General features: G+C 36.8%; 2 pseudogenes; both read left to right on the top strand.

Moving 5' to 3' along the window:
* The first annotated feature begins 32023 nt into the window (after positions 1-32023).
* Positions 32024-32890, top strand: LOC149258891 (uncharacterized; annotated as a pseudogene).
* Positions 32891-32934: 44 nt separating this feature from the next.
* Positions 32935-34032, top strand: LOC149258890 (serine/threonine-protein phosphatase 5 pseudogene; annotated as a pseudogene).
* Positions 34033-72089: the final 38057 nt, after the last annotated feature.

Below are 72089 nucleotides of genomic sequence, written 5' to 3'. Positions count from 1 at the left end.
AATGGTTCTTCTAGTCTACACACCTGCTCCTTTTTCTCCTAAGATTTGAGTTTCTAGATGATTTTTCTGAACATACCTGGATGGAGTCTTTTCTTCTATCGTTATCTCTTCTTCTGGTGTTTCATTGGTTTCTTCTTCAGAATCAGTGTGATTTGATGTGGGAAAATGATCGTCATCTTCTTCATCATCATAATCTTTGATTTTTATCTGTTTTGGATTTTTGCATCCTTCATCAACCACAACATCAATACTTTCAATAATTTTCCCAAGTCTTTTGTTGTAACACTTATATCCCTTACTTCGAGAAGAGTAGCCAAGAAGAATACCTTCATCTACTCTGGGTTCAAACTTACCAAGTTTTTCATCAGTCCTTTTGATGTAACATTTGCTTCCAAAAACTTTAAAGTATTTTACAGTAGGAGTCTTACCATAACAAAGTTCATGTGGAGTTTGAGTGTTGTTTACCAGAACATTTTCTTGATTGAGAATAGTGATGGCGGCGAATGTAGCTTCACCCCAGAAGGTTGCAGGAGTTCCATATTCATCTAGCATAGCATGAGCCATTTGTTGAACAGTTCTGTTCATCCTTTCTACTACTCCATTTTGTTGAGGAGTCCTTGCGGTAGAGAACTGCCTTTTTATTCCATGTTGTTCACAAAAGTCAAAGAATTCGTTTGAGGTAAATTCCCCTCCTCGATTAGATTTGAGGCATTTGATTTTGCGATCTGATTCATTTTCAAACAAAGCTTTGAAGGCTTTGAACTTTTCAAATGCTTCATCTTTATGATTTAGAAGACCTATCCAGCACATTCTGGAAAAATCATCAATAAACAATATAAAGTATTCTTCTCCTCGAGGTGACTTTTTCCTTGATGGACCACATAAATCAGTATGAACAAGTTCAAGAGGCTTATTAGCTGACCCTTCCTTTTCGATGAATTGATATCTGGTTTGCTTATCGAATTGACATGATTTTCATATAGTATTTTCAGGAATGTGTTGATATTTAGAAGATCATGAACAGCCTGGAATCTGCATGCTTTCCTTATTTGAGAAAATCTTAAATGTCCCAATCTTCTGTGCCATACCCAGTTTTGATCATTTTTACTTAGATAGCATTGTTGTTGTCCTCCCTTGAGTATGTATAGGTTGTTTGGAGTTCTTGTCCCTTTAATCACAGTTTCTCCTGTATCAAGCTCACAAACAACACATCCATTTGATCGAAACACTACTACATTTCCTTGATCGCACATTTGACTCACACTCAAAAAATTATGCTTTAAGCCATCAACATACATAACATTCCCAACTTTAACTTTTTCTTTCAAGAAAACAAAGTCTTTACCTTTTATGACAGCAGGAGTGTCATTTCCAAAAGAGACACTCTTCTCCTTTTCTAAGGCATTATATGAGTGTAGTTTTTCTCTGTCACCTGTCATGTGTTTTGAGCATCCACTATCAATGTACCACTGGTTTTCTTGTCCTTCTGCATACAATGCTATACCACATCTTTTTGTTTTTGGTTCTTTCTTTCTCCATATTTTTGGATTTAATGGAGTTTGCTCTTTTTGAGCTATTTGCCGAAATTTACTCCTGCATTTAGATTCTTCATGGCCAACGTTGTTACAGATTGAACATTCTATTTCATTTTCAAGAAGAGAAAAGTTATTATAGAAACTTTTCTTGATCCCTATCACATTCCTTTGATTTCGTGCTTCTCTAGTCATGATAGTTTTGTAAGCAACACATTGAGCAGCTTCATGTCCAAAATTATGACATGAGAAACATTGACCATTAAAGAAGTTCTTGCGATTATCGAATCTACTGACCTGTTGATTGTAGTCGAAGTTCCTGCTATTGACCTATTGATTGATATTCTTTGAAGCAAATTGAGTATGATTTACCTGAGGTTGATTGTGGCTTCTGTTCATCCTTGAAGTAAATTGAACTTGATTCACCTGGTGATCTGCTTTATGCCTTTGCTGACGATTGTCGAACTGTTCACTGCTCTTTGCTGCATCACGATAGCTTTTAATGGAGGTTGATATTTTCTAAGATGTTTCTTCAGTATATCCAAGACCTATCTTTATCAAAGGAGAGCACTGCACTTTGATAATTTTATTTAAGGTTTCTGATCCTTTAGCAAATCTAAGATTGAGAGCTTTCGTTTTCTCAAGATCCTTTTTTAGACCCACAATTTCACATTCTAACTTTTCATTGTGTTTTTCTCTTTCATTAAGTTGGAACGTCAAGGTATCTATAATCATATTCTTTTCTTCTAAATAGATTTTGAGTTTAGATATTTCTTCATAAAGGTCATCTTCATCTAAACCATCCAAAAAATCATCATCTTCATAAGCCATCAGAAGTCTATAGTCATTACTATTTTCATCTTCATCACTATTTGATAACCCATCGCTATCTTCATGAGTATAGTATCTCTTTTTACTTACACTTTGTTTTCTATTCCATTTTGCAGTTTTGTTCCCTTTATCATATTTATCTTTATGAGGACATTTGGCAGCATAATGAATGACTATACCACAAGCAAAACATTTGAAAGGTAGTTTACCTCTGAATCTACCGGAACCCCATTGAAGATTCTTAACAAAGTTCACTTCCTCTTCTTCTTCTGAAATATGTCCTGATTCATTGAGTTCTTCTTTTCCTTTTGCTGAAGCTTTAAATGCAGTTTCTATCATATCTGATGGACCTCCTTTTCTCATCTCAAAAGCAGTTAAGATTCCTTGAAGCTGTGTCATAGTAATAGTCTGTAGATCCTGCTTTTCTTCTATGGCAAAAACTTTTGATTCAAATTTAGCAGATAAGGATCTTATGACTTTTTCAACTAAGGTAACTTCCTTTATCTCTTCACCCAAATTCTTCATGAAATTAACAATCTCATCTATATGTAAGAAGTAACTAGCTACACTTTCATCATTGTGCATCTTGAGAGTTTCATATTGAAATCCGAGAGTTTGCAGTTTAGCACGTTTTACCTGAGAGTCTCCTTCATAGCTTAGAACGATTTTCTCCCATATTTCTTTGGCTGATTTGAGCTACATAACTTTGACAAACTTTGATTGTGACAGACTTCCCAATAATGTATTGACAGCCTTGGCATTGGTTTCATATTTCTTTTTACTTGCTGCATCTGTAGGAATTACTGATGGAAATGTATATCCTCCTTCCACGATTTCCCAAACATTTGTTCGAAGAGATTGAAGATAGGCTATGGTTCTTACCTTCCAATAAAAAAATTTGCCCCCATCAAATATTGGCGGTCTGATGGATCCTCCTTCTTGATTACTCGTGATGATGGATCTTCCTTCAACCGATCAAGCTTCTTCTGAAGGACTTGCTCTGATACCAATTGTTGGAAATAATACTGAGAGGGGGGGTGAATCAGTATTATCAAACTAACAATTTTTCATTTCCATAATTAGATTCATATACGCTACTTCAGTTAAGGGAACTAGTGTGTACATGCAACTGTGTTAAGTGCAACTAGCGTATAAACATCAAACTTATGATTCAGTTAATTCTTCATATATTGATCTTTAATCAGTGCATCAGAACCATACAAACAGTAAGAAGGTGCAGTAAAAACATAACAGATCATCACACATAAGAAACACACATGAACACCAAGATATAAGGTGGAAACCCAATGTGGGTGAAAACCACCTGCTGCAATCGTCTCTGTCTTCTTTTAATAATAAGAGAATTCTATTTACAATTTTTGTACTGGTGCAGTATTATACCAGTACGCAGGCTTCTAACTGCAGAAGGCTACAACCTTCTCTTGTTCTCCAGCTTCTACTGGAAGGGAGCTACAACCCCCTAGCTCTTGTACTAGATGATATGTTTACTAGTACGTAGGTGTTGGCCTACAGAAGGCTACAACCTTCTCTTTTCTTCCAGGGACCACATTTCATTAATTTTCATATTGGATCCATCAACAACATCATTCAATCATCAAATATATCTACATCAACCAAACTCCTTTTGAACCAACCACAACCGAATCAATAAATCACTCTAATCATTCCGAACGATGTCACCAGAATACAGTAACCAATAACCCAGAACACTGCAATAGCAAACAGAAGCAACTAAAACATATTTTATAAGGTATACGGTACTTCCATGTGTCGAACCTACATTCATACGTGCTTTCCTCAAGGAGAACCTGCGTACAGATCTAAAAATAAAATTTATGATGTATACACTGTTTCGATATGCAGAACCTGCATGTGTATGCACCTTTTCTAAGGTGAACCTGCGTACAGATCTGTAAATGATGATTTAAATATTACAAAAATTTCTGACTTCAGTCATACCCAGATCATCACATTTACAGACTATAACATGTACCAGTTATTCAAATAAATTATCAAACAACATAAAGATGATTCTCTTCAAGTTTTAAGATCCTGATACATCATTATATCTTATTCTTCATCAAGCGCTAAGGTTCGTCCTTAGTTCAGATCCAGCAATGCACCATAACCCAATAACCTACATACTAGATCTCACCCTTCATCAGATATTCAATCCTTGAGTGCCTTGGCCTAATGATCTTCTCCTCCTTTTATAGTTTTAGGCCTTTCTCAATACCATGGACCAAAACCATTTGGATCAATACCTTGGACCAAATACCTAGGGTCAATACCTTGGATCAAATACCTTGGACCAATACCATGGATCAAAATACCATGGATGAAATACTTCGGACCAAAAATTTAGTTTTTCAAGGTATACACGCCTTTCCTTCTGTGAAAGTGCATGTGTACGTATACGTGCCTTGAATATAGTGAACCCGCGTGTACACGCGGCTTGGCCAATGGTAAACTTGCGTATACCTTCCTTTCTTCATTTTGTGAAGTCTGATCTGTAACTATGTGTTGTTAATCTGCTGCATTGTGATCTGTCATCTGAGTGAGTTGCCATGAAGGACAACACCTGTGTCATAATGACAACATTATGATCAATTCTGAGTCTCCCATGATGGAAACTCTTTTGGCTCCAAGTTTTCTTACAATTTGCAGTCCTAAGATTAAATCTTCATACTCTACCATGTTGTTTGTGCATTTAAAGTTTAATCTAAATGCATGACCTTCAGAACTATTTTCCATGTTATGGATCCAAACTCCTGCACCTGCTCCTAATCTATTTACACAGCCATCAAAATCTAAATCCCATAGAGACTCATGGGTTATGTTTTCACTATCAAGTGATTTGTATTTTTCTTGTACAGCAGTGATTTCATTTTTGCCATTGTTTGAATTATACAAGATAAATGAGTCCATATGAGAATGCATGGAGTATATAGGGTAATTTTGTGGTTTTTCTGACCTACTTACCATGTATTTCATCAAGGTTTCTCTGTAAAGCTTTCTTTGCTGACCAAATACAGAGATGGTAGCATATGACATGTCTAATTGTAGATATCCTTGCAATTTTTCTCCCCATGAGCGAGATAATAACATTCTATACTTGGGTGGGATATTAGCAACTACTACGTCCGTAACAATACTCTTTGCTGGGCACTGGACTAGAGTCACACACAAATATTTAATTAGTCCAAGGCATTTGACTTGGCTAGAATTAAAGGAAAAGAAGTCCTTGTAGGGTGTGGTGATATATAAGTTTAATCTTCACATGGTTGCTTTAAGCATTAGGTTATGGGATGCCCTTGAATCTAGCATAACATTATGTAAGATTTTATCATGAACATTTAAGCTAATGTATAATGGAGGGATACCCCTTTGTTGATGTTTTCCATTTACTTCTGGACCAAGTAATAACTCAAGTTGATCATCATTAAGGTTTACAACATCTTCACCTTCACTTATGTTTAGTGTTTCAGTGATTTGTGCTTTGTATGTTTCATTTTTCACTAGCTCAGTCAAAGGAATTGAAATTTTCAATTTGGATATCTCAGTCTTTATGTTGAATGGCAATTGATTTTTTCCTGATTGTATGAGATCTTCCTTAGCAATTGTGGTCTGTGTACTTTTATCTTCTTTATCAGCACTTGGAAACTCATTTTGTGTACTAGTAGTTTTATTTTGAATTTTCTTATTTGGAATAGTTTGAGTAATAGTTGAAGTTTGAGTTTCAGCTAAAGTTATGTCTACAATTTTTGGGCTGGAAGTCTCCTGAGTTCCTCTAGGGAGAATTTGTAGAACTTTGGTCACAGGAGCTTTTGCTATTTTTTTAGTTTGGGTTTGGACTAATTTCTTAGTGGGAACTTTAGTATTTTTTTTGCTTCTAAGGCTATACTATTTGTGAACTTCATAGATAGTAAATTCATAGCCTTGTTTGTAGTTAAAGGACCCTCCAGATTCTAATTGTAATTGTTGTAACATGTACAATTCCTGTTCTTCCTGAGTAAGAAAAACAACATCTTCATTTCTAATCCCCTAATAGGTTTATTTGGGTGTCCTGATCTTCTTTATGTTTTTGTGAACCTTCAGCATAATTTTCCTAGAAAGGTGATCTAACCTATTGACCAGGTATAACATCTCTTGTTTTTCCAGTATTATGACTTTTCCTAAAGTTGGGGTTTCTTATCGAGGGTCCTTATTGATTTTCCCACAGAGTTTTTATTTCCATATTTTCTAATCTATCCATTATCCTTTCTATACTTTTAGCTAAACTATCTACTTTACCATCTGAAGTGGATGGTTCCTCTTTAATGGTAACTCTTTTCTCATTTCTCATCCTAGCTTTCTTTGCTAATAAATTGGCTTCTACACTAACAACATTACTTGGCATCTATTCCAATGTTTCACGGTTGCTTTCTCTCAATTGGTAAGACATATCAGTGTCAAAACCATCAGAAAATTTGATTAGTGCTAGGTCTGGTGGAGGTCTGATATTTGTAGGGATTGCATTATAGATACTATTTAACCTAGTACAATACTCCTGAACAGATTCATTAGGAGCTCTTCTAATGTTTTCATATTCAGACAATATTTGTAAAGGGTTTTTCTTTCTTTCCCATCTATCGATAAACAATCTATGAAAAGCAGCTAAATCAGCAATATGATTAGCAGGTAAATCTGTAAACCATTTTTTGACATCTCCTCCTAGTGTTTGGGAAAATAATCTGATTTCCACAACAGACTCATCAATCTCATGTAACTCAAAATAACCATTCATTTTATTCACATGTTGTTGGGCAGTATATTAACCAATAGCATCAAATAGAAATATTTTGCTTTGGTTGTCTTGGTGAATGGCATGTAATTGAGCTGGTAAGACCAAAGGTGCATATCTGTCTACCATGGCTAAGGCTTTGTTTTGACTGGGGGGTAAAGTAGTGGTGCTTGAAGAAGAACTTGAGATGGCTATAGTTGAACTATATGAACTTGAGATGTTTGTTTGGAGAGGAAGTTGAGGAATGAATGGTTTAAGGGAATGAACTGTGGTGGATATTATAGGTGAGGTGGTAGTAAATGAAGCTATATTTACAGTTTTTGAAGACTCGGTAGAAATTTCAGGGGTAGAAGCAGTTGGGGCAGCTAATTCAACTGATTTTTGAAGATAGGCTTCGTCTATATGCCTTATCAAAGTTGAGGTTAAAGCTTCTAGTTTGTCAAAAGTATCCAAGATATGTTGATGTAAATCAGGATGTATAGGAACTTTTTTTGATTCAATAAATTGAATAAAATTGGGATCTATTACGGTATCATGAATTGAATTTTCAGATTTGGTACAAAACAAAGAAAGATCAAATGATAAATCAAATTCAATATCCTCTAAACTTGATAACTCTTTAGGAAGTGAATTTTCTTTAATTAACTGACTACTACGTCCTTGAGTTTCTACCTTTTTTTGGTTTTCTTAAAATTCTGTCAAGATCATCAACTATTGTATCAGGGTTTGGATTTCAATGTGCCTGGTATAGTGTGTTCTTTTGGAAGCCAAAATTTTAAATTTTAAATTTTTAATGAAACTTTTTTAACAAGTCTAAAATGGCCTTAAGGTGCAAAAGATGAGATTTAAGATTTCCTTAAAGTTTTATTAAACTGAGGACTGTTCCCCAGTATGGTCGCCACTATGTTATCACTCTAAAATTTCCCTAGAGTTGTTATCTTATGTCAAAAGAAATATTAGAGGTAACCACAAACCTACTTTTGATATCAGGATCTAGCCTTCCTAATGCTCAAAGAGGGCTCTCTCTTTATGATTTAACTTTGTTGAATTAATTGATTTTAGGCTAGTTGTTTAAGCTTTGATTGGGTTTTGATTTTGATTTGGTGGTGAAATAATTAACTTAGATGGATAGAGGGATGTCTCTTACCATTGGGCTATGGGGTCAAGTGTCAAGAAAACAACATTGAATCAAGTTCTAAAGATAGTGTTTATAGGGCAAGGTAGCTGAGTAAATTCAGATCTCTTAGGCTGGAGGGTGAAGTGGGTTTCAATTGGGGTCAAAGAGAAGTTAAGGGTTCCTTAAACCAGATAGTCAGAGCGATGATAGAGGTCAATCAAAACGATGGAGCAATGAAGGATTCCCTACCCTAGATATCAGAAGAAAACATTAAAATGAATAACTGTTCAGGACAGAGTGTACTTAAACAAATTTTGTAATAATTTTCTAGTTATTTCATTCAATTTAGATAACATTCAAGTATGTGAAACACTTAAGAAGATAACAATTTGACAAATAGAAAATACTTCACTGAAGTGGCCCAACACATGAATCCTGTAATGCAATGTCTTTATTACTCAGTCCAACCTGTTGACTTGAAAAAATGGTACAATGAACCCTTAGGTTTCAGATCAATAAGACTATAGAAATGTCAAGCAATCCACCCTCTATACTTCAAATTATGAAGTATTTATACACAAACTTATTACAAAATATCCCAAACTGTTTTGGGAATTATTCAAGGAAACAAAATCTTCATGCAAGAAGATAGAGACAGATATGTAACTGCCGCAAGATGTCCCTGTTTATTAGGCTTTGTTGTCAGATCTTTTGCTACCTTTTCTCCTTTAATGTTTGTCTTCCACGCTAACTATTATTTTACTTTTCCTTTTGGCCGATACTCTTTCATCTGATACTCTTTGACTTAGTTGTCCTGCTTCTTTTCTTTCATTGTTCTATATCCATTGTTTACCTTGCATCTTCACAGTAAATCATTTAATTTTTCCCAAGTCTTTGTATTTGGTAATTTAATATTTACCATTCTTCTATAGACTTCATCAACTTCTGTGTATTTTGCAAAGGTGGGCTTGTTTACAAAAAGGTGTTTTACCTCATGCTAGAGGTAAAAGAGGTTCTCAAAAGTCTGGTACATAACCTTTCCTGTAGGCATCCCTTTCATAGAGGAACTATTGGCTTTCTCCTTGCTACTTCTATGATTTTCCTATTATAGTCTTCATGTGGCATTAATCTGTCATTTATTACCAATGGATTTGGCACATCTTTCTAGCTCAAAGCATCAAATTTAACCATGAACCTGCCTATAGCCAGTTCCATGGTTTGGCATTTGTCCTCAATCTGCATCATTAAGTTCCTCTTGGTGAATAGTTTCTTGAACTCTAGTATAGTGTCGGTCATGTCAGCTATGTCCAACTCCTGTAATTCATATTTATTCTTTGAGTTAAGGAATTGGATTATTCTTGAGGCTTCTTCTAGCATATTTCCAAGTTCGGCCTTAACTCTTTGAATTGCTTCAGTAGCCTCTTTGACTAAATCATTTTGTTCAAATATAACTTGTATAGATGGCCAAATATCATTGACAGAGTCAATGATATTGGCCCATAGTTGTTTTTTTGCTTGGGAAAGTGGCTCCTTCAATGTTAATTCTTTTTCCAAGTTCTTTATCCTCTCAATCAACCTGTTTGACTTCTGTACTTCATTTTTATGCATAATCTGAGCCAGTTTCTTCTCATCCTCTAGACTCCTTATCTATTCTTTAAGTCTATTTATTTCAGTGGTCTGAATGGACATGTCCTCCATGGCTTTGACCAGTTTACTTGCCTCATCACTTGGATGAGTTGTTGTTGTTGTTGAACCTATTGCTGATGTAGTTGTTGTTGCAACTGGAAGTGCTGTAGATAGTGGAGCTATTGGGGCCAATGAAGCTGCCAAAGTTGAAGGAACTGTTTTAGTAACTGTAGGAATAATAGTGGCAGTGGCTGTCTCAAGGCTGGCCTGTTTCAGCTGTATTAAACTGTCCAATTCATTCTCCATTTCTTTCATTTGAGCATTTAGTTGAAGAATGAGATCCATCATTTCCTCCTACTAGGTTTGGCTCTCTAGGACCTTCTTGGTCTGTGGATGTTCAAAAGGAGGCAACTTCAGTTGTTTCTTCAAAGCAACAATATCCTTATTTTTCTTCTTTATCAGTTTTTCTGCTGCCTTGATGTCACTTGGATTATATCCAATCTCAATCACCAAGTCTTCCAGTGACTTGATTCTGTTATCCTTGGCTTGTGAGGATGCCTTTTCTAGCTTAAACTATGCTATGATGTTGTCAAGAGAGCTTTGAAGTTTCTACACAGTCATTGCTTTGTTAGTCATTGTGGAGTAAATCATTTCACCTTCCTGCTTATTGAATTCGATTTGATCAATAGGGTGAATATCCCTAGCCAAAACTTTAAACTCTGTCTTCCTATAGTCTGCTGACGATCTAGGATGATGGATTGTAGGTTGCATAAAGGTCATTTGCATTTTACCAATTTTAATGTCAAAGGCTGACATTGATCTATTATGATTGGCAGGTGTCTGTTTGAAGTACTGGGCATATGTTTAAGCCTTTAATTCCTCATTCCTCAACTTGATTTCTTTGTACTTCTATTTTATATCTTTCTCTTTATCCATTGGTTTTCTAGATGAAGAGACTTCAATGCTAAGTTTATTTTCAATAATTTGAGTGTTTGAGGTAGAAGGTTGATGAGTTTCCTCTGAAACTGGTGGACCTTTAATCTTTCTAACCATTGTGTCAGTATCAGTGATTTCAACTGTCTCAATGGTGTCTTCTTGCTCAGTTACAAGATTAAGCTTGGGCTTCTTCCTGTAACTAATTTCAAACCTATCATCTGTAGTGTCCATCCTAGAGCTAGAACCTTCTTCCCTAGTTCTTTTTACATTTCTATCCTACATGGCCAGAGTTTGTAGAATGGGACTAATACCCATATGTTCCTATAGGGCTGGAACCTGTAGAAAGGAACTAGTATCAATCTGATTTTCCACATCTATTAAGGTATTTTCCACATTTATTAAAGTATTCTCCAACCACTCTAACTGGTTGGAATATCTTTCAATGATTGGTCTGGGCTCATGTATGAAAGGACTTAACTTGAATTTGAGCCTTAGTTTGTTTATGACTCCATTAGTGTCATACTGCCGCATGAAACTTCTTTTGAAGTTCATTTGCTATAAGATTTTCTCTACCTCTTTTCCAACTTCCCTATTATTACAAATAAAAGGGCCCGATTGGTTTTTGATCTTAAACTGAGTTTTCTTGCTAGCTGACAGAAAATTAACCTCATCAGAGTTTATGATCTGCCTGAAATACTCTAATGCAAATATCCTCATGGGGAGGTATTTGGGCAGTTTGTAGTGGGTGAGATGACATCCATATATCGTGATTTCTGTGTGGTCCTGGTACACATACCAGTCTCCCACTCTATTGTTTTTAGACAACTGTAAAACTCTCTTAATCTCATCATTGATCCTGGGTTGATAGCTACTAGTTAGCATGTTTATAACTGGATGAACAAATGAATCAATGAACTCTTTATAACTAAAAATAGTGGAATATATTTGGATCAATGGGGTCCAAAAGATGACAGATCTTGATGGCCCTTAGTGCATAAATTTTGGATGCTGACTGGAAACTTGTGTGACTGAAAATATAGGAACATGTGAAACAATACTGATGAGTATTTGAATACTCTCTCATTCCGAAATCTGATAAAATGTTCATGGATTATGTCTACCAAGAACTGAGAAAAAGTTGTAAACTGTAGCTGGAGGCTTGCCTGAGCAAAAAATAGAAAGGAAAGAAAGTACAACCTCATCCACATGCTCATCAGTGGTGTATCCTAGAATACAAGAGAGCATGGTTATAATTTGTCTGGCTCTCTCAGAGAAAATGGTGGCAGCATATGGAGGACTATCTGTAGGAGTATGAGACTCTTCTATGATGAAAGTTTGAAAGATTTGAGCTTTCTTGGGAAGGTCTAGCTTTGTGTAGAGTTCAAGTAAGGCTTCAATGGAAAGTGGGGTCTCATTTGGGCTTGGCTGGATCTGCAACATTTGATTTATTGACTCTGTAGTAATGGTGAATAAAACCTATTGGTCAAGGGAGACTATGGCTCTTTGACTTGGAACATAGCAAGCTTGGCAGAAGTGGATGATTTCTGGGAATAAGTGTACCTGTGGGAACAAGTATTTGGGAAAATTTGATTCCCATAGGTGAATGTCATCATTTTGGTTCATGAATTTATCTTTACTCTAGTAGTGGAGTTTCAATAGGTGGCTAGGGGAAACAGTGTCTTTGATTTGAAAATCTCGGTTGGCTAATGGGAGGTGGTCAATATCCAGGTGCGGGGTTTGCAGGGGTCTTAAATCCAGAGTGCTTTGGGAAGACATAATGTGGTTTATTCAACTGAATTACTTTTTCTCTAGCTTTAGGAGTAAGGTCAAAAGCTCTGGAACAATGGGGAGGGTAATTACAATCTGTAGAAAAGGGGTTTGGATGCACAGTAAGTTTTTCTTCAGTTTAGCAAGGTTTTTTAATTAATTTAATTAATTAACCTTTTAATAATTACTGTGCATAGCTCAAATTTACAGGGCCATTCTGATTCTTTCAAGAATACCTGGAAAATGATGATTTGGTATGCAGATAGGGTTTTATGGTGGCAACAGAGGTTTCGAGGCTTCAATTATGTATTTGTTGCTTCAATTTGGTGTCTGCAGCGTCTTCTGGTTGCAAAAGGTGGTTAAAATGGTTGCGTAGAGGTTCAAGGTTTCAAAATTGGTTAACAAAGGTTCTTGCAATGAAAATGAGTGAAAAGAGCAAAAGAGGGCTTTTTCGGCCTTTTAAACAACAACGGTCACATTTTGGCGCGAGATTTGGTAAATGAACAGTGTGCAGTTTTATTTTACGAGGGGATGCAATTTTATACCATATCGCACCGATTTTGGGTGGAGGGCGGTATTTTTTTGCGAGAACGTGATATAACTTGGTGCCGCCACGTAGAAAAATAGTGCTCGGCCAAAACCATGAACCTTGGATGCTTTTGGACCTGATAAAACTGTGCAATATTCATATGTGCCATTGGATCTGGAGATGGGAGATCAACGGACTATCATGCGATGAAGTTGCACGGACAGAGTTGGATGTGGTTGGCAGGGCCCAGGGTTTAATTACAATGAAATGTGATTAATTGAAAATTAATCACGGGATTTTAATATAAGCAATGGGTGAAGAAAAGGTGGGGACCATGGGTTATATGCAGAGCTTTTAACTATACACCAAGGTTTGGTGAGTTAAAGGGTGTCGGGAAATTATAATGTGGGGGACTTTAAATACATAAAGCAAGGGTATAGTTTTCGGAAATAACTTAGGATAAAGTGGTTTAGTGGGTTTTTAAGGGGGAAAAGGGAAATTAATAAGGGGGGAATGTATAACTTGTAATGGGAATGGGTTTCACACTAGGGAAAGGGGTTTTCGGAAGGGGGAATGATTTTTAAAGGGTAATGTCTAGGGAAATGTGTGAAATGAAGGGAAAAAAGATCAAAATGAAGGGAAAGGGTTTTACAAGGGGAAATGAAGAGGGAAGGGGTGCTTTGGAACCAAGAAGGGGACAAGATTAGGGGATGAAAAGTAATGAAGGGATAATGAGGGGAAATTAATAAACTAAGTATGTGGGGGTCTAGTAAAATGAGGGGAAATTAGTAAATAAGCTTTAGTGAATGTCCATTCTCTTTGACAATTCCTCCTACACATGAAACATAGGATTAAGCATGATGAAAGTGTTTTTGACTCAACATCCTTGTGCACTTGCAATTTAACTTCTTCTACCTAGCCTTTATTTACCCTAGCATTTTCTCTTCATTCATTGGGTGCATTTGAGCTTGCTAACCCTTCATTTCTTTTTCTTTGATAAAAAAACTATCTAATTCTAACCTTATAACTTCCAATGGCTCAGATTAAACTAATGAGCTCATTATTATTCTCTACCTAACTACTGATCTGCCAAGATTAAACAATTTGGCTAGATCTTTATTCTCTATCTATCAACATGAAATTTAAAGCATGAATGAATCAAGTTTAAACTACTTTGACCATCATGGATTGTGGCATTTTTTACAAGCTGCACACAATATTATTTTGCAAAGTAAAGTAAAAAGTAGTGGCATTTGAATTTGCATAGTTTCATGATCTATTCTTATATCTTTTTGTGGGGTTCATATTTTATACTTTTTTGATATTTTTTTTTCTTTTAGTCCTTTGATTATTCTTTTAAGACTTACCCTCTTTACATTTTTTATTTTTAATATGGGAAAACATTTTGCAAAAAGCAAAAGTATGTATAATATTACAAGACTAACCATAGCCAATTCAAAATTATGAATCCTATTATTATAGGACCCTAACAAGATGCTTACCATGGAAGCTATTAAACCACCTAAAGTGCTTTCTATTGGGTTGTCAAATCACTTTTAGAGTGCTTGTCACAACTCACAAACCACAAGTAATTAAAATTATTGCGTAAAGTTACCATGATTACAAGAATAATTGGAAAGTAATAATAAGTTGGTATATAGACTTTGTCTTTTTTATGAAATTGAATAATGGCTAAGTGATTGAAAGTTTAAAAAAACTAAATGTTTTTATAGTTGTAAATGCTTATGATCATAGATAAAAAAACAAAAAAAAACAAAAAACAAAACAAAACAAAAAAAAAACACATCATTTTTTTTCTTATTGTTTTTTCCTGGAAATAAAAGCCTTCATTTTGAAGGGGAAGGACCCCCTTTTTTTTTTGACATAGATGTCATGATAAAAAAATGACCTAAAAACAATACTGCAAGAGATAAAAATAATCTAAAAGAAAATACAAATTTCTTGTGGGAAATAAAGGTTGGAAAAAAACAAAATAACAACGAAATAAAGTTGAGATTAACACTAAGGATGGTGTTATCTTTAATGGGGGGAGATATGTAACATCCTTGATTAATTACCTATGAATTTTACTATTTATCTTTAAACTGAAAAGTTTAAGTATGGAAAAGATTGGTTGATGTGAATAATATATTTTGATTTTTGTTTTATAAAAAAAATATGGTTTGTTTTAAATAAATGTTCTTGAAAATGTGTTAAATATGATCAAGTGGAACTAACTCCTGACTGTCAGGGGAATAGCTGGAATTGGTTATGCCTAGATGGGTAAAGTGACAAAAGGAGGATTTTTTTTCCTTTTTTCATTCTTATGGAGAAAAGTGAAGAAGAAATGAAGAAGGAAAAAGATTGATTTAGACCTAAAAAGGAAATTGCTCGAGATAGATGCCATGTGGATAGTTTTTTGTGGGAAAATGATGTGGGAGAGAAAGACGAAAATTACCACTTATAATGAGTGGGAGAGAAATATTGGTTAGAAGCTAAGTGGGCAAGCGTGATGTTGCTTGACGATTCAAAAATAAAAGGAATTCCTCTGTATATTCCTGGAACTATTCCATTGACAGAAGGTAGTGGCCTAGAGGTAGCTAGTTAGAGAACTAGCTTACGGTTGGGAGGACTATGAAAATCCTTGACATATTTTCCATATCAGCCAGATAAGTAATCTCTGTAGTTAGATTCTACTATAAGTTAAAGACTATGGGAAATCGTTTTATTTGTAATATTGTGTGCTGAAAAAGGAAGAAAAGGAAAATTATTATAGAAATGTCAAAGACTAGATATATATATATATATATATATATATATAGATAGATATATATATATGCATTAATATGAATAGGTATGAAGGAAGTTCCAAGCTAAACACTGGTATTCTTGTTAATATATGATGGACCTGGTAAAGGTATGTAATGTTTAATATCTTGCAGGTGGAAGAAGGTAAGTGCGTTTGCGGATAATATAGTGTAACTAAGCATGTAGAGATAGTTGGGACTTAGTCTTAGTTAGGGAAAATGTTATAAGGAAAGAAATTATTTCTAAATGTATATATATATAGAGTCTGAATTTGGGTTAGTTACCTTGGAAATTAACAGACAAGAGGAATGCTCATCTTTCATTTGGGAATCAGTCCCAGATTCTAAATTGAATAGGTCTCAGAAAAACCCTGATAGACCCCATGGAAGGTCCCACAAGGGTTCTGGACTAAATATAGTAATATCATGAAGCTTATAAGAAATCAGTATAAATGCATCAACAAATATTGTGAATTGCTAAGTGTGGAAGATAGTTACCGAACATAAAAGAATTGAATTACAAAAATAATTTATTTTATATTTAATATTTCTTCATTTCACAAGTATACATAGTAACCTATATAGCATAATCATTAAAAGAAGACTATATAGAACCTATGGGGTTCGAATAATATCTTCCATGAGTTAGAATAAAGGTTTATAGCTATAATATTGGGTTAATATCCTCATTTATGGTGGTAAATTAAAAAGGAAAGAAAAACACCCGTCCAAACAGAACCTTAAAGTAGAGACAAAACCCTTATGATATAACAACATACTTTATATAGTTTATTGTGGAAGTAGAATAACAAACTAATTATATTTGCTAGAAAATGTACCCATAAATTCCATTTGGAATTAGATTCTATAATAAAACAATACAATTGAACAAAAGGAAATATATTATTGTACATAATTCAACATTTCTCTTTATAATACAAAAAAATTTAATGTCACAAAGGCCGACATCACTGTCAGTGCAAGGACTTTATTCCAAACATTTATATTTATAGCGATTATAAATAGAAAAACCCTTCAAGGGTTTTTAGGAAAATAGTTTTTCCGTTCATAGGGTTTGAACTCTAGAAACATATAAATTGTAGATAATATCAAGGGATTCCGACCTAATGGTCGTGGAACCTGGAATATTAAAAAAAGAATAGTGTGAGAACCTAGATAACAATGGTCGAATATAAAACTCTGAGGGTAACTTAGATAGGGCCTTAATATATTTGTTTTCCATAATAGTCGTTACCTACATGCGAGGAGGGAAATATTATATTTGTGATGGAACGTACGTAAAAGAAAAAAGTGTTGCATGCAGTGGGTAGTCCCTGCAGGTAATGTTTATTTGTAATGTTTATCTGTAGGTAATGTTTATTTGTAAGTAATGTTTGCACCTTATCATTTCCCACCCCGATCATTGTAAATCTGTAGTTGAATTTCTTGATTTGAATAAGATCTTGCCCATGTGCATCAGTCCACTTCACTTTTCTCCTTTCGTTAGTGTGTTCTCCTTTTGGACTCCTAAGCTTTTCTAGCAAGCATGGCTTTTTCAGATTGCATTTCAGGGGCAAATTACATTTTGGGGAAGGAAACGGTCATCCACACAGACCACCGACCCCTACAGTTCATACAAACCCAAGGGAAATTGCAGAATTATCACCATCAAGAGTGGTCCACATACTTACAACAGTTCCATTTGAATATCAAATATCAGAAGGGAAGCACCAATAATGTTGTAGATTGCCTCAGTCGACCACCAATCATGGCGTTAACCACCGTGCTCAACTCTTGAGGGCACGAGACCTCTGATTGGCCACTTCTCTACAAAAGAGACCCAGAATTCAGCCACACATACCAGACACTCTTGGAGGGTCAACATGTTCCAGATTTTCATCTCCAGGATTCCCTGTTATGCCACCTGGGTCACCTTTGTGTTCCTTCAAGCGAGCGTGCCAAGAAGATTTGGGAAGCACACTACAATCTGGTTGCTGGATATTTCGAGGTCGAGAAAACAGTGGCAGTACTGTAGAAGTATTTCTATTGGCCGAATCTTCGACAGGATGTCAGGAAGTACATCAGATCATGCACTGCCTGCGCCATTTCCAAACTGACCATCAAGAAGCAAGGCCTATATACCCCGTTGCCTACCCCTATTCGACCTTGGGAATCCATCTTCATGGATTACATGTCGAGCCTTCCTTATACTAAGCATGGGAATGACTGTGTTTTTGTGGTCATCGACAGGTTCTCAAAGATGGCCATTATGGTGGCCTGCAAGAAGAATATCACAGCATAAGCCACTGTTAAACTCTTCTTTGAACGTGTGTGGGTACACTTTGGGATCCCTCAGTATATCATCTCAGATCGAGATAGCAGGTTCCTCAGTACATTTTGGTCCAGTCTCTGGTCGATGCTCGACACCAAACTCACTAAGTCCACAGCCTTCCATCCCCAAACTGTTGGCCAGACAGAGGTTGTCAACAGGATGATCGTACACATTCTGTGCATGTACAACTCAAATCATCCATGCACATGCGATGAGAGCCTCCCCTATGTTCAACACAGCTATAACCAGGCTCTCCATAGCTCAACTAGCCACAACCCTTTCCAGGTGGGCTTGGGATTCCAGCCACTATGTCCCATTGATGTGGCCATGCCACTTGCAGCTACTCAGGTAGATTCGGCTCATGTCCAGTGTGAAATAGATAAGGCAAACAGCTTCATTGAGCACATCCAACATATTTTCCAGCAGGTCCACGAAATTCTGGAGAAATCAAATGCCAAGTACAAGCAGTGACATGATCAACATCGGGTGCCACACAAGTTTCAGGTGCGTGATAAAGTCTAGTTGCATTTGCAAAAGGAATGCCTTACTGGAGCCTATCGGAAACTGAGATCACTTCGGTATGGTCCTTACACCATTACCAAGGCTTTGGGAGATAATGCATTTGAGCACAACATTCCCCCATTCCTTGGCCTGCACCCAGTGTTCAATGTGGACCGCCTTCGGCCACAATTTCCACCACGACTAGACACATCCGACAATGCAGAACATCTCACACCCACAGAGTTAAATCTAGATTGCATGGAACAAGCTGCAACTGATCGGATCATGGACACACATATCAAGCACACTCGCCAGCAGAACATCCTCATTATAAGACAGTTCAAAGACATGGAGCCGCCACATCTCTTCTCAGAGATAAGCTACCATTGCCCTAGCTAGTTTATTTCCATTTCTGTTTGTAAGCATATTTCAGTATTTCACATTAATGAAATCAAGTATTATTTCTACTACATCTCTGTATTTATGGTTATATATGTAATTTGTTGCATTCCTGTTTAAATCTGGATCAGTGGAATCAGACCACTTTGACTGATCCAGATTTAAACAGGAACACAAAAAATTACAGATATAACCATACATATAGAGATGCAGTAGAAATAATACTTCATTTCATTACTGTAAAATATTGAAATATGCTTACAAACAGAAATGGAAATAAACTAGCTAGGGCGATAGTCGCTTATCTCTGAGAAGATATGTGGCGGCTACATGCCTTTGAACTATCTTACAATGAGGCTTGAAGGCCTATTTATTGTTGAGAAACAATAGAAAACCCTAAACATCAAAAAGACTCACCCTAGGAGATGAAGCACCAAACTATGGGCCCCATTTTGGGTAAATTGGTACATCAACTTCCTAGGGTCGTAACTTTGGTATATGATCTCCATTTGACGCGCACAATACCTCATTAGAAATATCTATCCAGGGACTACAACTTTGGGAAGAGTAACATCAGTCCATGGACCCATGTTGCTCCTAGTTTTCCAAAAAAACGTCATTTAGGGCCTCAAAACAGCTTCAGAAGTTCAGGACCCGAAAAACTGCTAAAAATAGTAAATTGTGCTACAATTAAGGAAACTGAAAAACTAAAAGAAACAATGGTGGGGGTCCAAGTGGAATTGGCGGGTGGTCACCAATATCCACCTAGATCATTCCTCCCCCTTTAGGAAGAAATGGTCCCCATTGCATTGAGTTCCTCCATGAGATGAGGAAACTTCTGCTGAACTTGGTTCTTGGTGAGCCACTTGCCCTAGTGAAGGAGTTCGCCTGCTTTGACAACTCGATACAGTTCGATCTTCTACTGGTGAGTGTACTTGATCTATGTGTCCAAGATCCGATCAGTTGCAGCTTGTTCCATGTAATATGGATTTAACTTTGTGGGTGTGAGTTGTTTTGCAATGTCGGATGTGTTTAGTAATGGTGGAAAGTATGACTGAAGGCGGTCCACATTGAACATTGGGTGCAGGCCAAGGAATGGGGGAATGCTAAGCTCAAATGCATTGTCTCCCACAGCCTTGGTAATGGTGTAAGGACCATATCAGAGTGGTCTGAGTTTCCGATGGGCTCTAGTAAGGCGTTCCTTTTGCAAATGCAACCAAACTTTATAACCCACCTAAAACTTGTGTGGCACCTGATGTTGATCATGTCGCTGCTCGTACTTGGCATTTGATTTTTCCAGAATGTCATGGACTTTCTGGAGAATATGTTGGATGTTTGCCTTATCTGTTTCGGACTAGACATGAGCTGAATCTGCCTGAGTAGCTGCAAATGGCATGGCCACATCAATGGGACATAGTGGCTGGAATCCCAAGCCCACCTAAAAAGGGTTGTGGCCAGTCGAGCTGTGGAGAGCCTGGTTATAGATGTGATGAACATAGGGGAGGCTCTCATCCCATGTGCGTGGATTCTTTAAGTTGTACATGCGCAAAATGTGTACAATCATCCTATTGAAAACCTCTGTCTGGCCATCAATCTGGGGATGGAAGGTGGTGGACTTAGTGGGTTTGGTGTCCAGCATCGACCAGAGACTGGACCAAAATGTACTAAGGAACCTGTTGTCCTGATCTGATATGATAGACTGTGGGATCACAAAGTGTACCCACACTCATTCAAAGAAGAGTTTAGCAGTGACTTCTGCTGTGATATTCTTCTTGCAGGCCGCCATAATGGTCATCTTCGAGAACTTGTCGACGACCACGAAAACACAATCATTTCCATGCTCAGTAGAAGGAAGGGCCGACATGTAATCCATGGAGATGGATTCCCAAGATCGACTACAAGTAGGCAGCGGGGTATATAGGCCTTGCTTCTTGATGGTCCGGTTTGGAAATGGTGCAGGTAGTGCATGATCTGATGTACTTTACGACATCCTGTAGAAAATTCAGCCAATAGAAATACTTTTGCAATACTGCCACCATTTCTCGACCCTGAAATGCCCAGCAGCCCGACTATAGTGTGCTTCCCAAATCATCTTGGCATGCTCTCCTGAAAGAACACAAAGGTGACCTAGGTGGCATAACAGGGCATCCTGGAGGTGAAAATATGGAACATGCTAACCCTCCAAAAGTGTCTGGTATGTGTGGCCGAATTCTGGGTCGCTTTTGTAGAGAAGTGACCAATCAGAAGTCTCATGCCCACAAGAGCTGAGCATGGTGGTTAACGTAATGATCGGTGGTCAACTAAGGAAATCTGCAGCATTATTGGTGTTGCCCTTCTTATACTGGATATTCAAATGGAACTGTTGCAGGTATGTGGACCACTTCTGATGGCGATCATTCTGCAATTTCCCTTGGGTCTGTATGAACTGCAGGGGTCGATGGTCTGTGTGGATGACCGTTTCCTTCCCAAAAATGTAATGCTTCCATTGTCAGCAGGCCTGGATAATGGAATACATCTCTTTTTCATAAGTGGGATACTTCCGGACTGTGTCTGAAAATGTCTCACTGTGATATGCCACTAGATTCCAGTGTTGAGTAAGTACTGCCCCAATAGCATAGTCAAAGGCATTTGTCTCAACCTCAAATGGTTGTTGCAAGTCTGGTAATGCGAGCACTGGTGCTGAGCAAAGGTGATGTTTTAACTCTGTGAATGCCTTCTGTTGAGATTCAAACCAAAAGAATTTTTCTTTTGCTCCTCCCTTAGTGACTTGACCCAAGGGCCAAGTGATATGAGAAAATCCCAACATGAACCTGCGGTATATGTTGGCAAGACCCATAAAGTTGTGGAGCTCTATCAGAGTGGTTGGAGATGGCCAATCCTGAATGACTTGGATCTTGGCTGGATCCACATGCACCCCCCGTTCATCAATAATGTATCCCAGACACTGAACCTGGGTCATGCCAAAAGTGCATTTCTCCAAATTGGCACATAACTTGTGTTGTCGCAGTGCTTGGAGAACCTGTCAGATGTGGTGGAGGTGCTCTTCCCAACTCTGGCTAAATATCAGGATGTCATCCAAGTATACCACTACAAATGAGTTGGTGAATGGCCGCAAGATGTCATCCATTAGCCTCATGAAGGTTGCAGGAGCATTCGTCAACCCAAAAAGCAAAACCAACCATTCGAAAAGGCCCTCCTTGGCTTTGAAGGTAGTCTTCCACATATCGGAGGGTTCGATTGGTACCTGGTGATATCCTAACATCAAATCGATCTTGCTAAAATATTTTTCCCCCTTCAGTTGGTCTAGGAGGTTATCAATCCGTGGAATCTAGTAACTATTATGGACAATGATCTTGTTTAGTGCCCGATAGTCAATATAAAGTCTCTAAGTCCCATCATTCCTCTGTACCAACACGATTGGGCTCCCATAGGGCGATGAACTTGAACGGATGTGACCTTTCTACAGCAGCTCCTAAATTTGCCTCTTGATTTCATCATTCTCCATAACGGAGCGCCGATCAATTGGTCCATTGGCTAGTGGCACACTTGGGATCAGATCAATGGAGTGCTTGACCTGACAGTGTAGAGGAACCCTTGCAGGGGAGGTGAAGATGTCCTCGTACTCCTCCACAACCTTGTCCATCTGTAGTTTTCATGCGGAGGGGCCCTCTCTAGAGGTCGTGGCCACTGTCTTCTTCTTTCCTTGAGGGTGTATCATCAGGAAAACAAATTTCCTAGTTTTGGAAATGAGCTTACTACATTGTTTTGTAGTAACCAAAGAGATGGTGGTAGGCGGTGCTACCTTCGGTATCCTTTACAACTTATTTCCCAAAGTAATAATAATAGCACAAGGCCTTGATTCATACACAGCATGTCACTTCCACAAGTATGGTTGGCCTAATAATACATCACAAACATCAAGGGGAGCAACGTGACACAATACCTCATCCGTGAAGGGCTTGATGTTGTATGGAAGGTGACACTGTTGGCTCACGTGAAGATCTCGTCCTTGGTGAAGCTACCCAATGGTGTACGGTTGTGGATGTGTTGTGGTTGGTAAGCCTATCTGCTTTGCAACCTCTGTCGAAATGAGGTTCTTTTGGCTCCCGCTGTCAACAATGACACCTGTAGTGGGGAGCCCTTTACCCACATCTGGGAGTGGAAGAGGCGCTCCTCCTCCTTTGGATCTTCGTGTTCCTCCTTCTGGATCTTCGCGATGGCAATGGTGGGGTTGGGCTCCGCATCGATAATCTGCTTCCCTTTGTCATTCCCCTTGTCAGGTTTTGACTCAGAGTCAGAACATGCATCTGATTCTGAAACCTTTCACTCGGCCACCAATGACTGCTTGGCCAAACACTCACTTGTGTTGTGAGTGGAGCTCTTATGGAACTCACATCACTTTCCCGTGTCCATTTTTGGCTTCACAGCGTTGTTCTTTGCTTGCAACTTTGGCGGGTTGTCTTGGGCCGCCCTGCCTTGGCTTTGTCCTTTGTTCTATGATTTGGGGGCACCCTTCTCTTGCTTTGGATTTGTAGATCCAAAGTCTCGCTTCTTCTGTTTAAACATTTTCTCAATCTTGACAACATATCGGTATGTTGTGCTGAGCAAGGAGATGTTCACGAATTCTATTTCGTCTTGGATGTACCTGTGTAGGCAGCCATGGTATTTGAGTACCAAATTTTGCTCCAAATCCTTGATATCCAACTTTGTGCGAAGGGTATGGAAAATATTGGTAAACTTTGGCACTTCTTGGTGCCTTCCCTACTGCAGTGTGGTCCACTTCATGTATTGATCCTCATAGCTTTCGACAAGGTAGTACTGCTCCTTGATGGCAGCTCGAAATGAATTCCAAGTGGCTGCGGCTAAAAACAGTGAGGTTGTACTTTCATCCTTCTGCTTGCAGTAGGTTTCCCACCAGTCCTTGATGTGGGGGGTAGCTTTGAGAAGAGCGAAAGTAATCTTTTCTCGGCCGAAAAAATCATGAACAAAAAAATACCCTTCTAGCAGATTTAACCATTTATCTATGGCGTCTACATCTATCTGACCCTCAAATATCGGAATTTCAAAGTTAACTTGTACCTTAAAGGGTGTGGCGCTTCCAGAGTAGCTACTGGAAGTAGATGTGCCGCCCCTGGGTAGCTATTGAAGGATCTGGGCGAAGTTGTCCATCATTGCGTTCCTTTGTCCCTCGAGGATCTCTTCGAGCAAGATTTTGATAGGATCTCCTACCCCCTCATCTTTCTTTCCATCCGCCATGGGAAGCCGTCAGGATTTGCGAGGTTGGTCTTGCAAAGGTTTGACCAGTTCAAGCCCTAACTCCTTATATCTTGACCTCATTGGGGACATGCAAAGGAAGATAGAGAAAGAGCAGACCGCTCTAATACCACTGATATGGATTTAAACAAGAACGCAAAAAATTACATATATAACCATACATATAAAGTTGTAGTAGAAATAATACTTCATTTCATTACTGTAACATACTAAAATATGCTTACAAACAGAAATGGAAATAAACTAGCTAGGGCGATGGTAGCTTATCTCTGAGAAGAGATGTGGCGGCTACATGCCTCTGAACTGTCTTACAATGAGGCTCAAAGGCCTATTTATTGTTGAGAAACAATGGAAAACCCTAAACATCCAAAAACCTAACCCTAGGTGATGAAGCACCAAACTATGGGCCCCGTTTTGGGTGAATTGGTACATCAACTTCCTGGGGTCGTAACTTTGGCATATGATCTCTGTTTGACATTCACAATACCTCATTAGAAATATCTATTCGAGGACTACAACTTTGAGAAGAGGAACATCGGTCCATGGACCCATGTTGCTCCCAATTTTCCTAAAAAACGCCGTTTAGGGCCTCAAAATGGCTCGGAAGTTCAGGAACCGAAAAACTACTAAAAATAGTAAATTGTGCTACAATTAAGGAAACTAAAAAACTGAAAGAAACAATGGTGGGGGTCCAAGTGGAATTGGCGGGTGGCCACCAATATCCACCTGGATCATGCATGCAGTGGGTAGTGCCTGTGGGTAATGTTTATTTGTAATGTTTATCCGTAGGTAATGTGTATCTGTAAGTAATGTTTGCACCTTATCATTTCCCACCCGGGTCATTGTAAGTCTGCCACTGAATTCCTTGATTTGAATAAGATCTTGCCCATGTGCATCAGTCCACTACACTTTTCGCCTTTTGTTAGTGTGTTCTCCTTTTGGACTCCTAAGCTTTTCTGGCAAACATGGTTTTTTCAGATTGCCTTTCATGAGCAAATTCAATCCATCATCCACTTTAATCACCAAACCTATTATCGGTAGCATGTTCGTCTGAAGTCTGAGGAGGAGACATGGGAGTAGTAGGTGCCATTGGAGGGGTATTGAAGTAACACTTGGAGGGTTGAACAAATTCCACCGTGATTGAAGAACCATGTGGGCCTGTAGATGCATAGAAAGGGCATAGGATAGAAGCAAACTTAGCTTTGAGAGAAGTCAGCGAGAGCCCAATTTTATCTACAACTCGTCCCAGTTCTAGTCTTTCTTTATGCCCAATGACACACACCCTCTTCCAGGACCCAACAAACTACAAGTTTCATGCATGTGATTCTCATTCAAGGGGAATTATTTGGCAATTACAAGGTAGCTTTACATGGTATAAAAAGACCCACGCGCACACTTTACACCTATAACCTGCACAAAGTTCTGAGATCCAAGAGTCTAGAATAAAAATCCAGACGAAGAAATTTATGTTGCAAGAAACTTATGCTTAGGGAGATGGTTGTTTAGAAATTATGGCAGATGGAGCACATGCCCAAAGCCACACTAACAACTATACACGATTCACAATATAAAATCAACCAAAATTATCTAAAGTTGTTTTTCATGAAAATAAAATAACATTTTATGCTATAAAATGATGCTAACCTAAAATGGACCAATGCTAACTTAAAATAGAAATACTCATATGAACCTTGGTTAAAATAGCCATCATTATTTTGTTAATGAGGCAAACCCGCAACTTCCCAATAAAACTTTTACTTAATATTTATCGAAACTTTGTATATGAAAAATATTTATCGAAACTTTGGCTTAAGAAAAATAGGTTCGATGGTCAACCATCAACTAGTAGTAAGTCAAACATCGAGCCAATGCCATATACCATGCCTATGGGCAGGTATAATAATAGGATAAACTTTATGCAAGACGTTTATTTTCATATATATTAATAGATCTATATGTTAAAAGATTTATTAATTATAAACAAGATCTACTTTGCAGATGGCATATCTGCCTAGTTTTTTTTAAATGATTTTTTTGTTTAAATTAATTTTAAATGATTTGTATTACTTATAGTACAATGTTGAAATCGTAAGAGTAATTTTTTACTTTTCAATAAAGAAATGTCGATCGAAATTGTATTTAAATGATTTTTACATAATTTTTTTTGAAATGATTTGTATTTATCAGAGTACAATGCTGAAATTGTAAAAGAAATATATATATATATATATATATATATATATATATTTTTAATAAAGAGACGAATGTTTATTGTTGTTGAAATTGTAAAAGAAATATATTTTTTATTTTTAAATAAAGAGATGTCTATCTATTGTTGGGAAAGTAGTAACGCCTATGTTTCTAATGTAGAGAATTTGAAATTTTGCATTACTTTCTTTTGAAATTTAGAAATCCAAGTTAGGTAAATGTTGAAATCAAAGGAAAAATTAAAAATCCAAGTTAAGTGAATGCTGAAATCAAAAGTAAATAAATGCAAACTCTTCTATTCCACATTAGTAACTCAATTTGTTGTTCGTTTTGAAATACACAATATCTTTCACATTCCACATCAATAATTGAATTTGTTGTTCATTTTGAAATACGTCATATCAATATCCACAATAGTTTGATGCATCTTACAACAATCCGAAGACCTGATTTGAACATGAACAGGCAGATTTAGTATTTAATATTTAGTATATAATAAATTCTGCAAAATTTTGATTGAAAGCAATTATTTCAAACACAAAAACAGAGACCCACTAATTAAAATACCTGTGTAAATGCTAGTACATGCCAAAGTACTTGATTGCACTATGGGTGTTGGACCTTCATGGCAGATTGAGAGGAAAACAAACAAAGTCCCACTTTACATTTAAGATATAAAAAACAATAGCAGATTATAACCCTCATCTAGAAATTATAAAGACGTGAGAAAAGTAGTATTTACGAGAATATTGAAGAAAGCAGTACTGATCTAAACATGGTGATTATTAAAAAAAAATTGAGGTAGGGATTGAAGACTTTGTAACTTAGAAGGTCAAAGTTGTAAAAAATTGAAACTACCACAGAGAAATTTTGAGGTGCATAGAGAAATTTCAAAATATACAAATGTTTTACCATTTATGACACTTTTATTGGCAATTGACCAAAAACAAGGTGCAGAGCAAGGGCATTGATTCACCTCTGCCTACATGGCGTCTTACTCCAGTTGCATCGTACATGACTATAAGGCTAAATCCCAAGCAAACAAGAAACAGAGAATCAATGACTCCTTGACAGAGGGTGACAGAAGTTGTAAGTGCAATGCAGAGTGCAGCATGAGATGACGACATGCCCACTGAACCCACAAGCATTCTAAAGTCCCATCTCCTTTCCACCACAAAAGTAGTGATGACTTTCAGCATTTGAGTGAGTACCCATGCCAAGCGACTAGACATGAAAGTTGGATTTGTGCCTAACCTCCCCAAAATAGGGCCAATCCTCTCCTTTTCCATTGAAGTGGTGGTGCTCAATAGAGCCGTTCCTATGCGGATAACTTATGCTCCCCCTCCCCACAGTTGTAGCACACTAATTAAATCATTCGTTAGCTCTTCTTTCTTCAGCATCATAATACACAAAAACAAAATGACTATGATTTTGATTAGCTCACTGATTATGCACACGTCAACCATGCACATCGTCTCTTACGTCTGTTATATGTAGCATTGGAATAAAACAATTAAAAAGTTAATAAAAATTAAAAAAAAAAAAAAATATATATATATATATATATATATATATATATATATAAAATAAAATGAAATACAAACAAATAACATCTTCTATATGTCGCATTGGAATAAAACAATTAAAAATTTAATAAAAAATAAATATGTATATAAAAAATAAAATGAAATACAAACAAATATAAGAGATGGACACATGAAGCTGGCATGTAGCCAGCGTGCCCTGCTAGAGTCCCATGCTAAACCTGGGTACCCGTTCTTAGATTCTACCTTCATGGCCTGAGGCTAGAGCTTCTCTCAGAGTCGTTCATTTCTGTTGCGTTCAGCCCAACTATTGTAGCAACAATAGTAGCAGGATAAATGATTGATTTTGTAAATTAAAGATTGCAATCAGAGCATGGTGTCGATAGAGTCAGCTAGAGAGAAGAGCATTGATTGATGTGTTCCAATGTGTGGGACTCGTGGTACATGCGATAGCTTTGATGAAAGTTTCAAGAATAGTCTGAGCAACACCATCACCGGTTCTAGTAGTGTCAAGAGAAGTTTTAGTGGGAAGGTAAGCGATGGCATGGGTGCAGATGCAAAGATTCCTTAATGCAAAACTATTGACAATGTCAGGAACGAAAGGCCTGAGTCAGTGTTGACAGTGGGAAGATGATGCAGGAGCATCTAGACTTGGCCAGCAATGTTACAGGGTGGTCACATGTTGTGGCTAATACAAGATTGGAGGAAGCCTTAGTTGTAAAATTTGTATTAATTTCAATAAGTGTAAGTAGTTAAGAGTGGTCTAATTCTGAATAGAATTAGGAATAACTGGCAAGTGATCCTCCCTGCATGGAGATCAAGCCAAGTGGTCTAGTTTGTTTAGATGAGGATAGGATTGACTTCTAACTGTATAACTAATTCCTCCATGTGTGGAAAGAAGTAGTTAGATATGACATATGTATAACTTCTTTTTGAGGGGCGGAGAGGAGGGGGCAGCAAGGGGGAGATAGAGAAAAAAAAGAGAGGACCTGGGGCACTTGTAAGCCTAAGGGTAGCGTAGAATTCCAAGACTGTGTTTTTTTCTTGCAGTATTGATTGGGGTTCTCTGGTCTTGATATTTTTTATTAGGTTTTCTTCATTTAGTCTCCATTGTTGAAGAGAATGGATTTGCGACTGAAACGCCTGCCTAGATAGTTAGGGAAACACTTGGTAATATTATCAAGACAATTACTTTCCTCAATGTGAGTTTGAAATAGTTGTTTTCTTCCAACCTTTCATCAATTAATTGTTTTCCATTTTTAAGTTTCAATTCCTAGGTTTCGAGAACCGTATGGACTAATATGTTCTTAAAGATTGTCTCTTATGAGTTAAGGGAATGGAGGATGGATGATGTTAACCACTTCGATGCGAGGAATGCGTTTTAAAATTCAAACCATTCTTGCCCTATAGACTGACAGAATAGTTCAAGAAGGATCGTGTTCATTTAGAAATCACATCTCAAAGGGAGAAAATGCTCACCGAAACCTTATAAAAAATGATAGACCCACAATCCTGAGAATAGGGCCCAGAACCATAAAAGGACAAGAGAAGAAATCTGGAGGAGGAACGCACAGTTGGCAGGATATTTTCTCGAAATCCTTCCAGACAAACAGGGACATGGTTTCAGAATTTGATTGAAAAACTAGAGACATAATGTTAACGAGAGGCCGAACAAGCAATTCCAGAAACAGCGTAAATCCGAGAAGCACGAAGACATAATATTAATGAGACACCGAACAAGCAGTTCCAGCAACAACGTTTTTGGCTTTTGTACATGCACTGGTTATGCAGGCTATCCTACCTCTCATGACGGAGTTTAAGGTGGAAATTGGTATGAATGTCGTGTAGCCTTAAGGCTGCATCATTTTTGGTATCAGAGCAGGAAACGATTTCCTGTGGAAAGAAGGAAAGGATTTTTTGTGTACAAAGAAAGAAGAGTGTGACCAGCCAAGGTGACAAAGATAGAAATCAAAAAGACTGGTAGGACAAAAAGACAAAACAAGCGTGTCTTGTGCGCAAGGGTTCAAAGGTTGCACAGGGAGAAGTAGGTCTTGGAAAAAGACAGAAGTTGACAGTAGCAAGGAGGTAAGATAGCAAAGATGGATTGTGATAAATACTCCCAAGGAAAAGTTGCAGAGGGAAAATGGCCAAGGACAATAGAGATAAAATATAACAAAGATGAAAGATAGCAAAGAGAGCTGAGAATTTCATTCTCAAGGGAGATTTTAAATTCGAACACATAGCAGAACATAAAGGAGAAGAGTTTTACTCTCAAAGAAAGAATTTGCAGAAAGCAAATAATTTGAGGCAGTCCATGCAAAATGCAGATGGACATGATCTTATAGGGACCATTAAGAAATATATATTATGATATTTGTTTTAACTGAGTTGATAAAATGTGATTGAAGGTTTTCAGTAGTAGGCAAAGGGAAAATCCGAGCAAATAAAGCACTCTAAAGTGGCAGTGAACCTGAAGAATCCAACAAGAGATTGGATAGAGAGGACAACTGAAGTGTTCTCAAGGGAGAGTGAGAGCTGGCAGAAGCCTAGAAGGAGCAAATATGTTGTTCAAGAGAAGGTTCCAGATAGAGGACCATGCTTACCAAAATATTGAGCGAGGAGAGCTTAGTGAGGTAAGATTGCAGTAAGGAGGACTTGCAGTTGCAGAGGCTTGTTGCAGTGGAGTGAGGAGCTCAAGAAGAGAAGATGAAGATAAAGATGATGGAAGATCATTGCAGATGTTCTGAAGAAAGCCACTATAGAGGAAAGGATGCCAAGAAAAAAGGCATGAAGAGGATGAGTCAAGAGGAGATTGACAAGCAACTTGCTGACATGAAAGCAAGATTGGAGATATTGACAGAGCTGCTACAAGAACCAGAAGACCAGAAAAGAGGATGGACCTTTCCACTAAAAGGAAATAAGGTGATTTGGCACTCATTACAGATGAGGTGGAAGCAAAAGGTTATTGCCTTATGGACAAAGGAACTCAAGTTCTTTGAGTCAAGGATAAGAATTGAAGATGCCCCAGGCAAAATTGTTCAGAGGAAAATTCTTGAAGGAGCAGGAGAAGCAGATGAAGTTATCTACAATCCAAAGGAAGGAATATATCTGGATGATGATGATGATGAAGAGGTGAGATTGTGTGAGGGTCTTGAAAGCTCAGAAGAGAACTTGGATCAGCGTACTAAAATGTTAGCAAGAAAACTTGAGGAAAGCTCAAGGAGATATCCTGAAATGGTGACAGGAAGACTAGAAGGAAATTCAGAGAAACAGGTTGAACCGGTGAGAGAAGAATTGACGGCGCACTCAACACAACATATTGAAATGTTATCTGAGACACTGAAGTCTCATATTTGTAGTACTAACCAAAGTGTTAATGTCAATTACGCGGGTGAAAAAGGACAACCAATGAAGATTGTCAAAGAAGTTCATGAAGAAGAAACTATGTTATCTGAAAACATAGTAAAAGATCATCATGCTGTCATGATGATAGGCATGATTGAGTCAACCATGGGTGATGTTGAGGTGATCAGCCTGAAAAAGATACCTCAAGGAAGAAGACATGAAGCAGAAATTCACATAGCAAAAGGCGGGAAAAAGGAAGAAGGGCTAAGAATGACAAGAAGTCAACAATAGGATCAAGGAGAAGAAGAAAGAAGCTCTCATCAAGAAGCTAATGTCTGGGAGAAGAAGCTAGAGTTACTGGAGAAATGGCTAAAAGCACCAGTACCTGATGAAAACTGCAAGATATCCTCCACATTTCTTCCTCAATCCTTGTCACAATCGACTTGGAGAGGAATTGGCAGAGACAAAGAGATGGCTGGTAGAGGTCGCATGCCACCCCCATTTGCTAGACACCTTCAAGGCCCATGCATGGGGCTTGAGATATATGGTCCAACCATGGGGCCTCCTGCAAGTCATCATCCTTTGGATATGTTACCACCACTAGAAGTGTTGGAACATAAGCTTACAACACAAGGTGCGGAGATGCAAAGGCCTGCAATGGAAAATCAAAGCTTAGCTACAACACATGGAGCATTGAGACAAGATCTTGTTATGTCTCAACATGAACTGGAGCGATTGCATTCGCATATTGCAGCTATGCGGGATGATAAGGATTAGAAAATTAGAAGTTTTTCTGACAAAATTGCAAATATGGAGGCAGATCTCTGGGCTAGTGAATCTATCATGGTAGAGTTGCAACAAGCTCATTCTGATGCACAGAGTCTTCAATCAGCTAGACAAGATTTAAATTAGCAAGTGCAACAGCTAAATCAAGAATTGCAGTGAGCCCATGCAGAAGTTCAGCAGATTCCTACTATGCATACAGAAGTAGAGAGCTTAAGGCAGGAGTTTCAACATGGAAGGGTTGCATTCGAGTATGAAAAGGTTGCAAGTAGTAAGCAACTAGTAAAGGAAGCAGACGCAGAGGAAGAAGTTCACAACTGTGAACCAGGGCAAGGAAGCATTATTAGAACAGATGACATGGAGGAAAAGCTCGAAAACTCTTTGAAGGAGTCCAATCAATACACTGAAGTGTTGATGAAAGAAGAAAGTCCAGAACAAGAAGTCAAAATACTATTGAAAGGAGAAACACAGTCTGAATATGTGAAACAGAGGAAGATGCAGCTAGACAGCAGTAACCAGCTAAAGCAGGAAGGAAGAATTAATGAAGAAGACTAGCAAGAAGATCTAATGGAACAGAGATTGAGAACATATGGAAGCTGATGTTGAAGCAGACCAGAAGGCAAAGGTTGGCAGCACCAGAAAAGGTGATCAGTCAAGTACTAAAAGATTTTCAGAGGGTTAAGAGAATTTGTCCAAATGATCTTGATGCCACCAAGAAGCTTAAAGAGACCGAGACAACAGTACAAAAAGTTAGACTTATTGAGGCCATCTCAGTGAATGATCTTGAGAATCATTCTGTTGTGGATTCCATTGATTTTCGTTCAATAAAGGTAGAGCCCCAATATGCTGGTGTTAGAATAGAAGGAGAAAATATGACATTGGAATTTGTGAAGAAAATGATGGATGACTTCAAGAATCAGAAAAATATACAGAGAAGGTATGCATTTCAAATATTATTGCAAATAAAGGATTTGATATAGGCAATTCCATCGTTGGTTGACATCAACATTCCGAATGTAAAGCAATTCATTGTTTGTGGTGACATCCATGATCAGTATTATGACCTTTTGAACATATTTGAGATTAATGGGCTTCCTTCGAAGGACAATCCTTATCTTTTTAATGATGATTTTGTTGATCAAGGATCATTTTCAGTTGAAGTCATACTTGTGCTATTCGCATTCAAGTGTATGTGTCCAACTGGACTCTATCTTGCAAGAGGAAATCATGAAAGCAGGAGTATGAACAAGATTTATGGTTTTGAGGGCGAAGTCAAGTCCAAATACAATGAAAGCATGGTTTATCTTTTCACTGAAGTGTTTTGCTGCTTTCCTTTGGTTCATGTCCTCAATGACAAGATTTTTGTTGTCCATGGTAGTCTTTTTAGTGTTGATGGTATAAAGCTGGATGATATCAAAGAAATTGATCGATTTCGAGAGCCACCTGAAGAGGGTCTGATGTGTGAAATACTTTGGAGTGATCCACAACCTCGTAAAGGGTGTGGGCCCAATGAACAAGATGTTGGTTTGTCTTTTGGAGAAGATGTGACCAAAAGGTTTTTCCAAGAAAACAATCTTGAGTTGGTGGTCAAGTCTCATGAAGTTAAAGAGGAAGGTTATGAAATTGAACATGATGGCAAACTTATTACAGTTTTCTCAGCTCCAAACTATTGTGACCAAAGAAAGAAGATGAAATAGGAAGTAGCTGACATGCAACGAAAACAGAGGAGGAGAGCATATGGACAACTCCAGAACAAAGTTTGGGACCCAGGATAATTTTTTCTTTTCTTTTTGAAAGCACATGATTAGGAGATCATGAATGTTTTCAAGTGTGGGAGTCTGATGCAGGAGCATCTAGACTTGGCCAACAATGTGACAGGGTGGTCACATGTTGTGGCTAATACAAGATTGGAGAAAGCCTTAGTTGTTAAATGTGTATTAATTTCAATAAGTGTAATTAGTTAAGAGTGGTCTAATTCTGAACAGAATTAGGAATAAATGGAAACTGATCCTCCCTGCGTGGAGATCAAGCCAAGTGGTCTAGTTTTTTTAGATGAGCATAGGATTGACGTCTAACTGTATAACTAATTCCTCCATGTGTGGAAATAAGTAGTTAGACATGACATATATATAACTTCTTTTTGATGGGCGGAGAGGAGGGGGAAGCAAGGGGGAGACAGAGAAAAAAAAGAGAGGACCCGAGGCACTTGTAAGCCTAAGGGCAGCGTAGAATTCCAAGGCCATGTCTGTTTCTTGTAGTATTGATTGGGGCTCTCTGGTCTTGATAGTTTTTATTGGGTTTTATTCATTTAGTCTCCATTGTTCAAGAGGATAGCTTTGCGACTGAAACGCCCTCCCAAAGAGTTAGGGAAACACCTGGTAATATTATCAAGACGATTTTCTTTCCTCAATGTGAGTTCAAAATAGTTTTTTTTCTTCCAGCCTTTCATCAATTAATTGTTTTCCATTTGCAAGTTTTGATTCCCGGGTTTCGAGAACCGTATGGACTGATATGTCTTAAATATTGTCTATTATGAGTTAAGGGAATGGAGGATGGATGATGTTAACCGCTTCGATGCGAGGAATGCGTTTTGAAATTCAAACCTTTCTTGCCCTATAGACTGACAGAATAGTTCAAGCACAATTGTGTTCATTTAGCAATCACATCTCAAAGGGAGAAAATGCTCACCGAAACCTTATAAAAAAAGATAGACATGCAATCCTGAGAATAGGACCCAGAACCATAGAAGGACGAGGGAAGAAATCTGGAGGAGGAACGCATAGCTGGCAGGATCTTTTCTCGAAATCCTTCCAGACAAATAGAGACATGGTTTCAGGATTTGATTGACAAACTAGAGACATAATGTTAACAAGAGGCCGAACAAGCAGTTCCAGCAACAGCGTAAATCCGAGAAACACAGAGACATAATATTAAAAAGAGGCCGAACAAGCAGTTCCAACAACAACGTTTTTTGCTTTTGTACATGCACTAGTTATGCAGGCTATCTTGCTTCTCATGACGGAGTTTAAGGTGGAAATTGGTGTGAATGTCGTGCAGCCTTAAGGCTGCATTAGAAGAATAGCCTGAGCGTGGCCAGCTACAGAAGTAGTGTTAGTGATAGCAATGAAAGTAATAGTGGTATTTTAGTTTGAGCAGTGCTCTAAACAAACCACACAAAGGTAATGATCCGAGATGGGATGCCATTCCAGATGGCTTTTTGGGTTGGCTTTTTGGGTTTGAGATATTTTAGGCTTCTAAAGCCCTTGGGAAGTGGGGATATTGGGAGTGTTTACTTAACACAGTTGAAGGGAGCCAATGGTAATGAAAGTAATGGATAAAGGGTTGCTAGAAAACAAGAATAATTCTCTCAGACTACAGACCGAGAAAGAGATTCTTTCCTGTTTAGATCATCCATTCTTACCGACATTGTATTCTCATTTCGAGACAGATAAGTTCTCATGCCTGGTCATGGAGTTTTGCATTGGAGGGGATCTACATACCTTTCAGTAGTGACAACCTGAGAAACGCTTTTCTGAAGCTGCTTCATTGTGAGATTGTCAGCCTTTATGCATATGGAGCTTTACATAGATCACATCTATATTTGTTTTTATTTATTATTCTATGGGTTGGATTTCCTAACTTTCCTGCAGTAAATCAAACTCCGTGCTCCATTTTCTGGTAAGCTCATCTAATTAAATGTAAATTTGAATTAAGTTTGAATTGAGTTTTGAATTTGTTTTTTTTCGTTTATTGCAGGTTTTATGCAGCATAAATCCTACTTGCCCTGGAGTATTTGCACATGATCAAACTAGCTTTCATCAATTATATGGAGGTATTAGCTAGATAATATGTGGGTACTAGCTTTCATCACTGCATGGGTACCCGTTACTAGCTAGGATGCATTAATATGGACTAGCATTCATCATTCATCTGAGATTCTGGGATTATTGATAATCTGTTGGTACTTAGCATAATATGTTAAATAAAAGAAAACCATTCGATCATTCATTTATGCCAACATTTTATTTCATTCATTTATGCCAAGATTTCTTTCATCATATCGCACATGAATCATATGGCCACTGCTTGAATAAGCATATCATATGGCACTCCTTGAATAAGCATATCACAAATTATATAAGAAGTTACACGGTAGAAAATACGAATTTAAAAATTGAGATTTGAAGTTAGAATTTATCACAAATTATAAGAAGTTACACTATAGAAAATAAGAATTTAAGAATTGAGAGTTGAAGTTAGAATTTAGAAAATAAGAATTTGAATGTAGAAAATAAGAATTTGAAGTCATAAAATTTCTGCCATATTTTTTTTATGACAGAGTTCATTTTATATTTATTTTTTTTACAAAATAACTGGTGAGAGAGAAAATGTATAGGAATTAAACCTTGTATAAGAACTGAAATTTATGGTGAAACAACTTGCATAGGAACTGGAACTGAAAATTGAAACTTACGATGAAAAATTTACTATTTGGTTTGAAATTTATGGTGAAACAACTTGCATAGGAACAAAACTGAAACTAAAGTGAAAATTTATGGTGAAACAACTTGCATAGGAACGGAACTAAAACTGAACTAAAAATTATGGTGAAAATTGCAATTTACCTGAAACTGAATTGAAACTTACAGAACTGAAAAACTTACAGAACTGAAACTAAACTGAAATTTACAGAATTGAAATTGAACTGAAACTTATGGTGAAAATTGCAATTTACCATTTGGTTTGCTTTTTTGGCAGGTCACTATCATTTTCTTCCTTTTGTTTTCCTTTTGTGGGTGAAGCGCTCCACAGGTTATACTGTAAGTCCTGCAATATTGGCAAAAATCAATTTCAGTGGTCGATTGTCATATATGCCGCGTGATTGGAATAAATTATATATGCTTCTTGAGCCTCTTGAGAAAGTCCATGACTAAGGTAATGGGCCAAACTTTGTGACTAAGGTAATGGGCAAGGTAATGGTAATGGGTAATGGGCCAAACTCCATGACTAAGGTAATGGGCAAGGTAATGGGCCAAAACTCCATTAAGGTAATGACCAGATGGTTGAGAGCCCAGATGGTCAACCCAGGTTCAACGCAAGTGCATGCAGCTTGGCAGCTTGCCACCACGAAGTTGTGGGTGGTTAACTAAAATGAATTAAAACACATTATATATCTAATCCATCTACTTTGGATAAAAACACATTATATGTCTAATCCATCTACTTTGGATAAAATAGAGACGAAACACTTTGCATAAAAATTAGTTTAAATCGGCAACTAAACAACCACAACAGATAAAATGAATTTGTTAACCTTTGCATAAAACTTAAGTTAGCAACCAAACTTTGCATAAAACTTTCTAGTTTAATTCGGAAACCAAAGTTTGGATAAAATGAATTTTCCAACCTTTGTTTGGAGGTTCGGGACCACACTTTGGATAAAATGAATTTTCCAACTTTCTTTTAAAATACAACTTTGGATAAAATACCTAGCCTGGTTAAAATGACATTGGGGCATGTGAGGTTTGCAATAAGAAGGCAAACTCAAAACATTGGTTAAAAATTTGAGTGAAGGAAATTGCCAATCGTAAAGTTTGGTTAAAGAGCACAATTGAGCAAATTCTTGTGGTCAAACCATGAATTAATCTCCAGTCAACACTGGAGCGATCGCTATAGTCCATGCATTGCCATAGGCAGGGACTAATAAAGAGAATAGTGGCTATCAATAGAATAAAACCCTATCTTGGTTTTGGATTAGCTTTACAACGTTCCCAACCTGTAGCTAATATTTAAAATGTATCAAGTGGTCGAAGAAGAAATGCCATGTATACAATGTGAATTTCCAAAAACGTTATTCGTTGGTGATAGTTAGGAACTTACCCAACAAATGCATCAGTATAAAAACTTCTATGGACTGGAGGGAAACTAGGTCTCATGAAGTGCTCTTTCGGATATATGCAAACCTAACAAAGAATTTTGAAAGAGTTTAGAAACCCTAGAGAAATGCCCGAAAGAAAAAAAATAAAGGGTAAGAGAAACATTGATAATTGTAAATCATATAAGCAGAAATGGAATAGGGACTACTCCAACGAAGAGAATATTTGTAGAAGAAATTAATGGCAAATTTCTTGGAAAAACGAACAATAAAAAGATGCTAACCTGGAAGTGTATTCACCGACAGAACCAAAACAGATGGAATCTTCGCAATATTAAAAGGCCCAATATACTTGCTAGGAAATGATAAGCCATTGTAGAGGGACATACCATTAGCAACAATGAAAGAAAACTAGTAATTGGTTGCAGAGAGCTTGCTCGAAAGGGAGGCAAAGCAAATGAGGGTTGCGGGGTGTGTAGTTACACGAAACTAAAACAAGAAAATTCCTCATTGTTGATCAATATCCTAGTATGCAAGGACCGTTGATGTTCAACATCTTAGCAAAGTCACAAATAATGATGAGAAATCCAACAGGTACCAAAAACAATCAAATGCAATACAACTAGCGAGGGTCTAGATTCATCAAAAAGCCTAGTAACATAAAAATATGAGAGCTAAACATGGCAGTAAATAATATATCACTGTATCATTCTCTTACCATAGCCGAAAGCCATTATAAGTTTTCATAAGTCATTATACAATAAAATTTGAAGTTGTTCAATGAGTTGGAATAATACTTATTAAGCAATTTGATAAACTGATAGACAAACACGTTTTCCCTCATGGTTGTGTGAACTGGTTAATTTTAGCCATGCGTAGGTGGAAAACAAGGAAAGTATGTATAGCATATAAAATAAATAAGGTATTGAGGAAAGTATTAACACCTATATACCGAAATAAATGATTTATGTGAACATATATTGAAAGAAAATAAGAATCAATATATGTGCAAAGTACACTAATAGAATCATGAAGAAAAAAGACAAAACTTATATTTGCAAAATTGTTGCTCAAAGTAAATAGGATTGATTGTTCCTTGTAAATGTGTTGTGTGAGACAATAATATACTCTTAACACATAGCCAATTAGTAAAAAAAGAAGGGAAAAAAATCAAATTACTATGTCCTTTCAAGAATTTTTCGGAAGCAAAAGTTATGATGGGTTTCTTTGTATATATATTAAAAAGAAAAATTAAAGGTATGTAAAGATATTCCCGTAGGGATGTTACAATTTCCACTCGAACTTTTTTTTGCCTTTAACCACATGAAAAAAATACTACATGGTTTACTAAAGGACATTGAGACCTACCCCACACACATATTTAATGTAAAGACTGTTTTAGGTAACAATTTTTTGTAGAAAGGTTCTATCATTTAAGTACTTAAAGATTGCACTTCAGAAATAAATGTATTCTATTCTGCATTAAAAATAAGATAGTATTATTAGGAAAACTTAAGCTTTACATAGTTAGACATAATTTTTTTATATATATCTGAGAACAATCTCTTCTCTATAACTCTATAATTTTTTTGGCAAGATTCCATCATTTTGGTAGTCAAAGGTTGCATTATTAGAAAATAAATGAATTATTTTTTGCATCAAAAATAAGATACTACTATTAGGGAAACTCAAACTTCACATGGTCAGAATCAAATTCTATTACTAAGAAATATTTCGGTAATAATCACATCATAAATATCTGGTTGATGCATTTAGAACGATCTAATGTGGTTCATCATCACGATAAGATGGAGAATCGGATATTGGCATCAGATTAAATAAAGAGAGTGACATAGAGACAATAATTCTAATGATAACTTTGAATACAGACATATTAGTCATTAATAAGGAATATTTTAATATATAAAAACTAAAAATGAATTGAAATATTCAAAAAAGAGTTAAAAATAAAATAAAAGGAAAGAAAAGTCAAAATATATAGAGAGAGAAAATAATTAACAATTAACTAAAAGATTCTAAAATAATAAGTCAAATTAATGAGTAAAACAAGGTCTATACAAATAAATAAATTAAAACGCCAACTAATTCATATTAAATAAAAGAACATATTTATATTTTTCTACATTTAATTTTTTAATATTATTTTCAAATTTATTGTGTAATTATTTATAGTTATCTTTCCAAGTTAACATATTATTTTGGTCCGAGGGGACTCTATCAGATAACAAGGCTCAAAATCATTATAAGGATATACTCATTATGAACTCAACTATAGCATGTAGAAATTGAACCTAAGTGAGAAATCAACCACCTACACTACACGCAAGGTATCAATAATTTTAATGAGACTTAATTATTTTAATAATAAAGTAAATGAATAATATTATGTAAAATGTATTATGTTATCCTAAAATGTGATGTGGTTGCATATTATTTAGATGGTGAATAATTGTTTGATTTCAAAGGAATTGTGTATTGACGAGTAAATATATTATTTCTAATGAAATAGGAAATGAATAAAATGTATCTTGTTAGAAACTATTTCAAATAGATTGTGAAACATGATATTTTAAATGAGATGATTAAATGCGTATTTGACACATGTTTACGTTATGTGATGTTTTATGAGTATGTGCATTTGGTAATAGTTTAGGTTTAAGAGTATTTGATGTCATATGAGTATGTGTATTTGGATAATAATTTAGTTTGATTAATAGTTATGGATGATGTGTATTTTGCGGAATGTTATATTCACTAGTTTAGATTTATTTAACATTGGATTTATCATGCGTTGAGAGGGATCAAATCTCTTGAGGTGAAAATTTTATTTTTTGTGTGTATAACTTGAGGAAAGGTTTGCACCTTGAGGGATTTGATCCCTCTCGATGCATGATAGATCCAGTGTTAGATGGATCTAAGCTAGTTCCAGTTGAGGTCAACAATGTCACATTTTTAGATTATCATTATTATGTATATGTTTGAGATCAAATTCAAAATTCACATTATGTTTTCTTTGCTTGGCATGACCATATCATTCTCTTCTTTATTTTGGTATGTGCTTCTTTCCTTGAATGGTTTGTACGTCTGTGTTTGGATACTTTGAGTGAGTTGTGTGTTTATGTATTTACATTTGGATGGTAATGTTTGTGAATGTTACAATTGTTGTGATATATATTTATATGTGTATCTAATTGTTTATTAGTAATTAGTTGATGATAAAGAAGGAAGACAATCTTGTCAATAGTTTGCAGGAGGAATGATATTGCACATCTATTTCATTTAATTTTCGGTATCACAAATTTTGACAAGTAATTAATTCTAAATATTGTTCCTCCAAATATTACAAAATATATATTGAAGAGTAGTTTTAACAATTTATTGCACCAAGATTAATCTTGAAATAATTTTTTTCTTTGTTTATGTTTGAAATAATTTATTTCCTTCAAGAATATTTTGATGACTTTTTTTTATCTATAGTCTATTTTTCAAAGTCAATAAATAATGTATTTTTTAATTTTTTTTTAATGAGTGGCCAGATTTATAAAATCTTTACATTATTTGTTTCTCCAATCAATTATCACATCTTCTTCAAGAATATTTTGATTTGTTTCGATGTTTATAAATATACATTTTCCCCTTATAAATATTTTGAATAAATTGTTGTATGCAATTACTCTATTAGTATTTTGAATATATGTAATTTTGAATATATTTTGAATATATGTAATTGTCTATTAGTAATTAGTTGGTGATGAAGAAGGGAGACAATCTTGTCAAGGATTAATTTGCACTTTGCAAGAGGATTGATTTTGCACATCTTTTTCATTTTAATTCTAGGTATCACAACTTTTGACAACTAATTATTTCTTAATAGTGTCCCACTACGTATTACTGAATATATCTTGAATTTTTTTTTTTAATAATCTACAGCCTCAATATTGACAACATCTAATGCATTTAATGGAAACAATCAAATAGGATTAGAAAACAACATCTACACTGAAATAAATGCATTTAATGCAAGAAATCAAATGAGATTAGAAATCAACATGTACATTGAAATCAATGCATCTAGTGCAAGAAATCAAATAGGATTATAAATCCACATCTGCACTGAAATCCATGCATCTAGTGCAAGAAATTAAATAAGATTAGAAATCCACATCTACACTGAAATCCATGCATCTAGTGCAAGGAATGAAATGGGATTATAAATCCACATCTACACTAAAATCAATGCAAAATATTGCAAGAAAGCAAATATAATTAAAAACCAACATCTATACTGAAATCAATGCATCTAGTGCAAGCAATTAGATATAATTATAAATCATCATCTACACTTAAGTCAATGCATCTAGTGCAAGAAATCTTCTTCCCTCTCTCCCCCATCCACCTAATCTTGAAAAATATTTTTTAATAATTCACACTCTCAATATTAACAACATCTAATCCATCTAATGCAAGAAATCAAATAGGGTTAGAAAACAACATATACATTGAAATCAATGCATATAATGCAAGAAATCAAATAATATTAGAAACCAACATCTACACTTAAATCAATAATCTAGTGCAAGATATCAAATAATATTAGAAACCAACATCTACACTGAAATCAATAATCTAGTGCAAGAAATCAAATATAATTAGAAATAAACATCTACACTAAAATCAATGCATCTCGCACAAACACTCAAATAAGATTAGAAATCACCATCTACGCTGAAATAAATGCATCTAAAGCAAGCAATCAAATAGGATTAGAAATCAACATCTAAACTGAAATCAATGCATCTAGTGCAAGCAATCAAATATAATTAGAAACCAACATCTACACTGAAATTAACGAATCTAGTGCAAACAATCAAATAGGATTAGAAATCATCATTTATAATGGAATGAATGCATATAGTACAAGAAATTTTCTTCGCTCTTTCCCCCTCCATCTATATCTATATCTCCCTCCATCTCTCCTTCTTTGTCTCTCTATCTCACCCCCCAAACACACACATACTCTATCTCCTTATCTATCAATCTCTCCCTCCCTCTCTCTATCTCTCTCTTCTTCCCTCTCTTCACCTCCCATCTATATCTCTATCTCCCTCTATCTCTCCTTTGCCTCTCTATATCACCCCCAAAACATACACGCTATTTCTCCATATCCTTTCTCCATATCTGTATATTTATCCCTTGCTCTTCATCTCCCTCTCTCTTCCCCTTCACTCTCTTTCTCCCTCATCTATCTCTCTTCCCTCCCGATCTCCTCTCGCCCTCTCTCTATATCTCCCTTATCAGTCTCTCTCTCTCTCTCTCCCTCTCCACCTTTCTCTCTCTATGTATTTCTTTTTACCTCCCTCTCTGTCTCCCTCCCTCTCTCCTTCTCTCTTCCACATTCTCTCTCTCTTCCTTCCTCTCTCTCCATTTCTCTCTCACCTCCCCATATCTCTCTCTTCACCCTCCAACCCTATCACTATCTCCCTCCCTCTCTCCTTCTCTTCCCCCTTCCTTCCATTGCTCATTCTTTGTCTCTCTATCTCACCCCAAAGCATACACTCTCTCTCTCCATATCTCCCTTGTTACTTGCTCTCTCTCTCTCTCTCTCTCTCTCTATGCATTTCTTCATTTTATCACCATATCTCCCTTGTCTCTCCCTCTACCTCTCGACCTCTATCACTTTATGTCTTTGTTCTTCCCTCCATATATATATCTAGAGTTAATATATATCATGATATATTAATATATCATATAATATCACAAATTGAATATCATATTAAATTTACTATTGTATTAATCCAAAGTTATTAAATTTAATAATATTAATATTAGATTTAATAATGTTTTTTATGCCATGATAACAAAAATTAAAATTAAACTACATCAAATTAATATTTTAAAATATTATAACTTTGATGTCTTTAAAGGCTTATTAGATCCATAGAATATGGCTTTTAACTTAAAAGATTCATTTTACAAATATTTAATCAAATAGGACCCGAAAAACTGCTAAAAATAGTAAACTACGCTATAATTAAGGAAACTGAAAAACTGAAAGGGATAGTTGTGGGGGTCCAGATGGGATAGGTGGGTGGCCACCAACATCCACCTGGATCAATTTTTTATTGAGAGCATTAATCAAGTGGGTAATAAACTTTTTTTCTTTTAGCTACTATGTGGTGGTATTTTAAATGTAATGATTGAGTGAAGAGTGGTGGAGATGTGTTGATAGGAGCATTTATATAATAATAAGCATAGAGTAGCTTTCATTATCATGGAGAAGTCACCAAGAGAGGTTTGGGAGAGGAGGAAATGAGTATTTTTGTTAAAGGATCTTCATCAAAGAGTTTCTCATAGTAATGAATGATCAAGAGGAGTAACAAAAGACGATCGATAATGTTAGATGGCTAATTGGGTTGTTATGCCCAGAGGATCATTTGTAAACGAATAAAAATTGAAAATATTTCTGTGCCATGGGGATTTAAGCAATAGTTTTATGAGGAATTTATGGTAGAATGTCTATTTGTGGCTTACATGCCATTAGTATATTTTTATGTAGTTGGAAAAATGTCACCTTAATAATGTTTTGAGGTAGTTATTTTGTTCACAAAAGAAATTTTTTAATGTTTATGTGTTATATTATCACCCAATGGGAGCCTCAGTTTATAGTAAGTTGATTTTTTATTCATTGTAGGAAACCATCTAATTTAGTTTATAAAATTTGATTGTTGTGTCATTTGTTTAATTCCAACCTACCGATGTTGTAGATGGAGGTCATCCAGATCATTGCTTGTATGAGAATTTCTAGTTCTATGTTTTTAATAGTGAATGGTCCTTATCCATGGGTTTGTACAACATTTTAATGGAAAACCCCTTGTGTTAATATCTTTCTTAGTTCTTTGAGTTCGAGTTAATTGTGGGATTTCCCCATTGTCTCATTATTTTGGTATCAAAGTGACCCTAATAATAGACAATAGGGTAATTCATTTAAAATAGGGAAAATAGTCTAGGAGAATCAATCTCCTATGGACAATAGTATTGTTTGAAGATAAGTTTTTGTTTCTATATCTCTACATGTGTATACTTGTAGCAATAGGGAGTTAGGATTCCTTGATGTGAATCGAAATCTGTAACTATATATAAGCCTAAAGTGTTTACATCATTTCGGTTTACAGATGGAAACTTCACTATTGAGTTAGTTTGAGAGGAACCAATTGTGATTAGAGGAGCACTAGATTGCACAATGGTGCATTACTTATACCAATGGGTAATGTACTAGATATGTAAGCCATATTTTAAACAAATTTAATAGAGTGAGTTGTTGAGAAACAAAGGATATATTTGTGAGATACATATAAATTGTAGAGAAAGAGTTCATTAGCTTTAGTAATCCTTGTTGTGGCATTAGAAAGTGATGCGGCACACTAGAGTTTGAGGACATCAAGTTGGCCCAAGGATCCATGTTGAGAACCATAGGATGTTAGAGTAATTGATACCTATTTTTGGGTGCATGTTAAAAATGGAAAATATGAAGAAGGAGAGTTTAAAAGAGGAGGAATGGATCAATTAAGAGATAAAAGTGGTTAGGAAACTAGTCAAATAGTTTTAAGAAAGGAAATAAGAAAATTAGATATCCAAGCCATAAAAAGAAGAAAATGGGAGAATTAGAAATAGGATATTTTAAGGGATCCTTAGTCATGGAAATTATTTTCTACCTATAAGAAGGGGAAGTGTTTGAGCAAGAGTGCATAAAAACCAAGGATGCATTTGTTTCTCAAAGCATGCAAGAAAAGGATAGAAGGATTAACCATCTAGAGACTTGCATGAATGTATGATGAATGTTAAAAGGAGAGTGATGCTAGAAATTGCATTCCAAAAAAGGTTGAAAAGACTTGTTGAACAATATTGGAGAAGATAAAATATTGTAGTTGTAGACTTCTTGGAGGAGGAGATTATAGAGAATATAGCTATTTAAGATTAGTAAAATTTGCAAGTTGCAAAAACTAAATGCCTAGCAGTAGTTGGGAATGTGATTCATCTCTTGTATATGCAAGAAAAATACTTCATTCACAACATAGAAAAAAATGGACCATCATGGGGAATATTTCCTTAGAAAATGAAGTAAATCTTTACTTAGGTTTGGTAAGATTTGACTTCACACAATGGAGATTGGTTGCTAAAAAATAAAATTGGAGGTAAAGATTGTAGAGGAAAATGTGTTGGCACTTCATGTAGTTGTAACATTATCCGAAGTGAATTAGGATATCTCAAGATTTACCAAATCATATGAATAATATATTAAGATAGTGAAATATTTGATGTGGATGCTTGGAGTGCATGAATGGGACATTCTCAAGAGTGATTCATGGTTTAACAGCTGGATAAAGTGGAGGAAAATAGAGTGAAATGACTCTTAATCTAGTGATTCATAATTTATAAGACAAGGGGGAGTATGATGCAAAGCATCCATCAACCTTGACCCATGTCCCAACAATTCTAGAAGCTTGAATGTGCACACACATGCAGTTTGAAAAGGGCACTCGCTCCTAATTTTGACTCAAAGTTTGCATTGAGTTTTGTTAGGATCAGTTTAAATCAACTTGGTAACAAACATTTAATCGTTTATTTACTATGTGGGGGTATTCTAAGAGAAACAACTAAGTGTAAGAGGGGGGAAGATATGCTCAAAGGATCACTTTGTAGAAGAATAAGTTCAAAGGAGATTTCTACGAGAAGTAACTCAAAGAGATTCATGAGAGGAGGCAAAAAGGAAGTGTGTTAAAGGATCTATGAGAAAGAGGTTTCTTCAATGATTTGAACACTAAAGAGGAGTAAAAGAGCATATGTATGAATGTAGTAAAGGAAACTAGGTAATTATGCTCGCAAGAGAATCTATTAAATAATAATATTTAAAATGCTTTCTATGCCAAGGGTATTTGAATGTTTGATATACAAGGAATTTGTGGCAGAATATCAATTTGTGGCTTACATGCCATTAGAGTATTTTTTTGTAGTTGAGAATAGTCTTAATAGAAAAATACATGCCATAGAAAACGTGACCAATCAAGCTCCAAGAAGAGGATAAATGGGGGCTGCAAATTATTATATATTGTAGACATCATTTGACCATCACAAGTGGGATAAGTAAAGGCTATAAATGATCTGATTTGAGAGCTAGGGAGATAGTTAAGGGTTCAATCGATGTGAGACTTAACGGAAAATAATTCATGGATTTTAAGAATTGATGGAATCAATTGTTGGATTGTGTGAAATTGTTCATTAATGCTCTTCATTGATATTCTACATTTTTTATTATGTTGGTTACAAATGTATTCTACATTAATAAAATATGTAGAGTAGATTTACTTGATTAGTCATTTTTAACACATCTAATTGCAGCACTATATATATATATATATATATATATATATATATATATATATATATATATATATGTATGTATGTATGTATGTATGTATGTATGTATGTATGTATGTATGTATATGTATATGTATATGTATATGTATATGTATATGTATATGTATATGTACATGTACATGTACATGTACATGTACATGTACATGTACATATACATATATACATATATACATATATATATCTATATATATATATATATCTATCTATATATATATATATATATATATATATATATATATATATATATATATATATATATATATAGATATATATGTCAAATGTTAGTTTGATTTTATTGTCCCAAGAGGCTCTTTACAAGCCAATATAGGTGAGATGTTGTTTTGTAATATGTTGTAGTGGCTACAACCACCCTCCAAAATTTTTCCTTTGTTTTGTTTTGGAGCCTCCCTCCTCAAAACCTTAGCAGCATGTCTTGCACTGCTTAGGCACTTGTGTCTTTAGTTGAAGTTATCATTCACTATGCAGCTTGTGTTCGCTAACTTGTTTTTCTAACCAACAACAAGCTGAACCTATAACTTGGTTCACATTTGTTTCTTGGGTTGTCTTGGAAAACTGCGCAATACTAGAGGGAAACCTACCTTGCTCTCAAGAATTGCACAGAGCAGCCCGGTAGTCATCCTTGCTCTCCATAAATGTGTGGAGCAATCCAGAAAACAACCTTGCTTAGAGAAATTGTGCAGAACATCCAGAAATTGGGCTTTGGCTTAGGAATTGTGCATGCCTAGCTGGAAGTTTGTCTTTAGCTGGGAAATTGTGTAAAGCATGAGAGACAGTCAGAGCCACTCAGCCTAGGAATTGTGCAAAAGCATTCCTTCGGGTGTTGTCCATTGCATGTGCTGGTAGGTTTCTCGATTCCCTCTAGAACTACACAATTATTCCTTGCATGCATGGCAGCCTTTCTCGAAAAGGAAAAAGCAAAAAAGCATCCCTTAAAAATATGGATCTATTGTTAGCACTGGGCGTTATATGCAAATTGATTTTAGAAACTGCCCACCACGTGTTTTTTTTCCTATATTTGTGGCATTCACGTCATAAAATCTAAATCTACCAAATATATTTAAACGATGCCCTAGAGCTCATTGTACACATTAGATCTTGGAGATCTAGCATTCCCCAAGGCATCTAGGAATCTTCGGCATATTTAGCGCAACTTTTCTGGGTAAGTTTTTCTTTTCAAGTCTTTTTCTACTTTTTCTGTCACTTTTATTTCCTTGCCTTGTGTGAGTGTTGTTTTGCATGTTTTATTGAATGACTCTGGCATTTTAATTTGTTTTAACTTGTAGAAGTGTTGTTTCAAGCTTTCATTTTTTTATTAAGCATCGCCTGCATAACATGATCGATCCTTGATGTGCATTATTTTTTTAAACTGACATTTTCTTGTCGTGAGTATCCACTCTGTCTTCAGGTACATCAGTTGTTGAGCAATCTCTCAGCAGTACATGCATCATGGTTTCCAAGAGAGTTGAATCAAAGGAAACTGTAGAGAGCAGCATAGGAGATGTGGTTGAACAGGTGCCAATAAACTCGCCCATTTATTTAGATACATAGTTGTTCGTAGAGAAGGATATGAAGATCACATGGAAAGAAATAAAGGACATATGTGCAGGCATTTTCAAGGAAGATCTGGAAGATCGACAAGTCTATGTCAACATTCACATTAAGTCAGGCTTATACATGGTTGCATGTAGGTACCCCACCTTCACATGCATGGATATCATTCACTAGGTTGTCTCACATACTGATCCCGAGATGATGACACTAAGCAACACTAGTGGAACACAGCTTGTCACCTTCAGGATGAAAAACTACCACAATATGTATCACTTGTCATAGCTTGTGAACTACATGAATGCATTGTTCTTCATTCCCAACAACAATGTGAACCCAAGATATATCTTGAAGCATTGGATAAAAGAGCCATCAAAGTTCAGGATGACACCCAACCAAGTCTATAAGATGAAGTCACTTAGGAATTCTTACCAAATCCTAGTCATCTTTGCATGTCACTTGTATGGCCAAGAGAGCACGAATACCTTCCCTCAGATCTAAGTTTTTATGTTGGATTAGTTGGAAAATGAAGGAAGGCCTTTCAACTAGTTAGAAATGTTGGATCTTTAGCTAAATTGCATGTGTCAAATTCCTAGAATCCACTTAAGGATGGACAAGCAAGATTCTATATGTATGTGTACCTACTTGATGCAATCTGTGCTCAACAACAGTTTCCTGGCATGGGTTGGACATGGACACCATTAGAGGAAGCTATGAATGTTTATTGCAAGTTGCTCTCTGAGTGAAGCTACTGAGGAGTCATCACCCCATTGCACAGGATGATATCTGAATAAGATCCATCTTGCATGTCTTAGGAAGTAATGCAGACATTACTTAACATTGCAGATTGGTATGCCTCACCCAGTGGCACCTTCATCAGGATGTTCAACATGGAGAAGCCTCTACATGAGCTACCAAGGTTTTCCACGGACAAGTTGGTCATGCAAGAGGTTTCATACCACATCTCCACGGGGTTATCAGCAGGACTGCACAGGAGGAAGAAGGTACCATGGCCCACTCTTCCTTTTTGGATTGGGTTGTATGAGATCTGTACCCTAAAAGATGTAGATGTTGAGACTGAGGACTTGAAGAAGTTTGGGTTCGGCACCAAGAGCTTCAATCTATATGATCTGCATTGCATATGCAAGAACCACTGTGTGAAGGTGTACTACCCATGGATCCACAAGGTATGTCATTAGCTAGAGGAATATCCTTGGAGGTATTGCTACAACTCCTCTAGGCTCAATGAACCAGTTAGCATAGCAGTAGAATGGAAAGAAACACTCCAGGTAGCAACACCACAGGAAGAGACAACAAAAAAATCAACGAGCATCAATCCGGTGTAAGACAAAGGCAAGAGGGAGAATTTCGAGAGCACAGAGGCTAAGAAAATCTACACGTTTAAAGAAGATCCACTTGTTGAGAGAGTATCTTTAGAGATAGATTCAAAGAGGTGACAACGTGACAAGAGAGTAGCATAGAGAAAGAGGGAGAAGAAAATATTGGAAGAAACAAAGAGGAAGTTGTGGGAGATGGATAAGAAGCTAAAAGAAGAACAAGAGCTCAGGAGGAGAGAGAATGAAGAAAGGAAGAAACATGAATAGGAAGAAGAAAAGGCACACTGATAGAGAAAACTGCACAGATATAGGTTGAGACAGCAGAGCAGCCAGCAAATGAAGAAAATGGTGAGCAGGTGCAGGTTCAGGAACTTTCTTAGCAAGTTAAGTAGTTGGTTGAGGTAACATACATGGAGACAGAACAAGATCTAGAGGACCAAGACATTGATCTCATACTGAGGGCATCTGAGATTGCACACTAGTATCCATCACCTCCACAACCACAACCAGTGTTGAGCGGGCAAGTATAAGTTGTCCTCCTTGATTATGATTTGGAGATGGATGTGTACAATCCGAAATTTGACGAGTCACAGTAGAAGATTGTACAGGAACAAAGAAAGGGTTATTGTACCAGATGTTAGAAGACACCCAGTTGCCATGGCTAAGGCTTCTAAGGCTTATGCAGAAGCCATGAGTTCAATGATCAAGTTCTTGATAGCAGAGAATGATCGAATGACAAAGGACTTGCAAGAGGCCAGGAAGATAACAGAGCAGTCTACAGGGTCCGCCATGGCAGAGATGAAGAAAGCAATAGTGGCAGAGATTTTATTTTTAGAGGCCACCTTGCAAAAAATGCATAGAATATTTGTCACCATGCACAAAGAGGTTGTCCATCTCTACAGTTTTTAATAGCAGTGCGTGCAGACAACCTAAACTCTCAAGGACATTCACACTGTTATTGTGCACATGCAAGAATGGACAATGAGGTATAAAGGAACCCCTCTTTAATTGCACAAGAGGATGAAGCCAGTGGCTAAGTTAGACAAAGCATGGATTCAGATGTTGATCTAGAACTATGAGCAACTCCCTCCAGTCATCACTAGCATTGAGGCTTGCTATGTACGGTTGTTCAAGAGTGTTGATGTCATAGTATGAATGCACAATATCCGTTCCATCGGAACCCTCACCCAGGCCATGAGGAAGAACCATGTCATGCTCGATGTCGACAAGTACATAGAGCAGTTGATGCGCAAAGCCACCAATGATGACTTGCAACTCACCGTAGAGAACATGCAAAGGTACATGGGACACACTCAAGACAATGTTGGGCATGCTTCAGGATGAGCTAGAAAAAGGTTCCACAACCATAAACCCAAAATCCATGGAGGCAAGAGTCTTCTTCGACAAAGATGTCATCAAATAGTACAGGGACACAATAGCGCAGTACCGAGTTTGGTATAAGTTTTCCACCAAAGATCACTGCGAGGAGGTTACCAAGTTGGTATTTCCACAAGACCCCAAATGATGTTGTTTTTCTTTTCAGGTTGTTGCAAACCTATTTTTATCCCACATGGGTATATGTGGAAATTGTATTATTTTAAATATGTTGTAAGTGAAATTCCAAGTGTCATTAGTGGAATGTGGACAATCACTATTGTAATGTGAAGATTCATGAGGGTAGTCCAAGAGTTAAAGGGGAATGTCAAGGTTCACCCCACCCTTTAATATATATAGAGCCTCATAACTCATAGTACAAGCTTTTGGGAGCCAATCTTTTGGCTAGGCATTGCTTAGAGAAGGTTTGGAGAGTATTGTAATCAGCCTTGACTTCTCCACAATGTAGAGAAAGTACATCTCTTCGGAGGAGCAGGCAGTGTTGACTATAATGTTCCACTATTGGGGTTCGTGGTTGTCAGTGGTGTATGTATGGATGGAACTTTCACTTAATATATATAACAAATCCAGCATGTTTCATGCATATGTTGTTGGACTATTCTGGTTGATTTAGCAATGTATTGTATTTAACTTACACATTCGTGTATAGACTATTTTTTATATGATTGTATGAATCTTGTTGGAGACATGTTGTTGGTTTATCTCGTCACTTTGGATTGTGGACTATTCTGCTTTCCAGCTTGTGATGTCATTCAGTGCGTGTGTTCCTTTAAGTTTTCATACTATTACAGGCTTCTAAGGGACATACTTCCTTTTCCCCTCCATGTGTTAGAACTCCTATGCATCTCACTTGACTTCCTGCAATATCACACACTTGCTTCCAACAAAGATATCACACTTACGTTTGTGCACTATCACAATCAAGGCATTTCTCTATTACCCACTTCTGGGACTCCTACCCCAAATGGTCTGAGGTCTAGCTGGGACTTCTTACCAGGGAGATCCCCTGACATGTTGGTGGGTCTAGCACCATCAACATAATATTACATTAAAAAAATATAAAATAATACATACATTAACAAATTAAAAAATAGTATTAGCAAACACAAATATTTTAATGTCACCTATAAACAAAATACTTTAATTTCCACCTTATTTCTACATCGACTTTATATATCGAGAGATAACATAATTTAAAGAAAAGAAAAGAAAATCTAATTTTCTTTATAATTGCATTCATTTTGTGTTTATTTAGCCCAAGGGAAACCAAGAAGTTAAGTATTCTTGGGGACTTGGCAAGAGGACAAAAAATTTGGCTGAAATGTATGGGCTTCTTCTTGGGCTTTACTTGGATAAAGAAAGGGAAATCTCCAAGATAGTAATCTTTGGAGATTCCCTTCTCACCATTCATCATTTACAAAGAGGTTCTCTTCCTAAGAATAATCACCTCAACCTTCTTCTCCACAAAATTCAAAGTATCCTGGACTATTTTCATCACAAGACTTTCTATCACACCTTGAGAAGTCAAAATAAGGACATAGACTCACTAGAAAATTAGGCTTGTTTTCTAGAGGAAAGATAAGTTGTCATTAATCATGTGTTAGGATGGGAATCTATTCCAAGGTTTATTTCTCCTATATTTCTACTCATTTTATAATCTTCAAAGCCTATCTGTATGTTAAAAAGGGAAAGGAAAACGACGAGGGAATCAATGTAAACATCCTTAATTCCCCGCCTCCCCTCACATTGGCAATTAGATGGTTTATGAATTGTTTTATGGTCCAATCTATACTCATGTGGTGGCGAATGAAGGGAGAGATTTCCATGCATGTCCCTACCCCTCACAACCCTCACATGTGGCAAGTTCATTCTTTGGATAGTTCTACAAAGTGCTTTTTCCCCATCATACCAATTTTATTGATGGCTTCATGGTGGTGGGTGTTCATATAATTTAATATTAAAGAGATCCCTCTTGCATGCGAATTATTTGGTCTTGCGATTAAATTTATGGACTATGTTAAGGAGATATGTTTCCAGGTTATAAGAATCCTATGCTTTCCTGAGGGATGAGATAAATTTTATTTTTGTTAAAGGGTAATTAATTTTGGGAGGCTTCCTTAGCCAATTATGGTAATTTCCAAGATGATGAAGTTGTTAGCGAGAAATGCTAGTTCTATTTCATGACTAGTGACTTGAATTCCAAGGCTAGATCTCGGGCCCTATGGATTCCTATGCTCAATTTTCAAAATAAAAATATTTTATGCTTGGGTAGGAGATTTGAGTTCTCATTCTCTTATTCATCTTTGGTCTCTCAGGAGGTTCAGAGGGGGTGGGTGGAAATTCTAGGGTCCTTCATGGCAGTGCAGTTGTCCTATCTGGAGAGTTATGGACACCTCTACATATTCACATACCTTTAGTCCTCCATACTCTAAGAAGTGGTAGTTTCAGGCTTCACGAGAGTCTCCAAGTTAAATTTGGCTCACTTGTTCTTTAAAGGTACTTCTCCATTTATTTTCATGCTAACTTAGATGTATAATTTTTCTTGGACAATATTTTCTCTTCACATTTATCCCCCTTCTCTCCTTCCTGTTTGTTGAATTTCTTGTTCCCTGAGCATGTCAATCGTCCCCCCTTGTTATCAAACTCTCTCGGTGCTCTGTTTCCTATTGGCCTCTTATCTCCTTCTTACTCCCTTGGTTCAAGCTTCGATCTTATTTGTTTCTTGGTTCTCCTTGGTCTTTATCTCCCCTCCTCTAGCAAGTCTCTTATGGTGAATAGCCCAAACCTTACAATCGTTTTAGGTGGCATCCATGTATGTAGTTAGTGTCAGCACCACCCTATCTATAATAAAGTTTAGTATCTATACCTCCAATGGGAAATCATAATAAATAGAACTCATTGATCTTTTTTCCTAATGAATTACAAATGATCAAATCCCAAGTGAATCATTAGGAAGATGAAATCAACACCTTGCATTACCAATAAGCAGAGCTACAATTGCAGCGGGAAATCGATGAAAAACACAATACAAGAAGGAGTTCTTTTAGATGCCAAACTTTAAAATTGATAATTGATCTTAACATGCCTCTAGCTGATGACCCCCATCTGGAGCTATGATATCATATTGTAAAGTCATATTTTTGTCTGGACAACTTTGTAGAGAATATATTTGTTGTTTAATATGGAGTCGACATATAACATTTAAAAAAACTAAAAATAAAAACAAAAATTCTATGTATATATATATATATAAACAGAAAGAACCTATTTATATTGTATATAAAAAAATTTGAATTATTTTTTAGTGATTTAAACATTTTATTAGTGTGTCCCTTCTCTTTTTTCAAAGTTTGGTAGGACTACATCTTCATCATGTCTAATATATCACCCCGATCAAGGTGGGGAATTGACCCAATGACTTCACATCAAAGAGTGCCTTAACAGAGCACATGATCACCGTCTATCCAAAACCCCATGGACTTTATTTGTGTGTCTTTCAAAAAGACAGATGTATAATTATTTATGGAACACATGGCATATATATATATATATATATATATATATATATATTAGATCTATGCGTCAAGTATGGAGAGATCTCTTTAGGTACAAAGTTTTCTTTAAATTTTGCTTTCTAAAAATAAGTTGAGCCTTAAGGAATTTGATTTTTCTTGACACTTATAAATATAAAATTAATTCTAATAAAAAATAAATACTTAATTGAGATAATTAAAAATTATTTTAAAACTATATATTAAAAATATACCTTTATCTAATATAATGAAATATAGATGAGTAATTTACTATATGTTAATGTCATAATATATACAACTATAAACAAAAATATATAACCATAATGGAATGATGAATTAGAACTGATCACAAGGTAATGGTTCTTAATTTCACGGTAGTGAAAGGCTTGCAAGCTAATATGAATATAAGAATTTGTTAAAACAAAAAATATATAATGAGTTTTTTTTTCAAAGCCTTATTTTAATGTGTTGAAAAGAAGTTAATGATAAACAAGAATCGTTGCAAGGTCGCAAGCCTCTACCTTGAGCGGGGCTGAAGAAAAGATGTAGCCACAAAATAATTTAGTGACTTTGTTAAAGCGATGTGTTATACATCACTCTAGAGCTACAAGTCCCTTCCTTGAGCGGGGCTAAAGAAAAGATGTAGCTACCAAATAGCTTAGTGACTTTGTTAAAGGCATGCATTATACATCACTCTAGAGCTACAAGAACTGTACCTTAATAATTTTTGGACGAGATCGAAATGAAGAACTTAATAGGTCAATTTTTAGTCGTTGTCTCCAGGTAGAAGGTTTGGAAATGAGTTTATGAGCAATGAAACAAAGAAATATTAGGCTCACTTGAATGACTAGAATAGATCCTGGCTAACTCCTTAAAGATCTGGGAATAATTAGAATTGACTGACATTTGTGATTTGGTATTATTTGTCAAGATAAAAGAAAGATGGGGTTGAGAGACTTTTAGTATTGGCTCATTTCCAAAGTGGGAAAGCAATTGTGATCACACGTATGCTACTACACTAAGTGAGATGAATGTTTTTGAAACTTTTAACCCCGTACAAAAATTACTTGCATACGAATTTTAAAAGCAGGAAATAAATAATGGTGAGAGAAGAAAACATAAAACAGATTTAAACATAGATTTTCCCTTAGATCCCAAAACCTGGCCTATTAGATTGATTTTTCATTATTTTCCTTTCAATGTTACAATACATATATATACATGGCAAATCTTCCATAAACCCCAATCCATTAACCCTGTATTAGAACATAATCATAGTTCCCTTGACCGGATCTATAAAATACCATGGACAAAAAACCATCATGCCCAAAACCATGTGTGAAATTCATGCACAAAACCATAGGTAGGTCCGCCCACCTAATATAGGGTCCAAAAAAAATTCCCAAGACACTGCCACCCCCTTCCTTGCCCCCCAACAGGGGGGACAACTGCACCCCCTGTTGTGCTTGATGCAACATACAAGTGGGTTTTTCGCCCCCCAATGCGTGAAGTAGTCATGGAAAGAATATAACACACACCCAACATTCTCCCACTTGTTGTTTTCGTTCCACAGGAGAGCTTAGTCATTGATCCAACCCTGCAACGCCCATTATTTCTCTACACCAAGATAACTTTTCAATGCTCATAAACTTTGTCAATACATCTACAATATTCTTCAAAGTTTCCACCTTTACCAGCGACACCTTTTTCTCCTCAACCATATCCCTCACAAATTTACCGAACATCAATGTACTTTGTCTTTGTATTATAAGCAAGGTTTTTTGCCAAGAAATTTGCACTGTGGTTGTCACAATCTATCCTTATAGCTCGTTGTATTAACCCAATACTTGAACACAATCTCTACAACCAAATAGATTCCTTGCTTGCATGAGTGGCTACCATGTATTCTGCCTCTGTAGTTGAAAGTAACATTACAGATTATCTTTTACTCATCCAACTGACTGCACCTCCAAATAGGTTAAACACATACCCACTTGTAGATCTACTATGATCCAGATCTCTAGCCCAGTATGCATCAAAAACTCCACATATGTCCAAAACTTTGTCAATTCATGGTCTTCCTTGGTAGCACAAACCATAATCACTAGTTCCACACAAATACCTGAAAAATCGTTTCATTGATATCCAATGCTCCTTCCCTGGTTTTGACATCAACCTGCTCAATACTCCCACTGCATGTGCAATGTCTGGTCTAGTACAGAAAATTTGCATACATCAGGCTATCGACTTCACTTACATATGTAACACGAGACATGGCCTCTTCCTCTTCTTGTGTCATGCGACACTCTTCAATAGATAACTTTACACCTATAGGAATATGAACATTCATTGGTTTACTATCATGCATATTAAACCTCTGTAGTATTATCTTGACATACTTCCTCTGGTTTAACCAGAGCTTCTTCTTTATCCGATCTTGTTTAATTTCCATGCCCAAAATATAGTTTACAACACCAAGATCTTTCATGTCAAATTTAGAGGACAATGGGCCTTCAAATCCTGGATAATTTTTTTGTCATTTCCAACCAGCAACATATCATCCACATACAAGACGAAATAAATAACATGGCCACCAATTAATTTAAAATAATCACAATGATTTGCTTCGCTTATGGTGAAGCCAAGTCCCTGTATATATGTATCAAATTTCTGATACCACATCCTTGGTGACTGTTTTAACCCATACAGAGATTTTTTCTAACCTGCATACCAGTTCTCTCTTACCCTTCACCACAAATACTTCAAGTTGCTTCATGTAGATCTCTTCTTCCATATCTCCATGAAGAAATGTTGTCTTGACATCCATGTGTTCTACCTCAAAATAAAAAGCAGCAGCAACATATAAATGTAATCTAATAGAAGCTATCTTGGAAATAGAAGAAAAAATATCACCAAAATCAATTCCTGGCACCCGGGAATAGCCTTTTGCTACCAACCAAGCTTTGTATTTCTCCACCTTTCCTTCTGCATTCATCTTCTTCTTAAACACCCATTTTCTTCCAATGGGTTTCCTTCCAGCCAACAACTCCACTAGATTCAAAGCCTCATTTTTGTGCAAAGATGCCATTTCATCAACCATGGCCTCTTTCCAGAGTTTTCCATCCTCTGAATCTATGACCTCCTTGACAATTCTGGAATCATCATCAGTAATAGATAAATCAAAATTTGAACAAAAAGCAGATGGACTATATATTTCTAGTTGCCTTCTTTCTCAGACTGATCCTCTCATAGCTAGATTTTGTGGCTCCTCATCTTCTGATTCATCTTATGACGCAGAGTCTGATTCTTCCTCCTTTATCTCAAACTATATCTTCTCAGGTTTCTTTGGTAGGACTTGATGTTTAATAAAATCTTTACCTCTCTAAACACCACATCGTGGTTGTACACAACCTTTCTTGTTTCAAGATTACAAATCTTATAACCTTTTAAACCATCCTTATACCCAACAAAGATGCACCTTTCATATTTACTATCCAACGTGGTTCTTTTCTCCTTTGGAACATGCACATATGAATCACATCCAAATACCCTCAGATCTAAAAGAGAAGGTTTCTTACCAGTCCATACCTCTTGTGGAGTCTTATCCTCCAATGTTGATGAAGGTGATCTATTGACCAGGTAACATGCAGTCTCCACCACCTCTGCCCAGAATTCGTGTCCTAACCCGGCATCACTGAGCATGCTTCTTGCCTTATCCATCAACATCTTGTTCATTCTTTCTGCAACTCCATTTTTTTGAGGTGTGTATGGAGCAGTGTTCTGCCCTGATATACCACACCTCTTATAGAACTTTTCAAATTCCTTCTTGTAAAACTCTCCATCATTATCTGTCCTCAACACCTTTATATTGTTCTCTGTCTGATTTTCCACCAGAGCCTTAAATTTTTTAAACATGTCAAAGACTTCAAATTTATTTATGAGGAAATACATCCATGTATTCCTTGAGAAGTCATCTATAAATGATACATAGTACTCAAACTTACCTAATGATGGAACCGGCACAAGTCCAAACACATCATTGTGCACAAGCTCTAATATATGTTTCACTGTCTTAACACCAGAGGGAAAACTCACCAGATTCTTCTTCCCATATACACAATTTTCACAAAAATCAAAATCCAGAGAGAAATTAGACATACCTTTTACCATACCATTACCATGAAGTATTCGAAGGCCCTTCTCTCCAATATGTCCAAGCCTTTGATGCCATAGCATGGTCTTTTCTCTAGAGACCACTAGATTTTCTTTTCCAGTTTCAAGAACCACTAAACTATTGCAACCATTAATAATAGTGTTACCCTGAATCTTGTAAAGAGTGCCAATTTGAACTCCCCGCATCAATTCTAGTGCTCCTCAAACCATATTACATGTATCTTTATCGAACACTATTTTTACACCTGCATCATCCTGTTTTCTTACAGAAATAAGATTTTTGGTCAATGCACGAATATGCAAAACACCTGGAATTGTTATAATCCTTCCACCTTGCAACCTCAACTTGACTTTTCCACAACCGATGATTCTAGTATTCCTGTCATCCTCTAAGAAGACATCACCATTATCATCTTTCTCATACTCGCAAAAGACTCTTTATGGGGAGTGAAGTGAAAGGATGCACCCAAGTAAATCAATCATGCTTCATGATCTACATGTGTACTTGAAAAAGAATCCAAGTACACATCGCCGCCTTCATCTGAGGTGGCTTTTACCTCTATAGAAGAAGCATCATTAGATCCCCTTCCTTTCTCAGGAGAATTAGATTTATAGTCCATTTTGAAGTGCCCTTCCTTTCCTTATTTCCAGTACACCTTTACAAGTTTTCTAGGAGATTTAGATCTCCCTCTAGATTTAGATCTCCCACTCGAGGACTTATTTTTGTTTCTGTTCTAGGACCGTCCTCTTACAAACAAAGCATCACCATTTTAGCCCTCCATATTTTTCCATCTCATCTCCTCCAACAATAAGGATGAGACTATTTCATCAAATTGCAAGGCAGTTGCATTGCTACGTATTGCAACAACCAAACTATCCTACGAATCTGGTAGAGAGCACAACAAACTGATCCACTTATCTTCATATGAAATTTTAATATCAACAGATAATAACTGGCCTACCACAATATTAAAGGCATTCAAATGCTCTTTCACTGAATATCCATTTTTCATCCTCAGTTTATACAACCTTTTCTGTAGGAGGATTTTATTAACTAGAGACTTAGATTGCTACAAAGTCCCTAACTTGTCCCACAAAGCCTTCACTGAAGCTTCCCCTGATACATTCAACAATACTAAATCTGAGGTACACAATCGTATTGTGTTCTTCAACTTCTGATCCAACTTCGCCCAGTCTTCACCTGATATTGTCACTAGTTTAATACCTAGATCTACCGTGATTCACTGATATTTATCCACTAGCAGATCCTCCATCTTGAATTTCGACAACTAAAAACTCTGACCATTAAATTTCTTGATCTCTATCTTTCCACTGCTCGTCATCTTATTTCACCACAAAAAATGATCCTGCAGATCTCCCACTGAACAGGGTCTACCACAGGCCTGAGAAAAACCCCTCAGCAGCAAAGGCATCCCCTTGAAGCCAAAACAACTATGATACCAAATGAAAGTTCTAACCTTGTACAAAAATTACTTGCATACAAATTATAAAAACATAAAATAAACAATGGCAAGATCATAAAACATATATACGCATAAATTTTCCCATAGATCCCAAAAGTGTGACTACTAGATTGATTTTTCATTATTTTCCTTTCAATGTTACAATACATATATATACATGCTGAAGCATCCATTAACCCCAATCCATTAACCCTGGATTAGAACATAACCATAGTTCCCTTGACTGGATCTACAAAATACCATGGATAGAAAAGCATTATGCCCAAACCCATGTGTGAAATCCATGCACAAAACCATAGATAGGTCTGCCCACCTAATATAAGGTCAAAAAAATAAATTTCCATGGCACTACTGCCCCCCTGTTGCTCCCAGCGCAACATACAAGCAGGGCTCTTGCCCCCCCTATGAACCCCCCATACATGGGGTAGTCATGGAAAGAATATAACACACCCAACAGTTCTCATCAATGGCTTGGGGAACAATATCAATAATGAACAGTAATATAAGGTTTGATGTCTAGGGAAGTCTTATATGGGTTCTTTCTAGAGAACCAGTTGTTATGATTAATGAATATCTATAGGTTCAACGAAGTTGTGAAACGACATCTCCTTCACAAAGCCTAGCAGTTATGATGATGTCAGAGCCAAATGGAATGGATGAAGTCTCACAAGTGGTGAAGGAAATTAGCGAACAACATATGATATTGGTATTTTTCTTGCGAAGATCAAATTGAGACCAATGGAAATTGGGGAATACATGGGAAAGTGTGGACAGACAATGGTTGGACAAAATATGATAGGCTGGAGAGTATGTATGGCATCGATTGAATTAAAGCGGTGGCCCAAATGTTGTCAAAATTGCAATGATTCAAGATGATAATGTTGTTTTGTTTCGAAATATATTGAAATGGTTCAAGATGATAATGTTGTTTTGTTTCCAAATATATTGGATTGGAGTCGTGTAGAAGGAGGTGTCCGGAGCCAACAAATTATATGGAGCGGGAATTTTGAAAATTTTCAAAGGATGTTGCAAGCATGGGAGGAAAATAGCGATATTCGTAAATCTATGAAAATTGTTCGGGAAAATTTTGATCTTTATCTTGAGTTGAGAAAGAAACATATTACACGACATTGAACCTTCTAAAAACATTTTTCCCTTTGAGGAGCCCAGTGAAAGTGATCAGTTATTATGTGCAATCTGTCATGAAGTGATTTCCACTTATGAATCTACAACAGAATTGCGTTGTAATCATAGTTTCCATAGAGGTTGTATCTTTAAGTTTTTTTTACGTCGAATTTTGTCTCCGCTACGCAGAGATGAGTTGGAGTAACTATCTTTGGTAAGGGAAAATCGTTGTTCATCGGCTTTATTCCTCCATCTTATTAACTGTTCATTTTACAATTTTGTGCTTGTAGTATAATTGTCGTAAGATAACATTCTTTCAGGGATTAATAATTTCGGTTCTTTTCATGCTATATGATTATTACAATGTCATGTAAGTGTTCACATTACCTTTTAATGCTATAAAAAGCAAAGGAACTTTCATTAAGTTGTGTAACGAAAATTTTACACAATAAATTCTGTAAATGGTTTAAAACTATTATAAATTTGATTATTTTTACATAAAGTTGTTAAATATTTTAGAATTTATATATCAAGGATTAAAAAAATCGATGTAAAAACAATATTTATAATTTAAGAACTAATGAAATTCACAAAATATTAATTTTTATAGAAATATAACTAAATATTTTATAGTTTATAAATTAAAAGATAACAAAATTTGCTTTATTTTTTTTAAATAATAACATTTTTATTATATAAAAGTAAAGGGACTTAAAATATATACAGACTTCTATTCTTGCAAAGAAGCAATAAATATTTGTAAACATACAAACATATTCACAATGTTGAAGAACATTGCCCAAGGTTTAAACAAAATGCCACACACTTTAATGAGTAAGCACATTACAGAGTGGGTCCATTTCTTGGCCACTTGCCCACATTAACTTATTATCCATCATGCACGTTTTCGTAAGTCATATGAACTGTTGTTACTCCGTAGAAACTATCATAATGGGAGGATCTGCAGTGAGGCGCGAACCTGAATACCTTGTGGAATTTAGTATCTTGAAATATACCAAATTTTCCAAAATGCAGGATGGATGGTGTATTTTGAAATTCTAAGGGGATTTGACGTTGGGATTTGATGCTACTATAGCGAAGACTCCACTGCTCAAAATTTGTAGGAGTCTGTCTCAATAGTTCATGGGTTGTTGATACCAACGGTCTTCATTGGATGGCCTCATAGTTGCGATGTCATCTAGTCACAATTGTATCTCGAACATAGCTTCCTTGATATGTTAGGAATTAAGTGTACAATACATGATCAAACTATAAAAGTAGTAAGAAAAAACAAATATGGTTATACAAGAGTTATCTATTTGAACAAAGTAGTTATCTATTTGAATTAATGAGAATTGATAAAGTGTTCCTAGTTGAACATGGGTTTCTAATTAACACCAACTAGGTTTTTGATTAACACCAACTTCAAAAAAAAATCATCCCTATGTTGTAGCGGCTACAACCACCCTCCAAAATTTTTCCTTAGCTTTGTTTTGGAGCCTCCCTACAACCTTTCACAACACCTTGTCTTGTTGTGTCAAGTACACAAGCTTCAGTGATTTTCTTGCACAAAGACAACCTGTCGATCAAAGCTTGATGCATTTCCTCACAGGTTGTCCATATGGACTTGGTCAACTGCAGGCTGAGCAGCTCCCCAAGAAATTGTGCAATTCTGGAGGGCAACTAGCCTTCCCTCAAGAAATTATGCAATTCAATCTGGCAACCTACTGGGCTCTAGAATTGTGCAATCTTGCCAGTCAGGCTTCACCCAGAAAACTACGCAATCCTTCCCAGCAGGCCTGCTCAGCCGAGGAATTATGCAATCTTGGGCAACAGTCAGCTATTCTACCCATAAATTGCGCAAATATCCTGGGCAGCCAGCCTAGCTCCCATCCATAAATGTGCATTTTCTCCCAGCAGTTGAGCAGCCTCATGCATGTGCAATTGGATTGACCAGTTCCACCTGGGACCAAGGAAACTTGACTTGCATGCATGGCTTGCTTTTCCTTGAATAGCAAAAGGAAACATGCAAAAATCATCACATGATTCAAGGAGCTATTTTTAGTTACAGGAGGTTACATGCAAAGTTTATTTTAGAAACTTTCCTCCAAGTGTCGCTTTTTCCTAGATTTGTGGGATGTGCTTCATGAGCTCAAACTTATGCATTCGATGCATCATATCTCATTCTTTCACATCGATCTTGGAGCTATGACATCCCACAGCACATCCAAGACTCTTCGACACATCCGGCTCAACTATTCATGGGTAAGTGGTCTCAACTTGTCTTTTTCAGCATTTATGTCGCTTTTTATGTTTTTGCTTGTGTGAGTGTTATTTGCTTGCTTTATTTGAACGTTTGTTGTCGTTTACATGCATAATAGCTTTTACTAGCATCGTTTTAGTTTTCATTGTTATCTCGTTGTTGTCGCATGAATGAAATTGTTTTGCACAAGTGGTCGCTGATTCAGTGACTCGTTTCACTCACATGCATGTTATTTTTTTTATGAATATTGCATCCAATGTTTGCATGCACAATCAATCACTTATGCTTTCACTTAGTATCACCATGCATTCACTTTCAGATTTGATTTTATCTTCTTGTTGGCAGGTCTGGACAGCCTTGGCCCGGACTCTGCCTTACCGAGACAACATTGCACAATCTAAATAAGGAAGGCTTTGTCTTCCTCTTCATAAATGCACAGTTCTGCCCGGGCACTGTCTCCAGGACTGCTTTACGCATTTCTGAGGGACAGTTACTACAGGCTCAGGGACTGCATCAACCAGTCTGGATTGCACATTGCACAAATCCAACAGCCAGTCTTGCCTCCCAAATAGCCCAGACTGCCTTTTGCACAGTTCTAGCACCCAGGCACCTAGCCTCCCAGAAGAAATTGCGCAAACTTTTCCTATCATTCCCTAGGTACGTGTTATGTCTTTCCTCGAATTTGCTTTGGTTTTCGCTGACATATTTCTTGCCATGCATGTCGCTTTGTCTCCAGATCTTTCAGGTGTTCATCTACCTCTTAGGAGTATAGGATCAATGGCCTCCAAGAGAGTAGGATCAAAGGATACTGACGGGAGTGAAACTAGAGCAACAATTGAGTAGGTGGCCACAAGTCTACCAATCTATGAAGATACCAAGTTATTTCTAGACAAGGACATCAAGCTCAAATGGCAAGAGGTCAATGAAGCATTTGAAGCCACCTTTGGGGAAGACCTCAAAGACTGCCAGGTGTATGTGAGCATTCACAAATCCAGCTTGTACCGGATTGCATGCAGATACCCTGTGTTCCCATGCGTGGACATGATACACTAGATTGTCTCGCACATTGATCCCGAGACAATGACTCTAAGCAGTGTCAGCGGGACAAAGCTTGAAACCTTTTGGGCACAAGATTATGATGAGATGTATCAGATATCAAAGCTCGTGACTATCATGGAGACTCCCTTCAGCTTACCCAGCAGCAGTGCCAACTCCAGAGACATTCTTAAGAATTGGGTAAAGGAGTCGGCTAGATTCAATATGACACCCAACTAGATCTACAATACGAAGATACTGCAGAAGGCGTATCAATACTTGGTCATATTTTCATGTCATATGTATGGCCAAGAAAGCACGGAAACCTTCCCACAGAGTTGGGTGATCACGCTGGACCAACTGGCCAGAGAGGTGAAACCATGTAACTAGTCTAGCATGTTGGCTCATCAGCTGACAGAACAGGTAATGAAGGCTCGACAGTCACCCTGAGGTATGAAAGTAGAGATCTACATGTTCACCTACATATTAGATGCAATCTTTTCCCAACAGGAGTACCTGGGCTTGGAGTGGGCATGGTCGTTGGCGGAGACTGCTGTGAACACATATTGTAAGTTGTTGTCCAAATGCAGCTTCAGAGGAGTTATCACACGGTTGTCCGATCATTTTGTCACCCCAGTTTACAGATGATATTCAAACAGGATCCACCCTACATGTCAAGGGCAACAATGGAGGAACTGATAGACATTGTTGATTGATATGCCTCACCATCCGTCACCTTCATATGAATGTTCAGTGCAGAGAAGCCTCTGCATGTTCAACATTAGTTTTCCTTGGACATACTCGTAATGAAGGAAGTATCATATCACATCTCGGCAGGATTGACAGCTAGATTTCACAGGAAGAAGAAGGCACCTTGGCCTGCTCTTCCATTATGGATTGGATTATATGAGATCCAAAGTTTCAAGCAAGTGGATGTTGAAGCAGAACAGATGAAGAAGTATCCATTCGACCTCTGAAGTTACAATTCGTATGACCCACATTGTATTGTGAAAGATCACTGCACGAGAGTATAGTTCAACTGGATCCACGGGGCATTTCATTGGGCAGAGGAGGACCCATGGAGATATTGCTACAGTTTCTCCAGACCCAATGAACAGATCGGCTTTGTTGTGGAGTGGTTAGTGAAGCAACATGAAGCAGCATCTTGGAGAGCACCAGCAACAGTAGCAGAGGTAAGCATACCAGTGCGCGATAAGGGCAAGAGGAAGATTGTCAATCACATGGAGGAAGAGAAAAGATGCAAGTTCCGAGCAGATCCACTTGTGGAGAAAGTAGCTTTGGCTATAAAGGCGAAAATGCAACAGAGCAACAAGCAAATTGTGCAAAGGCAGAGGGAGAAGAGAAGGATGGAAGAAATAGAGAAGGAGTTGCATGAGTTGAGGGAGCAACTCCGGAAAGAACAAGAGCTACACAAATAAGAGAGGGAAGCACAACAGTGAAAAGTACAGCAAGGGGCGCAACATGTGCAAAAAGATGAAACAATGCTCGTACAGGTAGTGGATTCATCTGAATAGATGGCATCAAGTAGACAGGGTGAACCATCACAGGAGCAGGACTTCACTCATGAGAAGAAAAAGAACTTCAACAGTTGGATACGGATATGGAGCAACATGAATTGTAATAGGACATCGACCTCATGCCTCACCACCAAGAGGTCAACTTACCCACTTCATCGCATCCAGTTGATGAGAAAGTCTCAAGTGACCAAGGAGGTACCACGATCCTTCGAGATCAGCCGGAAGGAGAGATGCACAACATCTCATTCAACGAGTCTCAACATAGAGTTGTGTAGTCTTGTAGAGTGTTGATTCTGGATGATCATACATCTCTTATGCAAGTTGAGGAACGAGTGATCGTGTCTGGCATGCGCGAACATCCACCAGCCTTGGCCGACGCTACCAGAGTGTATGGTGAAGCCACTAGCTCAATTGTTTTCTTTCTGATAGCTAAGAATGAGAGAATGGCTAAGGAACTACAGACGGCCAAGCAAGGAGGAGATTTGGTGACAGCATCCGCCCGAGTTGAACTGAAGAAGGAAATACTAGATGAAGTATTGTCCCTTGACACAATTATGCGAGCGGTGTACTCCAAGTTTGGTACCGTGCATAAGGCAGTCATCCATCTCAACAGATGGCAACAGTAATGTGCTAAAAGAGCATGTATCTTGGTGAACTTGCATGTCGTTATTGATCACATGCAAACATGGACGATGATATACAAAGGAGCCCTGCTTCACTTGCCTCAGATGATGAAGGTCAGTGTGATCAAGCTGAAGGCACGTATCTGGAGTCAGATCCGGAACAATGAAGAGCTCCCGCAACTCATCACTAGTATACAGGCTTCCCATGCACATGTAGTCAAGAGTATGGATGTTTTGGTGTGCGCACATGCAATCCCATCTATTGGGAATTTCACCGAGGCGAAGACAAAGGCATAGGTCCGACTAGATCTTGACTCATACTTTGAAGAGTTAATGCACATTTCCACCAACCCAGACTTGTGCAGCAGTGCAGACATCATGCACAAGTATGTTGTTGGTCCGGCCGAATTGAAGACAATGATGCACATGCTTTCATACAAGTTGGACAGAGGAGCCCGAGCAGTGTACCCAGATGCTATGGAGGCAAGAGTCAGATTCCAAAAAGATGTCACCTTGGAACACACAGACACCATCAAGGACTACCGATCTTGGCATCAGTATGTTACTGTCAATCATCGTGAGGATGTTGAGGAGTTGGACTTCCATGGTTGTCTAAGTTAAAGTGATTTCTAGCATGGCTTGCTCAAGCCATTTTGTCTCACATGGATACATGTGCATTGTAACGTAATGTCATGTCAAGTGTAAGTCAAGTGTCGATAGTTGGATGTAACAGTGATAGAGTAGATGAAGATTCATTAGGGTAGTTGAACTATCACAAAGGGGAATGTCAAGGGTCACCCCACCCTTTACTATAAATAGTCCCTCATAACTCATTATAAAGGCTTTTGGTTAGCCAAGCTTCCGATAAGACTATCTAGGAGAGAGCTTGAACAATATTGTAACGAGCCTTGGCTTCTCCACTGTGCAGAGATAGTACATCTCTTTGGAGGAGCAGGCGGTTGTGGTTGTAACGTTCCGCTATCGAAACTAGTGGTTGGACATGGATGTATTGTATGATTGGAACTTACACTTCTTAATATAACAAGACCCATCACATTTCATGTATATGTTGTATTGTATCATATGCTATCTGGTTTACTCTAAATGGTATATGTATTGGTTTCCTTACGCATGCATGTATAGCTATCTATGTATGTATGTATGAATCTTTTTGAAATGTGTTGTTGGTTTAACCATCACTTTGGATTGCTCGCTAACTTGCCTTCCATGTTGTGATGCGTCTTCGCTCGTGTGTTCCCTTCTTAACTGCATGCTATCACAGGTTTCCAAGGGGCACATGCATCTCAACCCCAGTGCGTTAGAACCTCTCATGCACCTTCCTTGAATCACTGCAGTTGTCACACCCTTGCTACCAACAGACTTATCTTAATGGCCTCTCTGTGAAATCGCGGTCAAGGCATTACCATATGACCCACTGTTGGGACTCCTACACCAAACGGTCTGAGGTCTAATTGGGACTTCTTATCGGGGAGATCACCTGACATGTTGGCGGGTCCAGCACCGTCAACACCCTAATATAAGTAAAAATTATTATTTGAATGAATGGCCTTGCTTAGCCGAGGATATCAAAGAACAAACTTCTCTAGAATAACTAGAAATCTAAATATACCAATGATTTGCAAGTGAATTCAATGTCATACCACATCCCAAAAGTCCGATGCATATATTTTCCATTCCTATTTTAGTATAAAACAACACCTTCCATTGCAAGACTGTTTGAATATTTGTAATTTAGTAAAACATCATTCAATTCATAACAACGGTTACGACCCTTACAAATCAATTTGTGATATTAGCAATAAATGTATGAGTAAAAAACTATTATTCGAATGAAGGACCTTGCACAATAGAGAAATAAAACAACAAACCTCTCAAGAATAACAACAAATGTGAATATACCATTGATTTGCTAGTGAAATCAAAATCGTGCCATATCCCCAAAGTTCTAGGTATAAATTTTCCATTTTTTACTTAGCAATAACAACACCTTCCAGTGAAAGATTGTAACACAGTAAAACATCATTCAATTCATAACAACAATTACAACCCTTCAACCAATTCGAGACTTGAGCATCCTATACCACTATTGTATATTTCCTATCAATATAAAGCTTTTGTGTAAACAATATTTTAACCATTTGTATATTGGCACTTTCAAACCATTAATCATTTAAACATTCTGTTAAAAATAAAATAATAACATAGCTTTAGCATTTGACTGCATGGAAAAAAAATGAGAGCATATGGTAGGTGAGACCAATCTAGAAATAAAGATGCACCCCGAACATCCATAGGTTTCTCTCAAGGCACTAAACTATACTTCTTGCGCCCTGCATGGAAAAAATCGAGGAACTATACATCTTGCAACTTGCGCGGAAAAAATAGAAGAAACCACGTTGGAACCATTCATTATTTTCCATATGGTAAGGGAGGAGCTATTAAAAAAATTCTAAAAGATAAGAGTGCTTGCGCCTTGCAGAAATATCATAACCCCAAGTAGACGACCAAGTTTTTCGAGAAGATATGTAGGTAGGAGTTACTAAAAACAGTGTAAAAGATAAGAGTGTTTGTGCCTTGTAGGAATATCATAACCCCCGAGTAGATGACCAAGTTTCTCAAGATGATATGTGATACAACAGATTTTAACGCTTTCCCAAATGAATCTCGTGCTCTGTTGAATCAACTGCTTGGTTGGTTAAGACTGCTTCCTTCTATGATAATCTCCCGCCAAAAACAAAGCCAACAACCTAGAATACCCTCCAAGTACAAACCCAACAGCGAGCAGCCTAGAATAGAAAATAGAAAGATAATCAAGCCAAGAAAAAAGTGCACCATTGCAGGGGCAGACAAAGCGCCCCATTGCAGGTTGCTCTATAGAAGGCCCTGAGGAGGGGCTCTAAGAAGGCTTAACCAATATAGAATATGTAGATAATCATTGGAATTCACCATGAGAAGTGAATGAGGAGTGAGATGGCTCACCAAGAGAAGTTAAGACAACCAAGAGAAGTGACGACAAGTGGAATATCATGCAGAGAAGTGGAGTACTGCATGCAATATGTTCAAAATGTTTAAACATGTGTGATTTATTTCTAAATCCTTAGCACCATTGCAAACATTAAAATATATATATGCGCTCTTAATTAATAACCATAAAATGTCTACGAACTGATATTAACATTAGTGACTTGAAACTAATTTTTTTTATATTAATTTATTTAGCTTTAAGTTTTAATACATATTTCTTGGATAGGAGGCCAAATAAAACCTCTAAATTGCTTACTAGTTAAAATAACGGTTCCACCAAGCTCATACCTAGAAAAAAGGTGCTGCAGATGCTGCAACGACTGAAAAAGATTGAAGACATTGGGTTAAACCGAGCTAATAAACTTCGGTTTCTGGGCAGGAGTAATGAAAATGTTAGAAACGATTACAATAGTCCTACTGCCCTGAAGGGGGCAGGGTCTAATAATATGTTCTCCTGATGTGGGTTTGAATTCTGCTATTACTTGTATCTTCTGCATTTTAACAATTTATGAAGCTGGGCAGATCTGTGTATTCAATTTGTGGACATAAAACTTACTTTACTTTCACAAAGGGATGGAGGTTCAAACATATGGGAAGTGCAATTTTACAGACTGTGAGAATGTTTTGCACGTGAAATCACACTTTTCTTGAAAGACAATTAAAACGCTTTGACGTTTTCCAGCGTAAGGAAACCTATCACTTCAAACTTCAAAACTCGAGGGCCACCATTAATAGCAAGTCTCTCTACAAAATTTTCAAATTGTGCCATATTTATGAAACGTGTAGTCCAATTGGGCTGAGGAGTTGTCCAGAAAGTTATAGAAATTCCAGTTATATTTAAAGAAAATTTGGGAATGATTTTTGTAAATCCAAGTTATAGTTGTTAAACTTCAAAATTTTAGCATTTTTAAATGTTTTTGATGGTGCTGAATCCATTTCCACCATCAAAACACGATTCAAACATTGCTTCTATGAAATTTAAAAAAAAAAAATTATCCGGATTCGGCCACTTTAGCTGCCCTAATGCAATTCCTCCTCAACCTCCTTCCACAACTCTTTTATGGAATATTATATCAATTTTCAAATCCCATAAGTTTATTTTTAAAAGATTTTAGTTTAATTATGTTTTGATAATTTTTTTAAAGGTGTACGTTTTAGTTATTTTTGTGTCAAAGACCGTGAAAACACTTTAACGTTTTGCCCGGCAAGGAAAAATATCACATCAAAATTCAAAACTCCAGGGCCACCATCAATAACAGCTCCATCTATCAAAATTTGTGCAATAGTTATAGAATATTATATC

The sequence above is a fragment of the Pinus tabuliformis genome, chromosome 6, assembly GCF_031772625.1.
Source record: "Pinus tabuliformis cultivar Carrire ecotype Pingquan chromosome 6, CPIR1, whole genome shotgun sequence".
In the NCBI taxonomy this organism is placed as follows: Eukaryota; Viridiplantae; Streptophyta; class Pinopsida; order Pinales; family Pinaceae; genus Pinus; species Pinus tabuliformis.
Note: the sequence above shows the minus strand (reverse complement) of the source record. Positions and strands in the feature narration are given on the sequence as shown.